The sequence below is a fragment of the Abrus precatorius genome, unplaced genomic scaffold, assembly GCF_003935025.1.
Source record: "Abrus precatorius isolate BTA unplaced genomic scaffold, Abrus_2018 Scaffold2, whole genome shotgun sequence".
Lineage (NCBI taxonomy): Eukaryota > Viridiplantae > Streptophyta > Magnoliopsida > Fabales > Fabaceae > Abrus > Abrus precatorius.
In genome coordinates this window covers 21,216,832-21,288,920 of record NW_020874362.1, presented here as the reverse complement: position 1 = coordinate 21,288,920, position 72,089 = coordinate 21,216,832, and the positions used below count along the sequence as shown (strand labels likewise).

At 29.0% G+C, this 72,089-nt stretch overlaps 3 protein-coding genes across 6 annotated transcripts; all 3 read right to left on the bottom strand.

The window, feature by feature from the left end:
* Positions 1-3,613: 3,613 nt before the first annotated feature.
* LOC113857512 (probable alpha,alpha-trehalose-phosphate synthase [UDP-forming] 9) lies at positions 3,614-9,281 on the bottom strand. 2 transcript variants are annotated; one of them, XM_027489494.1, is made up of 5 exons: positions 9,030-9,172; positions 6,348-7,129; positions 5,106-6,233; positions 4,712-4,985; positions 3,614-4,623 (listed from the first exon to the last, which is right to left on the bottom strand). In XM_027489494.1, exons 2-5 carry the CDS (start codon positions 7,094-7,096, stop codon positions 4,300-4,302), a joined length of 2,475 nt encoding a protein of 824 aa, XP_027345295.1. In that variant the 5' UTR covers positions 7,097-7,129; positions 9,030-9,172; the 3' UTR covers positions 3,614-4,299. The 2 variants fall into 2 exon arrangements, with proteins under 2 accessions (XP_027345295.1, XP_027345294.1); XM_027489493.1 differs by having other exon boundaries at positions 3,918-4,623; positions 5,106-7,129; positions 9,030-9,281.
* An 18,520-nt stretch (positions 9,282-27,801) lies between these two features.
* LOC113858874 (potassium transporter 6-like) lies at positions 27,802-33,462 on the bottom strand. Of its 2 annotated transcripts, none has more exons than XM_027491660.1 (8): positions 33,424-33,462; positions 32,830-33,319; positions 32,668-32,721; positions 30,942-31,202; positions 30,810-30,862; positions 29,758-29,881; positions 29,406-29,660; positions 27,802-28,862 (listed from the first exon to the last, which is right to left on the bottom strand). In XM_027491660.1, the coding sequence occupies exons 1-8, from the start codon at positions 33,460-33,462 to the stop codon at positions 27,802-27,804; spliced, it is 2,337 nt and encodes a 778-aa protein (XP_027347461.1). The 2 variants fall into 2 exon arrangements, with proteins under 2 accessions (XP_027347461.1, XP_027347462.1); XM_027491661.1 differs by having other exon boundaries at positions 32,830-33,322; positions 33,430-33,462.
* A 13,397-nt stretch (positions 33,463-46,859) lies between these two features.
* LOC113857409 (putative potassium transporter 12) lies at positions 46,860-54,252 on the bottom strand. 2 transcript variants are annotated; one of them, XM_027489264.1, is made up of 9 exons: positions 53,642-54,252; positions 52,291-52,519; positions 51,945-52,193; positions 51,002-51,052; positions 50,471-50,731; positions 49,685-49,737; positions 49,454-49,568; positions 49,072-49,326; positions 46,860-48,217 (listed from the first exon to the last, which is right to left on the bottom strand). In XM_027489264.1, exons 1-9 carry the CDS (start codon positions 53,891-53,893, stop codon positions 47,166-47,168), a joined length of 2,517 nt encoding a protein of 838 aa, XP_027345065.1. In that variant the 5' UTR covers positions 53,894-54,252; the 3' UTR covers positions 46,860-47,165. The 2 variants fall into 2 exon arrangements, with proteins under 2 accessions (XP_027345065.1, XP_027345066.1); XM_027489265.1 differs by lacking the exon at positions 49,072-49,326 and having other exon boundaries at positions 46,940-48,217; positions 53,642-54,093.
* Between the last annotated feature and the right edge of the window lie 17,837 nt (positions 54,253-72,089).

Below are 72,089 nucleotides of genomic sequence, written 5' to 3'. Positions count from 1 at the left end.
TTTTAAGAGTTGATTTGGTAAATATGATAAGATAAAGAAATTAATAATATATAATATATAAAAGTATGACAAGTTCTTATCTTATCCTACGTTTAATGTATATCAAAATAGTAAAACACAACATTATGTCATTATTTTTTAATGTTTGAAATAAATAAAATATAAATTATATTTAAATGACAAAATTACTCCTTCATAAAAAACTTTTACTTTTCTATATGTGTATATATTATAAAATTTTAAAAATATTATTATGTACATATAATATTAAAATTTGATATTAAATTATAATAATTTTATTCAATTTTTTTACAATTATAATTTATTTTAGGGTAAAAAATTATATTATAATTCGAACAAAACATTATAAACAGGTTTAAAATATGTTTTACATTTTTTTAATATTCTTAAAAACATTATAGATTTTTTATTTTTTATCAAAATTGTTCACATTTTTTATAAAAATATTAAAATTATATTTTTTATAAAATATGAAAAACTATATTACGTATAAGTAAGAATGTAATAGAAAAATAATTAACATGTCGTACTGCTTCCTAAGTCCTAATTCATTACTCTCCCCAAAATAATAATTTAAATTATAATAATAGAATATAGTAACTTAGTAGGATAAATTCTATTAATTAACAAACACCAAAAATAAGATATAAATTTTATGTCTTATCTTGACCATTAAAATGTGTCCTTAATTGCATAAACTAAAATTTATTTTAGTGAATTATATATATATATATATATATATATTTTATTCTTTTATCAAATAGTGGAACCAATTTAATGGGAATTATGCAGGACCTTTAAGAGTAAATAACTTCTTCGAGTTAAATTCTCAATTTCTTAGAATATCTTATTTAAATATTTTAAAATTTCTTAACTAAAAATCTTAGATTGTAGCATTCTTAACATATTACAATTCAAAAGAAATTCTGAAAAATAATTTAAAGGATGTTCTTCTACTATTACAACAAGATGAGACACATTTATCATCAAAAAAAGAATTTAAAGATATATACTAAAATAAAAATAATTGCTTCAAAATAGATCTTTAAGATTTATAACTTGTCCTGTTGCAAATAGGTCATGTTAATCAACTAGAAACGTAAAAGTGGTATTTTTTTTTTTTAATTTCTATAAAAGGAGTTCTCATTAATATAATTTCAGTAGTTATATCTTGATGGGTCAAAAGGTTAGGAGAACTTTTTGTAAGAGTTCAGATTTTTTTCTAAATTCTTTTAGAGACAATACTTTGAGAATTTGTATGGTTGAATGAGTAATAATTAATGGATTTTTTTAATTTTTATAATGTTTAATAAAAATTGAATCTAAATCTATTAAAACAAATTCATAGAACTGCTTAGTTTTACTTAATGTTAAAGGTCTAAAGTGAATATATATATATATATATATATATATATATATATATATATATCTTTGTTCTTATATTTTAATTTTAATGTCTTCATTTTTTTTAAAAAAAGGTTGTAACGTGTTAAATCTTAATGTCATGCCTCAATTTTTTAGATACATCAAGAAGAAAAGGACCAAAAATATTGATTTAAAAAAATCAAATCTAAAATAAAAATAAAAAATAAAAACTGAAATAAAATTTTCACTACATAAAAATTTAAAATATAGTAAGCCTTATTTGCAAATTGGATATGAGCAACACAACGACTCTATAATTCAGTTAATCCAATATGACATTTTCAATTTTAAGCTTAATTTTCTTGTAAACTGTAAATTTAGTTAAATAACATTTTCTGCCTATTTTTAAATAAGTTGTATAGTGCCTATAAGTGACTCCTCTTATAAGTTTCTTTACTTTTAAAAATTATGTTCAACTCCTTGTACGTGATCAAAGAAATTATAAAATAAATTTTAAAAGTTAATATTATAAATCAAATGAGATTTAAAAAATATATATTTTGCTGTAAAACCATAGTAAAACCATATTTTCATCACAAATTTATCAAGCAATTTTATACATTTAAAAAGTTTTTTTAATATACTATCACCAAACATATATTTTTCTGAAAAATAGTTCTTGAAAATTATTTTGCAAAATAATCTTAGAAAAAAAAATGAAACACAATTAAACACATCCTCTCTCTTTTCCTTTTTAATTTCTCCAATGGAGAATAATTAAGAACTTGTAATGTAATAAGAGCTTGAATTTTATTTATAAATTTGATGCTTCACTTCTTCCCTTCTTACTTATTCAATATAGGACTAATATAAGATAAGTGAAATATTAATATATTATAATATTTTTAATTTAATATTTATTTATATGATAAATAAATTTAACTATTTTTAAATGTTTCAAAAATTTCTCTTGATTTTAGATGTACATTTAACAAGTATTACAAACAATGTTTTCTTATTCACTGTTACATAAATGTACATGAGGTGTGTATCTGTGTGAATATATGAAAGTGAAATAAGTACTTTTGGAAATTGTACAATTATACATAAAATCGTTAATTTTAAAAATCAATAAAGTTACATCGTTAGTTATAAAAGTCACGTAACACGCACATTAAGTTTAGTCGAATGCGAGTGTTGTTCTTGATCAACTTTCTTGGATTTGTTTATAACTGGCATCACCTCCTACACATGTAAGTCAAAGTCAACACTAGTAAATGATGCTTTTGAATTTAATAAATCCATATCATATTTAGCTATTTTTTCAATTTATTTTCACCCATTTTCAATATAATATTTTCTCTTTTCACCAAACACTATTTATAAAGGAAATTACTGATAATTTAATATCACCAAACATATTATGGAACTCTTTTCTCTTCTTTAATACAAATACAAATCTCGTAGGCTTTGCCTTTAGTATTGTTGAATGTATATCAACAAGTGAAAGAAATTTGTTGCTTCATGTTTTTTTTTTTTTTCTAACTTCTACCATTGTCATAACTCTGAGCTCAGGTTACAATGATAAAGTGTCATATACTCATTTTCATTCTCTTTCTCTTTGTTCATTTATCAACAAAGCAATTGTTCTCAAATTATTACTCATTTACTTATTGTGGTTAAAAGAAAATTGTTCTAAATAAATTGTAATTCTTAAAAGATTTATTTGCTTTTTTTTTTTTTTTTATCTAAGCCTTTACTTTTTATTGTAATATGAAATCTTAACATTTTATGTAGAATTCACCCAAATTGTACCATTCTAATTTAAAAACCAAATGCAAACAAGTTTGCTTGAACTTTTTTGTATTTTTGTTTGCTATTCTACCTCATCTATAGAGAATTATGAGTTGATATATGAAGACTACTGTTATTGATTGCCTTCAAAGATCGATGAAATTCTTTTAATATATATATTAAATTTATTCAGAAGTAATTCAAGATTGGATACATTTATAATGACAAAAAATACAATTGGTTTCATCCAACAATTCTTCGAAATTAATAACTCATATACACTCACCAACACCTAACACAGCACTTTGATTTATGAAATTTGTTGCTAAAATATCGCTATTAAACCCGAAACTTTCAGCGGATCTTCCGACGAATCGTTAGTAGTCCACGTAAAGAAATCAAATAGTGAAAGGAGAACACTACTAACTATTCCAAAAAATAATTAGAAATTAAAATGTATTGTTACAAAGTTTAATAAGAAAATTAAATGACAGGTCCAAATTGAATAACAGATATATAGTCTGAGAAAAAAAAACATAAGCGTAGAATAAATTATTTAGACAGAAAATTGACTTTACCCAAATATATATCCCATTAATTTAAACTCACTTTCATTTGAGTTGAATTCTATAAAATCATGTTAATCCAAATTTAATTCTACAAACCATCCAAACACACACTTAACCGCCCACAAATATTTGCTTTTCTACGCAAAGATTATCCACCAAGTTGGAGAAGAGATATCAAACCAGATTGGCATTTTGTATTGTAAAAGAAGTATTGTAACTATACAAGTTTTGGTGCCCCCTTGTTGAGTGCAAATAGCGATCGAGTCTAACAATTCCAAGCAGAACTAAAGCTCTCGGTGGCACCAGCAAATATAACAATTGATGTTACCATGTACAAGAGAAGAATTGTCAGACATCCATGAACCGCACTATTTAACAAAAACATTCCAGATACCTTGCAAACCGGTTCAGGAGCCCAAAAAGAATCAGATCCGCAACAGCAAGGTCGCACCATATGTCAGGTTAAGATTAATAACCAAAAATTTCTGATTCACATGAGAAGAATCCTCGACAAGTAGAGCAGCACTATGAACGAATAATGCTGTCTAACTCAAACTGTGCTCTCAAAAGAGACCTGGAATTGGGGAAGATGCCTGGGCTTTGGATTAGATGAAGCAGCAAGGCCCTGAAGCAACTTTACTACATCAGCAGCATCATCAAGAAAATACTTGGCCTTGCTAGGCTTCCTACCAACAGTGCAGGCGAAGATCTCTGGAGCTGATGGTAATGATGGGCACGAAACTGTCCTCAAAATGCTCTCAAACATGTCCTCGTCAGACCTATCATCTCCAATGCAAAGTACAAAATCTGGTGGATTACCACCATTAACCATGCTCAAAAGAACCTTTTCAGCCACCAAACCTTTGCTTATTCCCTACAGAGAGCAAACCAATGCTTGATCAAGACCATTCCAGCCTAAGTTTCACATTGAGGAAAATGAGGGGAAGGGATTCGAAAAATACCTGTGGCTTAACTTCGACAATATGCTGGCCTCTCTTAACAACTGCTGGTTCATTAGCAAGCACACTTTCCAAGTGATCCAACAATTCTTTGGCTTGGCAAGAACCAAAATCAGGGTCTGCATCTTGATGATGCCACACCAAAGCACTTTCCTTAGTTTCAATATGAGATCCATCTGTTGCTTCTGTGTACAACTGCATGACAGGTTCCACTATATTTTTCCAGTCAAGGTCTGCAGCCAAGTGACTGGTTTCCCATTCTGAATCTCTATTCCACCTGCAATCACAAAAAGAAAGGGAAATTTTACCTTAGTGTTATACTTTCTTTTCTGCAAAAGGGGAAGGGCATAGAGGAGATACAGAAGTGCACGATCTTCATAACAGTAAAATGACAAACCTTAAAAAGTATCCATGTTCAGCTGCAAGTCCCAGCATTTGGCATGAAGTAAACCAATCACTCAGTGAATCTTTTCCCCTCCCACTGACAATAAACACAATATTCTTGGGATCATTACACAGAGCATTTAAGACCGATATGACTTCAGGGCTGGGGATTTTATTTATTATAGACGATTGTGGTACAACTGTACCATCATAATCAAGAAAAATGGCCCTTCTATTGGTTCTCTTGTATGCTGAAACAATATGGTCAATTGACAACTTTCTAAAACCATGAGAAAGTGAAACAACTCTAAAACCCAAGCCCAAACCAATCCCCCAGCACCTTTTGGTGTAATGATCTTTGCAAGCTCTCTCCAAATCCTGCATAAAACTTCGTGCCCAATATGCCACATCATGAGAGCTGACATACCGATAATGTTTCTCGTGGCGCAAATGCTTCTCTGAATCACTCATTGTAAGGGCTGAATTCAGAGCATCAGCCACAGCATCTATATCCCAGGGATTGATCCTGATTGCCCCACTAAGCGAAGGTGAACAACCAATGAACTCAGACACAACAAGCATGCTTGTATGAGAAGAATTACTTTTTCTACCTAATGCTTCATCCATTTTTGCAGTTCCCTGCCTGCAGACAATATATTTGTATGGAACTAAGTTCATACCGTCCCTTACAGCATTGACAATGCAACATTCAGCTACAGCATAATAGGCACTCTTCTCAAAGCGCGGAACAGGGCGGTCAATCAGAATAACTGGCTGATATTGATTTGAACTATATGTATCATTGATCCTCTGGGCAATTAAATATGTTTCCTTCTTAGCTTCTTGAACATCCTTCCCTAAGCCCCTTGCAGGATTTACAATTTGAACTAATACAACTTTGCCCTGCAAATCTGGATTCTGCTGCAGCAGCTGCTCCACAGCTAGAAGTTTCAGACTGATTCCCTTAAAAATATCCATGTCATCGACACCAAGAATTACTTTTTTACCCTTAAACTCTTCCTGTACCTCTTTCAGTTTAGCAGATGTAGAAGGAAGATTTAATACAGATTCAAGCCTACCCATGTGAATGCCTACTGGCAAAATTTTAATAAATATAGTGCGACCAAAGTAATCAAGGCCTATATGTCCTCGCTTGGATTCATAGTCCAGACCTAGCATTCTACTGCAGCAAGAAAGAAAGTGGCGAGCATAATCAAATGTATGAAAGCCAATTAAATCAGAGTTCAACAATCCCCTCAAGATTTCATCCCTTACTGGTAAAGTTCTGTAAATTTCAGAAGAAGGGAAAGGACTATGAAGAAAGAACCCAAGTTTAACCCGATTATACCGCTTCCTCAAGAAAGTAGGCAAAACCATCAAGTGATAATCATGAACCCAAACAAAATCATCATCAGGATTAATTACTTCCATGACCTTGTCAGCAAATATTTTGTTTGCAGAAACATAAGCCTGCCAAAGCAAGCGATCAAAGCGGTCACCATGGTCTGGGCATATGGGTAGCATATAATGAAAGAGAGGCCAAAGTTGCTGCTTACAAAAGCCAAGGTAAAACCTTTTCTGGAGATCATGGGGTAGAAAGGTAGGTACACAGTTGAAGTCATCCAGCAATCTCTGAGCAACTTCTTCCTGCTCACATGCATCTATTTCGGCCTTGAGGGAACCCACATAAATTACCTCAATATCAGACGAAAAACCATCTTTTAATTGTAATAAAATTGAATCCTCGTCCCAACTGAAGCACCATTTAGCAGTTTCTGTATCTCTTTTAGCCTGCAATGGCAACATGTTTGCCACAATGATTTTTCGCTCCCTACATCCAGAAGAGCTAACATCTGAATCCTCATCATTACAACCATAACCATCCAGGTCAGAAATAATTCCAGGAACAGTCATAACCCTCGGAAGAGCTCTTGGGGTGTGAGGAATATCAAGCAAGTCTCCACCAGCTAAGTCTAAGAGATTAGCATAAGATCTTGAAACCATGACTGGACAAGGGGGCCCTTTCTTCAATCGTTTCTATCAATTCATAAAAAATAATAATAAATATAAAATATTTCCGACAAATATCCTAAAATTAAGGGTCATAGGCCTCATAGGCCTCCAAGTATAAAAAATGACAAAGACTGCATTCCACGTGTTGTCAACAACACTACATATTAGATATGAATTCGCTATAATTCATTTCAGGAACTTTATTAGCTAGGTTCTTGTATAGTTGCAGGAACAAATTACTTTATTAATAGCTATTAATGCAAGTTTTGATGATCAAGGTGGCTCAGATGGTGGAGTGATGAATGATATGCACCAGGGTGTGATGACAAACGAAAAAAGCATGATGTCAGCGAATAACAATAAGTCAGCTAGGAATGCTAACTCTATTGTACATGGATTTATCTGTAGAAAACAGTTAGGCTAACGCTAACTGGTATCGTCATCATTGCCGACACGACAAAATTGTTGTACAAGCATTGATAAACTCTTGATAGCATTAATTTCTTCCCAGGCTTTCCAAAAGAAATGTATAAAAACAAATAAGCAAATAAATAACCATACATGTGAATCAATAACAATAAGGCAAAAATGTAAACTAAAAGTGAACCAATAACAGCAATCATAACATATATGATCATATAATTATTTCCAATAAATGACGACACATTCTCATCTGCTATTCTCCCATTGATGCAGATAATGAACACATTACAGCATGGACATAGAGTGAACACAGAATATGCCTTTAAATTGACACCACACCAGAAAACAGAATCTGCTATTCAGAAACAGAAGACATTCATAGTACAGTTTACATCTCACAAGTGCTAACATGATATTTTCGCAATGCCCCCAGTTATACCAGGAAATTTCAAATGTGTTCATGATAAATATCTTACTAGTTACTACTTAACTGTACATCCAAATATTCAACCACGGCATAAGAAAGAGCAGATGGATTCCCTTTGAAAATGATATTCATTTTGTCTTGTCTATAGGCAGTTAGGCACACAAACAGACTCTATTCCCACAGATTACTAACAATCCCATACACATATACTAATCTGTGGCATTGATTTCACAGTTCAAAGTTCAAACTACATAGCTAGTATAAATCTGAGTAGTTAAGATGTAAGAAGTCTATAGGACTTCCCGGGCCAAGGTCCAAGTTTACAATATGTGTAAAACAGTGAAAACTAAAACCCTCGTTCTGTGTGATCAAATATGATGAACCTCACCACATTCAAATAATTCATAAATGTCTTAAAAACTGCAATCAAAATACTTTATTCTTGAAAAAGTGCTTAGAAGCCCCATCTAGGCAAAGTGCTAAACAAAATCTATTTAACGGAAAATCACACGGTTTAGAATTGTTTCTTAAAAAAGACTTTCCATTTCTAACACCAAAAATTAAATTTAAAAAAAAAAAAACAAAAACTGCCAACCACACAAAGCACTAAACGATGAGCATAAAATACAAAATAAAAAAAAAAATTTCTAAACATAATTTTATTGAGGTCGAAACTGTTAAATGCCAGAACGATGTAAAAATAAAATGTAAAAAAAAATAAAAAAAATCCAAGGTAACAGTAGTTGGGAGACTCGAAATCAAATTCAAGCTATCATCACATTATCATCAAACTTCACGTCAACGACGCTGTCGTTTAACAATTCCCTGCCAAAACACCACACTCACACCCACACATTCACGAACCGAACAAAAAAGCAAACGATCATCCAAACGCGAACGATCGACCGCGTTCGGTTCCAAAGAAAACAGCGTAAAAGGAAAAAACCGTAACTGCAACCACTTCAGAAAACCAGTAACAAGCAATTCAATTCAAAACACGGATCACAAAACCCGAAAAATCAAACGAAGGAACGCACAGAGAAACCTTAAGCAGTCACAAGTCGCGAGTCTCACCTTTCCAGCGACAGATACGGCGAGATTCCGGCGAGGTAACGCAGAGCGATGAGAGAGAAAGTTGGAGGCTTCGATAGAGATAGAGAGAGAGAGAGAGAGAAAGAGAGAGAGAGGGGTCTCGGTTTTGGAGAATGAAGAACAAACGAGAACGGCAACTGCGAGATTTTTCTTTTTTTTTTTTAAATTTATATCTTGGAACTACTGTAGTATACACTGGATAGATAGATTTTTTTAATTAATTAATTAATCTGTGTCTGCTTGACAAGTTGGATAGAAATATAGATAGATAGAGACTCATGTGTCCATTAACAACAACCTTCACTGCAGTTTGCTTTTCTAACCATGGTTCAGTTTTGCTTTTCTTTTTCTTTTTTTTTTTCCAGATTTTTTCATTCACCATTATACCCTTTTCCTATGGTTAAATATTCCCTGAATTTTTTCATTGTTTCCTATTCTAAATATTTTAGTTTATCTTTTATATATACCCCATGTGTGTATTTATTTATTTTAATATCAATTAACGGGGACAAGTGGGGATCCCTTATCCGCATCCTTATCATTAAGTGTGGTTGAATATCTTATTCTAAGTTTTCAAGTACAGTACAGTTCATTTTACCAAAATGAAACACCTACTCCTCAACCAGTGATACAAGACAATTTAATATTATTTAACATTATACACCATTCTTTCATTCAATATATTCTTTACTATACAGCAGGTGTTGCCTCCTTTATGACCTCCTTAAATAATTATCTAATTACAGTCAAATTCATACAACTTGCAGCCTTGTGGTCCTTCTCTGGCTATGCTTCTTTATTTATTTTTATTCTGGAAAAAGTTTTTAAAAGAAACATGTGTATGTTTTTTTGTATAATTTTCATTGTTTATTTCACACATCATGAATGACCTTTCAAAATTCCACGATTCTTGAACACACAAAAGGCCTCATATTGTTCCAGACTTTTAGCAACCCTTCGGATATAGGTCACCATATAAACAGGTGCTTCCCTTTCCATATTAGATAAACAGTCTTTTCTCGCAGATCATAATCACAGCAACTAATCCTTATAATATTAAGAATTAAGGGGCTGAGTAGAAATAATGAATGAGAAGATTGAGAGTGGAAGTAATAAGAGGGGGCAGTGAAAAAGGTGAAATGAAGGGAGTGGTGTTAGGGGGGAAATGGAACTTGGAAGTTTGAAAGAGATGAGCTGGTAGCAAGTAAGTGCCAGCTAAAGGTGAAAAGAAAAGAAGAAGAGGGGATAAGGTACGCGTTTGGATCTCGTCCAAATCCAAGCGCTTGCAACGAGGAAACAAAGAACCCAAATGTTGAGTCGTGGACCGTGCGGGGCTGACTCAGCTCCACGTACTTCCTCCACCCCACGCCACTTCCCTAAATCTTTTATTTTCACACTAACCCCAGTCAAATTAATATTTAAATTTGGATCTTCCTCGTTGCTTTTTTAATATTCCATTATAAATATTTCTTTCAAAATTTTTATAATTTTATGTATTTTAATTGGTTTTAGTTTATTTTATAAACTTGTCTATTTATGTCTAGATTTATATGCATTTTAACTGAACACTTTTTTTTCTCTGAAAAATGCAAATAAATGAACAAATTTAAATAAGTTTCTTTCCTTTTTTTATCCAAAAAATTAATGTACGAGAAAATATGAGTTTAGGTGTATATAATTATTGTTTGGATAAGCACACTACACGCCATTTGATGATTTGAACACCATCACTAACACATTTTCCCACTTTCCACCCGAATTCTCTATGTTACCCTTGCACATCAAAAGCGCTTTTCCTCTTTCCCTATTTTTCATAATTATCACCAAATTTATAAAATTATTTTCGCTCTTGTCTAAATATTTCCATAAAGTGATTACATGGCTATCTTTATGTTCTACCTGTGAATCCTTAGGCTTTATTTTATGAAATTTAAATCAAAATTGGTAAATATATAAAGTATAAAAATTGAACCTTTTTCAAATTACAAATATTTCAGACTTTTTAATAACTAAAATAAATCATATTTTTACTTTATAACCATGAAAGCTTTGTGTATATACATATTGTGCACTTTTAAATATTTATTATTATTATTTAATTATTTTTATTAATTGTTTTTATAATTAGATTATTAAAAAATAAAAATAATAAAAAACACATAAAAAAATCATAATAGATGCTCTCTTGTTAATACATTAAATGTGTACTGAATAAAATGCTTTTTGTACAAAATAAGCTGTTCGCATCCCAAATGAGTTATAATTTTATACATGGAAAGAGGGACAGTTTGAAATGTGATTTACTTGACTCTAGTCACCTTAAAAAGAGGGTAACACATTTGGGTGTAACTGCAAAATTATAGAATTGAGTTAGGGAAACCATAAATCATCAATAAAGAATAATGGCAACTATTAATTAATGTATTTAATATAGTTTTTTTCTACTAGCCTAGTTACCCACTCCTGGGCTACAAAAAGCATTTTTATAATTGAACTATAATGATAAGAGGTTGATGGATTACCACGCTACTAACATGCCGCCATAGGAGGGGACCAGAGGGGAAAATAAAACAACACCTTTAAGCTAGTAGTTAATTTTCAGAAGGTTAATCTGTAACATGGTTGCACTTTAGCAAGCCACCTACTTATATGTTCATTTTTTCAAATATCATATGTACGATTATTTTAAAGAACAACTTTAAAATGCCAGTTAAGAAATATTTAGTATCTTAATTATCAAAATTAAAAATATTTTGTAATTTAACATGGAGTATTATATCTTTTACTTGAGAACTTTGTATTGTTTGTTAACACTGTTTATTTTACAATTTCGTAAAAAGAAAATAGAAAAAGTGGAGAAAAAAAAAACGTATTTTCTTATAAAGTGACCATTGGCGTTAACAAAAATGCGGAGTGGCATAATGGTAATTGAGAGAAACATGGAGGCTCAGAATTGACGTTGTTAGAGGAATCCACCGACCACCAAACTAATGCATTTGGCAACCATTTTCCTCATCTCACAAAGTCCACTCACCCAACCCACGCGCACCCCAACGGTACCAACTGCGTGGTTTGGCACGTAACTGTAACGGTTAGACGGAGCTTCCCAATGACGATCCAAGATCATAATAACATACTTCCTCCCTCAAATTTTACATTTTACTTTCATATTTTTATAACGTTTTGTTACCTTGAAATTAATTTTTTTTATTTAAGTGATTATATGATTTTAAAAAAATAATTTTAATCATTCATATATAATGATATTTTTATATTTATAAATTTCAATAATAATAAATTATTTAAATCATAGAAAATTTATGTATGTAAATTTTATAGAAATATTACAATGATCCATAGTTAAATAAATTAGACATCGTTTTTAATAATAATAAAAAGTTTGTTGAATGTGTCGTTTTAAAAAAAATTGATACCTAATTTCATTTAATCTTAATTTACACATATCGCTTTATATACATAGGTGTGTATGTATATTAAAGTATTATTTAATTTGATAAATTTTAAAAATGAATACATAATATATTTAATTAGCAAAAAAATATATATTCACTGTAAAATACAATTAAATAACTAATTCCAGTTTAGATTTAGGTACAATGCATAATGGATGATTAATATCTAATTCTTAGTTATTACTTAGTAGTTCACATAATGCATACAGTTTATATTTTAAATAAAATTTACATGTGTATAAGTTAGTTTTAAAGATTAAATATTTTTGCATGTGAAAAATGTATGATATAACATTGTATGTTTTATAAATTTAAACTTCTTAGTTTATTGTTTTAATAGTTAAAAAATTAGTAATACATTAAAATTTATATATATTAAATCATGTATTAAATTCTAGGAAAAATTAATAAATAAATAATATTCAGTATGATATTTTATTTTCTATATAAAATATGAAAACATAAAATAAATAAATGACAGTAATAAATTTACAATTGTGAAATTCAACAAATGATCAAGACTAAGATTACCATTACAACCACCAATTTACAATACTGGCAATACATAATATAATCATATTTAAGGAGTCAATTTTATTTGAAATTAGAACTCTTTTCTGTAAATGTTAATAAAAATAATAATATTTTAATAATTTAAATCTATAATTCAATCAATCAAGCAAATTCAATTTTATTGTCCAGAATTAAATATAGCAATATGAATTAATCTCACATAAAATACAAATTACATTTTATTTTTATTAAAAAATTATATTTAATGTATATGAATGTCTGTAAAATACTATTTTTTAAACAAAACAACTATTTAAAAGCTACAAATTCACGTAAAATCTTAAAATTAGCAGTTGTTTTTCTTAGTACATTAAATATAAAAAATCCAATATAAAATATCACGAGGACAGCTCTTAGAGAAATGGTTGTTTAGTTTTTAATATTTGAATAAATTAATTGTTTTTCTTAATTATTTAAAAATGAATAAACAAAATACCGATCTATTCATTATGAATTTGCGATTTGATGATGAAAATAAAAGTGGGCCCCAGGAAGAGTGGTTAGAGGAGAGGAGGAAGAAGAAAGAAGTGAAGCGCGTGGTGGGAACAGGAGGTGAAGGCGATGGGTGAATTGAAGGAGAAAATGTGGGCCCCGCCTTATCCGGTCGCCGCGTTTCACGGAAATGACGGTTATTGGCATTGGCTTTCAGCTACTCGCGCGTCTATGTGTGCGTGTTTACTGCTTCATGCTTATCCAAAACCTCAAAATTGAAATGGAAAGAGCGTTTCCAAATTATGTGAGCTATTCAATGGAATGTTTCAGACGTACCTTTCACGCAATCGCAAAATTCCTTTCCTCTTCTAAATCAAATCAATGCCATTCTCCCAACTCAAATATTTTCCTTATCATTATTTCACTTTTTTTTTTCTTCTCAAATTTTTTCATTTTTTTTATGTACACATATTTAAAAAAATAAAATTTTAATATGAATTTTTTTATAAAATTACAATAATATGAACTTTTGAAAAGAATCACCTAAATACGGAGAAACTTAAAAAATTGCTGCACACGATTTTTAAAGTTGAAAAAAAATAAATGTACCAAAATATATGTCACTGACAACTTTTTTATAAAATAATAATAATAATAATTTATAAATATATAAATTGCCATTATTAAATTTTAAAAAATAAAAAACAAGTTTAAAAATTATTACTACCAAGTTTAAAAATATATATATATTTTAAGTCAAAATTATTATTGACGATTTTTAAAAATTAAAATACTATTTATAATTTTTGAAAATTTGTTTTATATATAACTTTTTGCCATTTGTAACGAATTGCACTTTAACCTCCTTCTTTCTTTTCTTTGAATGTTTGTCTTGCATTTTTAAGCTTTGCATTTTATTTGTCAAATTTTACCTTCTATTTTTCATTTCTACTATTTTATTATAGTTGAAGAAAAAAATGAGTGCAAATATAGTAGTCTACTCTAATGGTGAAATTATTACAAATATGAGTGAAGGTTTAAGATTTAAATGTGAGAAGTTAATTTGTATGTATATTTCTTATAATATATCATGTGAAGCACTAAAATATTAATTTTGTCAATATATTAAAGTAGAGACTCCAAAAATAGTAGAGTATAAGTACAAGTGTCTAATTTTTATTTTTGGAGGTTTCATGCAATACCAAAGAATTGTAATAACCAACAATGAAGATATTCAACAGATGTTTCAGATACATCAAGAGTATCGAAGTCCAACTCCTACCATTGAACTGTATGTTGTTTTTAAATAAATTATAAGTGGTACATATGCAGAAGGTGGTGATGAGGAAAATGAAGTTTATGGAACATTATTCCTAATAGATAGGTAAAATGGGAACATCAAAAGTGACGATGCCAACTTTGATGAAGATTATGGAAGTGAAATATCCTTATTCTTTTTATACATAATTCGATAAAACTTAATTAAAATAGGTAACATTTTGATAATTTAGAAAATATTATGTGGATTTAAATATTAAAACAATGGAAATTATCAAAATCTTAAAACTTTACATATAAATTTCATTCATAACATAGAAATGTATTTTTTAAATTGAACATTAAGATAAAAGTAGGATTAAGAGAATTAACTACTAAATATTACAAATATACTTTAAATCATTAATTACAGTAAACTTTATCAAATATTTTAAGTTTCTAAAAATCAACATCAAATTATTTATATACCAAAATCAATTTTAAATCAGGATTTAATCAAAATTATTAAAACTTTAATATAACTTAAAACCTAATAGAGCGGATTCTTCTTTCCAACACTACTGAAAATATGATTATTAGAACAAATCATCCTTCATTTCAATTTTTGAAAAAAAGTTGTAAGAAGTATCTGCTCCACTAAATCCTTTATTTTATGAATGAAATAAGTAATACAAAAACGTCATAAAATACAATATACTCCAAAATAATACTAGTTTACATATTGTATTAATAAATTTAAAGCAGATCAACCATCATAACAATCATATCATTAATATTTCAAAACATATAATATGTCATAATATGTGTATTATAATCATAGTAATCAATACAATACAATACATGCATTATAATTACATTTGTTGATGCATTGCAATACTTGTATTATAATCACACCAATTAATCTATTACAACACACGTATTATAATCACAAGTTCATTGTATTATAACACAGATATCATAATTCCACATTCATTGCCCATGTGTTCCCTTGAGATCTTCCCTAAGTATAGATAGTCGTTGGTTAGCCAGAATAACATGGATATAGTGTGTAGCCACACAATCCCTTTTAGCAAAGGTATAGTCAGGATTTTAATCGAGAAACGAGTGTGAGACTTGTGATGCTGTCATTTTCAGTAATTCATATGCACCCAGTATGAACAATATTCATCACCTTCATTTTCTCCATATTTTTCAAATCATTTCTGAACTCTATACCCTCAATGTATCTTTGTAACTATCCATACTTAATCTTGTCAGTTTTTCATGACATACCATTTTCTCATTAATTCTCTTTTCATGGTTTTCTTTCACATTCAATCATTTTCGCACTTTCTTAACAGTTTAAACAACACTTTATACAAATCAATACAATATGTCAAAGGTTAGCTACCTCCAGATTCAATCCAAATCATATAATTTCAAAAGTCATATTTCTACTCTCTTCAGATAATACTCAAACATACATAAATTTTCAAACAACAATACACAATCATAATAATGTTCTATTTAATTATAATTAAATCATCAAATAATTTTGCCAGAGGTTGAACTCCTATGGACTTAACTCCAATCGTACAGTTAAAAACACATTAAGATTAAATTACATACTATAGTTACATTGTCGGAGATCACACTCTCTTGATCTTAATAAAAATCGTTTATCCTAAAGTTTAGTCTTTTCCTAATACACATTATTCAAAATAATAATTTATAATATTAACCATACATACATACATAATAATTAATAGCAAAATCATAGAAACTTCTTAAAAATACGTTTTATTCATAACTTTTACTATGAAATTTTGGTTAGGTAGTTCTGGAAACAAATCATAGGTTTTTCATGCCCAAAAGTATATTTTTAACACTATAATTTTAGGAAGACATTAGAGCTCTACTATCTAAAATAGAAAATTTTGAGTTTTTAAGTTAAAAACATATAAATAGGAGTTAGAGTTTAGGATTAACTCCCCTTAACTTGAAATAGGTCTCCCAAAATTAAAGAGATTTGAGAGATAATGTCTCTAAAGTTGAGTTCTTCTCGAGATATGAAAGAAGGTGCAACGTATTGGTGAAAGATATCACCCAAGGATCAAGATCTTCCTATATATTTAAAGTGGAACACTTTTGAGAAGAGACAAAAATGGAGAAATATAAGTGAATTGAAAATATTGAGCTCTAAGAAACTTACTTGAGATCAAGAGGAAAAGATACTCTAGCTCAGATTTGAAATAGGTTTGGAGAGTAATGGGATTTTCTAATTGGAGGAGGGAATGAGAGAAATATTTATTTGCTTTGAAAACTATGCTTTTAGAATGCTCAAAATTACTTAAATACCTATTTTTTTAAAGGATTTTCGCTTGAGCGAGAAAACTAGACAAATTCTGTGGTACATTTGCTGATATTTTTGCTTGAGCAAATCTATTTTCACTTGAGCAAAAATCTACTTGAGAGCTCCTATTTCTAGCACCTATTCTCGCTTAAGTAAGAGATTTTTTGCTTGAGTGAAATTACAATTAAGAAATTCTGATTATTTTCACTTGAGCTAAAAGAAATATTTTTTTAGGAAACCCTTCCATTTTAAAAACAAGAAAATACAATTAAAAAATTATGTTATTGTGAGGTAGTAGGAGAATTGTATGTTGAAATGCAATTTAATGATAAAGAAATTGTTATATAAACAATTAAGCATTACAATATATCAAAAGAAGTGAATTACAAAATGTTTGAGTCTGAACCAAATACATTTGACTGTAAATGTGTTAATTATAGCATAGAATGTGGATGACTTGTTTAGGCTAGTTTGAGAAAGAACAAATATTTTTGGAAAATCAAAAAGTATAATGGACCACACAATTATATGAGGGCTAGGATTTTGCAAGATCATAAAAAGTTAGATGTGGATACAATCGTAGAATGTATTAAGTCGATGGTAGAATTTGACATTTCTTTTAAGATAAAACTTGTGATTAGTGAAATTCAAGTTCAATTTGAATACACGATAATATATAAAAAAGCATGGATGGCAAAGCAAAAGAAAATTGAAAAAGTGTATGTGTGATTCCATAGTTGCATTAATATATTCATAACAATGTACAGTCATGCTTGATTGTATGCATGATCGTACTTGAAGGTGTGTGAGGTTGTGCTTCACTCTTAATAATTATGATTTTGAAATATTATAGATCCCTTTTGCTTATATTTGTATGGTAATTTTTATTAAATTAGTTTATGCAATATATTTCTAAAATAATTTTTATTATAGAAATTAATTTAATCAAAATTACATGGATGTTAGCATGAGATTGTCTATGCGAATTGTGCTCAGCCCGAAGGAAGACACAATTTGGTCAGATAATAGCATGCTTGTAATAAAAAATATGTGATAATTGTAAAGTTATTTTCACGTGAGCAATAGTTAGTTAAAAGAAGAAGTATTGTTTGACAAACCTTAGTGTCAATATTTGATCATTCAATAATAATACCACTTACAATTTGATTTCTATGTCCAAGGACTAAGAATTACTTATTATTTGCAGTATCTTGTAATGAGTTTATTATGTCAATTATTTGCTTGAACTGTATTGATTTGTATTGTGAACATGCAATTACTTTATTTTTCTCTCATTTAGTATCTATGGCTAGTGTTGTAAATGTTTCTGCTCAATTAAATGTTATCTAATATTGAATGGGACAATTTTGAAGTTTGGAATGAAACTATAAAAATAATTATCATTTGTATGGATTTAGATCTTGCACTTTGGACTGAGAAACTCACTTGTACTTCGAAAAATGCTAATGTAGCAAAAATTGAGAAGTGAGAACACTCTAATTGAATGTGCTTAATGATCATGAAGCGATCCATTCCAAAAGTATTTTAAAGTTTTATTTTTTAGAGTAAAAGTGCTTAGAGTTTCATACAAACTATTAAGCAATACTTTGTCAAGGAAACATTAGGGAGTACATCATAAAAATGTCCAATGTTGCTTCAAAACTAAAGACACTAAAGTTAGAATTGTTTGATGACTTACTCTTGTATTTGGTTTTGAGTTCTCTTCATGCACAATTTGGACAATTTAAGATGAGGTATAATACTCAGATGGACGAATGGTCCTTAAATTAGTTGACATCTCAATGTGTGCAAGAAAAGGAAAGACAACAAAGAGAAAGGATAGAGACTATTCATTTGGCTTCTAGCTCTCAAAATAAGAAAAGGAAGGTAACTAAAGAAGTAGTAGAAGGGTTTTCTCAGGAAAAGAAATTAAAAAAAAAGAAATAGTGGAGGAATTTCATGCTTCTTTTGTAAGAAGTTAAGACATATGAAGAAAGAGTATCCTATGCTATATGATGTGAAATGAAAGGTAATTTTTTTCACTCTAGTTTGCTCTAAAGTTAATTTAGCCCTTGTTTGTAAAGATACTTGGTGGGTAGATTCTAGTGTTACTACTCATAGACTATGCAAGATTTTCTGTGGAGCCAATTGCCAACTAATGATGAAAATTTTATCTTTGTGAATGACGACAATAAAGTTCTAGTGGAGGAAATTGGAATATTTAGATTATAATTAAAAACTAGATTTCATTTGGATTTATTTAAAAATTTTGTTATATTTTCTGTTAAACGAAATTTGATTTCTATTTTTAGTTTGAACAAATTTAGTTTTTCTTGTTCATTTGAAAATAATAAATTTAGTCTTTTCCAAAGTTTAAATGTTTTTGATTTTGGTTCTTTAATTGATAATTTATATAAGCTTGAAATTGTTAGCTTTTATAATAAAATACTACAAATAAATTCAAAAGGAACAAAGCAAAAATTAAAGTAAAATTCAGTCACCCTATGACACAACCACTTTGGCCATATATCTAAAGAGAAAAATCAAAGACTTTTGTCGGATGAAATTCTTGATCCTTTAAATTTATCGTATTTTGAAGTTTTTTGTTGAATGTATTAAGGAAAAAAGAATAAACATAAATAAATTAAGTGTCGAAAGAGCTAAATATGTCTTAGAACTCATATATATATATATATGGGGCAGAATCTTATTACATTGGTGTAAGTCTAAAAACTCTTACACCTAATTTAAGTCTTTCACTTAACTTAAATCTAACATGTTATAATTTATTACTTCACTGATCATTGAATTTAAGTTAAATGGAAGGCTCAGATTGAGTATAAGAGTTTTTAGACTTACACTGGTATAAGAAGATTCTATAGCTTCCTAAAATAGACAACAAAATTTTATTATGTTTATATATGAGTTTAGAAAGGAGGAGAACGTAAAGAATGTTATCTTTGAAGAAGAACCTATCATTAACAGGGATTAAGTATACCTATTATTATTCGAGAAACAACTTCAATAATAGAAAATAATATTCAAACTACTGTCCTTGATAATAAATCTCTAAACATATTTTACATAATTATATAAAGAGATAGAGAAAGGGAAGAGAGTACGTGGAAGGGGAGAAGTGGTGGTGTGGAGAGAGAGTAGAGATGCGAAAAGGGGGTTTGGGGAGAGGGAGGGGTAGGGAAGGGTTGCAGGAAGAATAAGGGAAAAAAGCTTAGGAAGACTTTTATGTAATTTATAAAATATGTTTAGAGATTGTAAATATTAATTTTAAATAATAAAATATAAAAAAAAAAAAATGATCTGATATGCTACATGAAAATGCTAAGTTAATTTTTTATTAGTCAACTCAACATTTAACATAAAAGAGTTAATGACAGTTACTAAATTTTAATTTCTTAATTTTTTAAAGATTAAATTCTACCAATTTTTTTTATAAGAATTTATTACAAAATATCTAATATTTATAGAGATAAAAAATATAATTAATTTTTTTTAAAAAATATACTAATAGTGTTTAAAAAATATTATGAATTTTTTTTCTCAAATTATTTTAGTGTTCTTAAACTACGTTTTGTAATAAGTTTTTCAATGTTATTTTATTTGTCTTAAAAATTTGATATAATTTACTTTGGGTATACTATACTTAAGACAAATGTTAAGAGTATTAGTTAAACATTAAAAATAATTTTTTATTAAAAATATCTTATTAATTCACAATATCTTATAATTTTTAAATGTTTTAACATAATTTTTGTAAAAGATTTATATTCTTAATCTGATTAGTAAGATTATATATATTTAATTTTTAAATTAAATTTATGCAATCAAATTAAGTATAAGTAATTAATGATACATAAATAATAAGTAATTATAACATACAAACTTGAGTGCATTGTACGTAAAGACAATTGTTATATAAATACTCGATACTCGAAACCACTCGGTCATCTAGAAGTTAATGATACACAAACTAATTCTAAGTCTCGAACACATTTTGAAATAATTCTAAAATTGACATAAAAAATATGCATTAGGTGTAAATTCTCCTTCTTAACTTCAATTTTTCCCTTACAAGCAAGTATATATTTGGATTAGATTAATATTTTGTTTTTATTAGAAATTATTTTAGACACAAAATAAGTTAACACAACTACATGTTATAATGAATGTCCTTTTTTATATTTTTTTTCTTAATCACCAATAATTTCTGTTAAACTAAATAAAAAATGTCAATTTGGAATTAAAAATAAAAGTTAGGATCCAATACAAAAAATTTCCTTTTTGTTAAATACGTTTAAGTACATTTTATTGGGTTTTAAAATAACATAATAAATCTTAACTATATTCTACATATCTTTAATCTGGAAAAGCTAGGTTTTAGTGAAACAAAATTTGCATAATAATTTTGTTAATTAAGTATTAATAATGGTAGCATTGATCTGTCTACAAATGACATATATTTACTTCACAATTCTCTTTCTTTAGAAGTTGAATCAATGGCATTTACTCTTTTATTTGAAAAATCACTAAATCAGGGGAACGTTTAAGCCCATACAGAGACGAGCCCTTTTTGTTTTATTTTCAATTATCAGGATGGAGTAACATTATCAGATTTAATAATATGAAGGGTAATGCTGTTATTATAAAGGTTTAATTATACTTTTAGTTATCATATTTTAATTATTTATATTTAGTTTTAATAATTTTTTATTTGATTACATTCATATTTTATATTAAAATTTCAGTTAATAATTAATATAAATATAATAAAGATGTAATATATAGCTGTTTTTATAAATTTGAAGAATATATTATACATATGACTTATTATTTTATTTGAAATTTTATACTAATTTATATAAATCAATAATAAGCTATATTCTTTTTATATTTTTATTAATTATTAGATGAAATTTTGATGCAAGAATTTAATTTAAATAATTAAAAATAAACAATAAATATAGATAATTAAAATTAAGGATGTTAAAATTACATGTATATTAAAATATAGAGGAAAAAAATGTAATTAGACCTATTTTAAACTAGAAGATTCAATATTCATCACGCGGTTAAATAGAAATTTTGTATTTCATAATATATTAAGGATAAAATGAAAACATAAATTTTCTAAGAATTAATTTTGTTTAACCTATATCTAATTTTACACAGCATTATAAGGGATATTTATTCATTTAGTCACATTTAAAAATATTATTAAAGCTACAGTAAAATTATAAAACTCCTTATTTTGTAGTTTGTAACTATTAATAGTTTTTTTTTTCCTTTTTAAATGATTTTAAATTAATTATACGCATTTTCTTTATAAATTGATTTTTTAAAATTTATAAATGTATATTATTTCTAAATTTAAAATGAAAACATGAACACTTATTTGTAATATTTGTTAAAAACAAATCAAGCTAATTTCAGCACTTGAAATTTAAGTTAAACCAGTGAAACAAGAATAATTAGTCGAGTTTGACTCATTTATTTAAGTAACCAAAGTTAAGACTTAAGATTTACTTGTTTAACAACATTATTTTTAGGAAAATATGAACCTGCAATCACAGATGCAATTAGGAAAAATAATCTATCTTTTGGATTTTAAAATAAAGCACATATATAAAATGAGTGAGTTTGAAAATCTTAATTAAAACTTAAGATATCAGTAGGATACAGATAAAACGTGGATACATGCATGGAGACCAAATAAGAAACCAATGGATTAAAAAAAAGAAGCTCTTTTCATATAAGATTAAACTAATTAATTTGTTTAAAAATTACTTTCAAAATTTGAATTATGAAAAGTCCGAAGCACCCATTTTTACTCCAAAAATGATGAGCACTTAAGCGTTTAGATGTGTGTTCTCATGATTTTCTCAGACAAAAGCATTAGTCACCAATTTAGAGATTGTAATGTCAATATTATTCATAAGGAAAAGGAATATATGTTAGTTCACTGCATTATATTATTTTCCATAAACCTTAGCATGCACGTTAAATCGTTAATACTTCAAATCATTATCCACTACCAGTCCCTCTAATCGAATTAGGTGAAATTAATACGAGGGAATTACAAGTGTCATGTCCTCTATTTTAAATATATATTAACAAAATTATTAAAAGAAGGAACAAATTGAAACCCTATCCTGACCCACAAAGGTTATATTTTCATCAATTGTGAGAAGGAAATTGGTTGGTACAGTGAGAAAAAACAGGAAACATAAAGTGTCCAAATTAACCTATACCCTACCTTAACAGTGTGGAAGAAGACCAAGTCAGTGAAAAGAGGACCCAAATCTTTGTCCCGTTGACTTTGAGTTTAGAATTAGGGGAGAAGCAATAACTTGTGAATTACAAATCTGAAAAGGACAGGTATAGGATGTGGCTTTGCCTTTGTTCTTTGCCCAAACAGTGTGTTCTGATGGCTCCATTATTTTGTCCACTTGACACCATTCAAATTGCTAATTAAATGAATCTGGCAAAGTGGAAAACAGATATGGCGGCCATAGCAAATCTTTCTACTTTCTAGCTAGTTTCTATGCCACCTTTCTGCTTATAGCATTCTATATTATTCTGGGTAAGATACCTGAAAAGGACATGACCCATGTAACCCTTTCCCCCCTCTTTATTTACCTTTTCCCCCCTCTTTGATTTATTCATGTGTGTGTTTGTTCACTTATCTTCTTTTATTCATTCCAAAGTTATGGTTGGAATAAGTGCACAAAAGTACTCTCATGGGTAAAGACCATACGGATTGAGGTATTTGATTGTTGTTGTTGTTGGCGTTGCATTATTGCATATGACACATCTCATGTCTCCATTTGTTGCGTCAAGCAATGGAAACTTGATACACTTTGGAAAAGAATAGGGATAAGTTGAATTTTAATGTAAATAAAAAGTATATTCAAAATATGACTTTGGAATAAGAATAATAAGCCTACGATAAGAGAGCTAGCAAAAGTAATGTACCCAATATCCCAACTCCTATCCTAGTGATCATTTTGGTTATGTAGATTTTTTTTCGTGGAAGAAGTTTAAACACGCACACATGAATGATTCCCTTGAGAATAAGTAACAACAAATTTCAGAACACCCAATTGCCACAGGTTAACATCTATGCCAAATGAATGGATTTTAAAATTTCCCCTTCGTTTAAAAGGGTTTATAACAAAGGGAATCGGATTCTTAACCAATCTCATAGTTTACCCCGTAAAGTATTTAATATATTTTATGTTTTCGATATAATAATAAATAAATATTTTTATTTTATAATATAGTAAAAAATTTATTAAAAGAATATAGAAAAGCTCCGTAAAGATTATCGCATTAAAATACTTTCGTGTTTCCCGCACGTACCAATAGGAATTTAGTGCGATATAAAGTGAAAGTATTTTCAAGACATGTAAAAGTTCATATCATGATAAAAACAAGGACCCTTAAAATATTCATTAATAAGACCATAAAAATAATTACTAAGAATATTATTATTTGTTTTAATGTATTTAAGTGTTCAATACTTTGATGTGATGTATATGCACAAAACAAGAAAAAAACTTGGAAGTAATGTTTCATGATAAAATTGAAGAAGAGTGTTTAAATACACAAATTAAGTGAAAATTGCTTATTAATCCAATGATCATTAGAGATGATGCCAACAATACTTGAAGCAATAAAAAGGCATAATTTTGTAGCATTTTTCTTAAAAAATTTCATGCCAGAAAGGCCTAATATTTTAAAAGCATCTAGAAATTTCATTTATGTGGTTAAGAATAGATGGGAATATCCAAGGAATGTTCCTTTTGTGAATACTTGTTTGACAATGTGCTCTGTATTGTGCTGTAGTGCTGTATGCAGTTGTTTTTCACTTTTTTATTTAATATGAAAAAAGTAAACTAAAATACAATTTAAATTAAGTCAAAAGTAGAATATTGTGAATGTCTACATACATCCGCCGACCCTGTTAGATAAGTCCGAATATTCGCAACCCGTTCTATTATCCTTTTTTTTTTTTGTCATTTAATATTTATTTTTGATAAATTATAGTAATTAAGTTTACAACAACCAAAAATAAATTATTCTGTTAGGTAAAATCGACTATATAAATTATACACTTTTATTAAATTTAATTAAAAATTAAATTCCCATAAATAATTATAATTGAGTTTAAGTGCAATAAAAGTATAAAGATTAAATGGGTGTTTAAATTAACTTATTTTTATTAAAAATATTTTATAATTGAAAGTTTAAGAAAAATTAAATATCTAAACCGATTCAAACATAACATTAAAACAACAAAATTTCTGTTCACCTATATTTTAAAGTGCCGAATGTTTTATAACGAAAAAATTATTATACATGGAAAAAATTACTCAATCTAACTTGGTTCATATAAAAGAGTTTTCGTTTTTTTTTTCTCTTATTTGATAGATCAATATAAAATCGAAATTCTAAGATTATACCACGATCGAATTTGGACTTTTGGACACCTAATATTCCGCATTTTTGGGATTCATAAATAAATATACTTAAAGAACTTGAACAGCTTTTGGGGCACGCATGTTTCCTCTTAATTTCTATCAAAAAGCAGAAGTTAGAAACTTGTTACCATCACTTTGTTATTCAATGGACTTACTAAACTTATATTTAATTTACACAAATTTCTCAACAAATAGGAGAAAAAAATTAAATGAATCATTTTTTTATAAATTAAAATTAATTTTTATAAGTTAAGCTTCCACATGATGTTACATGTGGAAGCTAATAGTGCTGCTACCTTTCGGGTTTTGCTATGTTGAAGATTTTAGATTGAAGTAAAATATTAGTTTTTTGTACCACAGGGAAAATTCAAAATGTGTTGCTTATATGTGTGTACCATATAAAATACATTTTTCTTAAAATGACATAATACTGATACCTATAAATGGCTACAACATGGACATTTGTTGTCGTTTTAGATCAGAGCTACACATTGGTGTCAAAGACAATACCTTTGAGTCGATTCAAAGATCAATTGGTATCATCACCATCTGAAAATGTGTTTTTAGGTATATTTTTGGTCCTACATGTAAATTATGCCTCAATCCAGCGTTCACACCTCAACAAAATCGGAACATAAAACGAAAGAATTTTGAGCCCAAAATCCTTAGGGCCCAGATTCGCGTTTGGAAACAAAAATATTGAAGGCTAATGCAATCCTAATATTTATTAAAGATTTTTACTTCTTTTAAGTGATATGCCTTCTTAAAACTTAATCATAATAACCTAAATAGGATTAGGGTTCTTGAGTCTAAAATCACAAGGGCTTAGATTGGCATAAGGGAAAAGATATTTTTTTAAAAAAAGGGTCTATGAGATAACAATTTTTAGTAAATATTTAATTTTTGCAAAGTGATGAATTCATTTTTATAGGAAAGTAATAATCGAAGTTTTTTTCTTAAGAAAATAAACTTTAAAATTGTAATATATTATGTGCTTGAAACATGTTATCTTAATTTCAACCCTTAATAATCTCATCAATCATTATACTTTAATTAAACTATTCACTTAAAAAAAATCTTGACAAGTAGAATTTAATCACTTGAGTGATTAACATGTTTTAAAATAGTTAATGATTAGCCAGTCAAGTTGTTAATGAATTTCTTTTACAAATTCATTTAGTAGTTTTAAGTAGTGATTCTTTCTTTGGAGAAAAGAAAAAGAGAGAAATAGTCAGCAAGAAAAGAAAAAAGCTTCGTAACCCTTTTTAAAAGAGTAACTTGACCACAAAATATATTAAAACTTATTTTTTAATATATTTTTGTGGTTTAGGGAGTAAGAGATTAGAGACAAAAATTTGGGATAGCATATTTTTCAATAAAAGTAAAAAAAGGTAAAGAAGTAAAATGAATCAAACTTCTTTCTGAAGTTAAAATCAAGCTACATATCTTAACTTTTGAAGAACTTAAATAAGAAAACTTATATAAAAAAATGAAGTAAATAAGTTAATTTTAATAAAAAAATTAATACATTTATCTCATTTTATTCTCTTAATTGCTTATTAATAACTTTCTTTTTTTTGAATCAAATATTAATAAGTTTATTTAAATTAGATCTCAAAAGTCTTCTTGAATCTAGTGTGGATAAACTTCTCAATAAGTACTAAGAGAAATAAAAAAAAAATTGAATAATAAAATAAATCAACTTATTTATAGCCTAACAATAAATAGACTTCAGTCTTTAAAATTTAAATAGATTAATAAGCATATAATCTTGAAATATTTTATACTAAAAGTTTAATACAATTATTACAATTGCTCTTAAGTTAAGAAGGCTTTTTGAATAATTAAAAAACTTAACCTTTTTTTATTTAAATAAACTTTTAAAAAACCCTGAACTTATCTTATTTAATAATAGGCTTGACCAGACCTAGCTCAGGCCTATTGCGGATAGGTTGTTACCATCCCTAATGGTGATCATGATGATGGAGACATGAGCTAATGATCTAGTGGAACAAAAATGGTCAAGACAAGATTTTCTACACTACCTCTTTAGCCCCCTTAGTAAGTGGTGGCTCTTGGACTATGCATACAAGGTGATAACATGTACATGATTACTCTACAAGATGATACATGTACATGATTACTCTACCTCATTTGTGTAACCAAAATTAAACTAGATACATCATTCCAACTTCCAAAGATGATGCATGAGGAGCACTAAGTACATAGGACGGCTCCCTACTATTCTTCCTTAAGAATTCATACCCAACATTAATAACTAACTTCTTCAGCATGCTGGACCCTGCTTTGGCTCTCATGTAGGACTGTCCTATAATGTAAGCTACACCAACTTCCCTGGCTTCCATCAACTCTTGCAACTCCTCCATTGCATCAGTGTCAATCTTTGGACTCTCTGGCACAATAAACCTAACCTTTTTCTTTGGATGGATCATCTTGGTTGACTTTATCTCCCTTAGCTCTAATGTGTCAGCTAAGTCTACAACATCCTCAGCAGCATGCGTATTCATCAAAATGGGATGGCTAGAATAGGTTCCAACAACTTCCATTTTGCCATCCTTTTCAAGCTCAACATTTGAAGAGTTGCACCTATTAGTAGCACTTCCTGCTTGTATGAACTTTGCTATGCTGCACACAAGATCTTTCTCAAACTTATCATCATATTTATGGACATCATGGTATCCATATCTCACTATGCACCTGTAGATTCTGAAATCTCTTGGACCTACGCGACTGACTAGAAACCGTTCCTCAGGCCTAACATGTGGAACTGGCACATGCTTGATGCATAGGAAAATAAGGACTTGATGGAATGCTGGTAGGTTTGTTACAAAGTGGGAGAAGATAGCAGGAATTCCAGACACTAGTTCAGTGTGTACAAGGCCAATCCCACGTACTCTAGCAAAGCCTAAGCTTGGGCCAAGGCTTAGTAACCAGTTGATTGAAACCTTGTTTTGAACATCAAATTCATACTTTTTGAGAATGCCATAGTGCCAAACACACATGACAGATAGAAACATAGATGCCAAAGCAATTGGCACCCATGCTCCTTCAAAGAACTTTATTACAGAAGCTGAGAAAAAGAGAGCCTCAATGGTGCCAAATAAAAGAATAAACCCAATTGCAAGGAAAACATTCTGGTCCCAGCAGATTACAATTACCAGTGACATCAAACACGTGGTGACCAGCATCACTGAAATAACTGCCAAACCTGTTGTGCACAGCGCACTTTGTCAGACGTAAACATATGTTAATAATACTAAGACTGCTGTGCTGTGATCCAACTCAAATACATCCTTCAGTCTTTTTTATGGAAAACAACTATCAGTAATTTTGTTTTGTCCTTATTATAAGAAATGAATTTCAGATGCATTAATTGCTTAATTCTTTTTATACCCTTATTTATTATTAGATTTGTGTTAACGGGACAGTTATTCATTATCCATATAAGTGGATATATTCATTCATTTAATATATAAGTCACCAATTTAACTATTTAATATAATAGCAAAAAAAAATAAAATTATTTAATATTATGGGCATTTCTAAAATACAGTATATATTTTTGACATATAACTATTTTTTATTGATCTTGATGATTTAATTATTTGTTTCTTATAAAAAGGATCAAAGTTATAATAACAAAGAGATGCTAATATCATATTCCAGTAAATGCCATCCTCTTAATTCAGGTGGTTCCTTATAAAATTGCTTCAATATTGATGTAACAACATAATAGTAATAATGATCTAACCTGATGCATTTCCCATAAGCTTAGTGTCTCTGAAACCAACAGTTACAGCCAGACACAAGAGCATCAACAACCAGTTGATCTCAGGGAGATACACTTGTCCATGAATTTTGGATGAAGTGTGCACCACTTTAACTCTCGGGAAGCAACTTAATGCAGTGCATTGTTTGATGATTGAGAATGTTCCAGTTATGATAGCTTGGCTTCCAACGACTGCAGCAAATATGGCTATCACCAGAACAGGCCATCTAAACTTCTCTAAAGAACACGAGTGAAATATTCCAATTAGATTATAGAGCCCTTCCATCATTTTCATCTAGCATCCTATCAGAAAGAACAAAGTTGTATTTCCTACCTGGCACGGATGCATAAAAACCAAAGTGATACTCCAGCTCAACATCATGATGTCTAGAAAAATAAGCAGCTTGCCCCATATATGCAAGAATTAAAGATGGATAAACCAAAGAGGTGAAAGCAATCTGCAGAAATTTCAACATTTATCAGACAAAATACAAAATATTGATTTCCAAAATCTATTTAACTAAAGAACAAGACATAATAATTAAAAAACGATTTGAGTAGTGTTTCCTTTTTTTTTTTTTCTTATAAAATTATTAACAAATAACAACAATAAGGCATTATAAAACGTCTACCATTAATTTGTTTGGATTTGAATGGGGGGATAGAATAAAGTTCCGGTGGAACTAGAAAAATATTTGAGGAATAAAGTAGAAAAGTATGACGGTGACAAGAAAAAGCGTGATGCAGATTAGAGAACAAGGACACTCCGGTAGATTTCGCTTAGCTTTTAGATCTAGATTCTTGGCTAAAAGAAGCTCACAAAAATTCATCCATATCTAATGCCTATAAAATTGGTAATCATAATGTTCTAAAATTTGAAATACTCAGAAAATTTAAAAGAGTAGGAGCTAAAATATTTTAGCATTGCATGTAACTGACTCTTGGATGGGTCTTGAGTCCAGGTAAAATTTGACTAAATTCTATCAATTAATTTCTGGCTATATTACACTACTTTAATAGAAATAAATGAATAGCATGTATACAGTATGCTTCTAACATTGCACAAATCTATGAGAAATTTGAAGTCTGTCAAAAGCATAGAAAAAGAAGCAAGAAGACACACCAAATAAATCACTGTATATATATCATCTATCCCTCATAGGAATGTGGGTGACATAGTTGCTACAAATCATAATTTCACTTCAAACAACAGTGCTGCTAGGAGTGAGTGAGTGACCCAACTTAAAAAACAGATGCAACCAGAGTGAAATTCAAGATGTCAACCTTCAGATACAAATATCAATTCATGGTATACTAATCTTTCTACAATGAGGTAGATCAGCCACCAATCCTATGTCAACAGAAACTAAATTATAAATAGCATACCTTGACTGATAGCTGTGAAAAGTGTCCAAGACTAGCAAACATGGCTTCTGATCCTGTAAAATAGAAAGAGTGCATTAGAAAAAAGGAAAGTTGGCGTAAAATACAAGTTAATCACCAAGCAAACAAATGGACCTGTTATGCATAGCAAAATTCCACCAAGGGCCATCCAACCTCCTCTTTGAGTCTTCCTTAAAAATTGGAAAACATAATATGGAGAAAGTGCTTGGTACACATGAGGATTCCAGTAAAATATATTATATATACCAATGGCACTAATACTGAAGAGCCATGTACAAATTATTGGAGCAAACAAGAATCCAACCCTGTGTGTGCCATAATGTTGAAGGGCAAACAAGCCTATCAATATGATGCATGCAGCTGGAACTTCTACATCTGTCAAGTTTTAGAAGTACTGTCAGTGAGTCATGTGTCACATGTCTCACATAAAGGAGAAGAGTGGTATCAAAATTCTAAATGCAAATGTAAGCACAAAAAATATAAAATAAGCAAACATAAATTGAGGCAAGTCACAAACTTATTGTAGAGAAACAACAATTTTTTTAAAATTTCTTATATATGAAATTATCCTTTCTCTTAAGAATATAAAAAATTTGTGATGAACACATGTTTGTCTACTTTAGTCATGTGATGGTCCCAATCCAAAGTTAGGAAGCAAAAACAATATGACAAAAGCAATTTCCCCTGTCAGATAAAAGTCATAGAATGCTGAATCAACAAGTCACTAAAATAGATCCATCTATATACTTATGTCCAGCCATGCTTTTGACAATATCTAATAATCAATCTCTCCACCTCTCACATCATCACAAATTGTTTCTAAAGATAGTAACAACACAGCTGGATATGATAGCAGTATTATAGTGATAATGCAGAAAATCTTAAGATCCCTATAAACCTTTATCATGATGAGAAATTATGTCTTCACATGTAATTCTAGTTTCAATTGATGTCTTAAATTAATTACTAATACTTAACTGAAAATCAAAGCAATTTCCCCTCTCCCTCCTACCTACCTCCAACAAATGCAGTTTTATAAACTCACTAAGTTATATCATAAGCTATTGGGGGATTGCCAGTAAGGAAAACCCAATCTATAAGCTTTTGCCATAACTGGAATAATGATTCACTTGAGTTTCCACTGACACCATAAAAGTTGCACTAGTCAAAATTTAGAAGAAAATTTGCATTAAGCTTTTTCATTCTTGCAACATCAATTAAGCCATATCACAGCCTTTTTTAAAACTGGCCAAGACCCAAGTCAAATTTACAAAGTCACCATGAATCTATTATTTAGAAATTGCAATCATCATTTCACGATCCACCCAATTATCAAACTTCTTGTTAACTTGCATGTTAAAAACATTGCCCAAATAATTTTATGTGCAAGATTACAGTACAAGCATGCAGCCAGATCGCAGGAGGTCCTTGTATGTGATTATCCATCTGATTTAAACTTTCAAGGTACAAATTAAGGTCACCCTGAAAGAGGACAGAATATACAATATCATGATTTGTCCTTATTTAAATTTCATTACAAACTTCCCGAGTTGATTATTAAGAAACACCAGCAAGCATAGAAATGAGCACATAAACAACTGGAGATAAAATTACTAGCAAAGTAATCAAAAGAAAGCTATTGACAAATAAAAAGATCTCTTTACGGAATGGACTGCATACTTCTTAAAATAACAATTTCGAAATAAAAGAGATTCAGGTCAAAATAAATCTCCATTTGACCATTAGGCAAGAAAATTGAGCAAAGATGACCCATCTCCATGTCTTAAATGAATAAAAACATGCCATTACCAGAAACATTAAGTCTTGATGATGAACTTACATCTGTGATGTTCCTTGGACATTGAAAGCTCAAAGCCAGACACAGCCGAGAAAACTGCATTCAATTCAAACTCAGTGTGACTAACAGACCCCAAAATCCAAAAGTACACATTTCAAACAAAAACAAACAAAAATTGTGATTTGTGATAAAACTGATGATCACCAGAAATAGCAGGTTTAAGGACTCCAACACCAATCACCATGCAAGTCCCGATCAAAGCCAGAACCAACAAAATCCTCTGCAAGACCTTGTGCTTCTCCAACATGGACTTAAGTCTAAAGGCAAAGCTTCTCTCTGGTGCTACACCATAGCTGTGCTTCTTGTACTCTCTGAGCTCCTCATCAGCCACTTGGCAATTGGGCAATAAGCCAACTTTGGCATGGCGACACAGCAAAGAGTAGAGTGCAAACGTGCCACCTTCACCATTATCATCAGCTTTCAGCACTATCAACACATACTTCACCAAAGGCACCAATGTAAGAGTCCAGAAAACCAAAGACAAAACACCATAAATCTCTTCATTGGTCTCTGAGTGACCAATATCTTCAGCAAATGTGTTCCTATACACGTAGAGTGGTGAAGTGCTTATCTCTCCGTACACAACTCCAATACTCTGATATGCCAGTGTCAGAACCGTTTTCCATGATTCTTTCTTCTACAAAAACAAAAGAAAACCGACATTATTCTAGTTCAACACTTACATGGTTCAAAGCAACAACAACAAAAAATGTCACATTTTTAGCATGCCCAATTCACCTTAGCAGAGTTTTGAAGAATACCACGTTCTAGATCCATGACAAGTGCTCTTAGAAATCTAAAAGAACCATTTTTATTTTTCAAACTGAAAAATAAAGGCTTTGGAGGAGACCCTGCAATAACTTCCTTCCAAGTTTGGACAACATAGGAAAAACAATGGCATATATAGAGGAATTAATATGTATTAATCTGTCTACATATAAGTGTGACAGAATAATTCTAAAAAATATATAAATAAAAAAGCTGTCACCTTTTCTTTATTATTTTATTTGTTTCTTTTTTCTATTGGAGGCAACTTTACAGATCCATGACGGAGTTTTAAACACATTGAAGGAGGACCCAGCTGTGCATGTGTTTTAAGAAGTAGGAAGATACATACGAAACATCGTTTTGATTATTTTAATGTGAGGTGAAAAAAAGTTTGTTCAGTTGAGGAGCAATACCATGTAGCACTTGAACAACCATTAATCGTGACAAGTAGGCCTTAGCAGGGAACTAAGAGAAAATTGATAATTAACTAGATGCTTAAATATACTTTGGCTCCTCAAGTTTTAGCAAATTTTAGTTTTTAATCCTTAAAGTTCTCGTGCTCAAAGCAAAAACTAACCCATGACATTATTTCAATTGACCATACCAGTATTAGAGATTAAAAACAAAAATTTCTGAAAAAATAGAAAGTAAAACAAACAAAATTTGTTTGAAGAAACTAGAACAAAAAATTTGCTAAAATCTCAACACTAGAAACGTATTTTAGCCTTAGCTATATATTTATTTTAATATTTTTAAATTATAAGTGTCATCATTTTAATATTGACTTTAAAAAAATTATTTAAATTTCTAATTTTACAAAATGAAAAGTTTAATCCTTTTAAAATAAAGTGACGATGAAAAATGATGAGAAAAAATCAAAACAAGTAATTTAAAAAACTAAAATAAGATTTTTATAAAATTAATTATTGAAGTGATTGATGTTCATAATTTTCATTATTGACGAGAGATACTGAAAAAAATAAAGCTTCTTCGTTTTAGATGCACTGAATTTAGCTATAGTATTAAAAAAATTAATTAATTTTTTTTACGAATAATAATCAGTAAAAATATCCTGATAGTTGTAGCAGAAACTTTAAATCTGCCTAATAATGGTTTTATTATTATGAAAGGTGACAAACACTATTTTCTTTTATTTCTATTAACTAGATAGATTATTTTCATAGAATTTGGCCTGCTACAATTTTTTTTTATAACCTTTATTCTAAAAGTCAAACTATTTATCGGAAGAAATCATAATTTGAATGACTAAAATATTCACTCAGTAATAATTACATGCCAAAACTTGGGATCAAAATGAAAATTGTGAGAGTTAAATAACAATAAATATTTTGAGGAAAATACATTATACATGCTTAGGTGCTAACTCTGTTGCTGCATCACTTGTTCGTATTAACGGCGAAACCAAAGCAACACACTTCAAGATGCACAGTTTTTTGTGAGATTTTTTCTTTTTTTTTTCTTTTTCAAAACAGCTAGCAAATAGGCTGAAAAAGTACTATCGTATTAGTTACTTCTCAATTAAACCATTCAAACATGTAAAATATTATCGAATTAACTTTTGGAAAATTTTCATTAATTTTTTTAATAAATATTATTCTGTGAGTTATTTTTTGTCAAAATCTTAGTAAAAATTATTATAATAGTATTTTGAATTTTTTAAAATTAATGTAATAATATAATTTAGAGTAAAATATATTTTCTATTTCTCTTAAAATATTTTTGACTTATATTATTTTTAAAAAAATGTATACTCATCTGCCCTGACGCTAATTTAGATATGTAAAAATAAAAAGGAAACAAAAAAAAAAAAAGAGAGACGACGTGAAAATATATAAATAATAATAATAATGTTTGTTTGGGAAGAGATTTTTTCTTTAGTTAAAAAAAATTAATTTGGAAGAAGTGAACAGAAACAAAAGAGAGGAAGGAGGACGTACGAGCAGAGGTTATTTTCTTTTTAAGTTTTTTATTTTTAAAAAATATTATAAAAATAAAATATTTTCCATTAAAAAGATTACAATAAAATTAAAATTTTAATATTTTATGAATATTTTTAATATAATTTAATTATTATTATTATTATTTCATTTAAATTGGTGAATTTTTATTAACTTTTTTTGTTCTTATGTCAAACCATTCAATTATTAAATATTTTTATTTTATTTTCACTGTTATTAACGATATTTTAACATATGTGTTTAAAAAAACAATTTTGGAAATAATGTCTAAAATGCTAGAGGGATCAAAATTGAAATAGAATAAAATTATAACAACCAAAAACTAAAATACTGTTAGGTTTAGGAGAAAAAATAGAAAGGAAAAAATTTGTTTGGGTTGAAAGAAATATAAAAAAGTGAAAGAAATTAAACTAATTTTTTTCTTGCAATAGACAATTATGTTATAAGAAAAATGTATTTTGATATAATATTAATATATTCTATATTTCTAGTTAGTTATTTTTAATATATTTGATCAAATAATATAAACTATTTTAAATTATAAATATAATATTATTTGAATAAGAAAAATAAACCTTTAAATTTATGCTTATTTTTATAATTTACTTAAGTAATGAAATAAGCTGCACCTAAAACTATTAATTAGCCAGCTGTGTTTGAAAATAATAAATTTTTATTAAAAAATTAATTATTAAAATAAAAAGAAAATAATACGTTACAATATTTCTCAAAAGAGAATTTTTTTTAAAAATTAGTAGAATTATATTTTGAAAAGATTAATTTAATTGTAACTAAAAAGAGAATAATTTAATTGAGATGCTGTGAAAATTAGAGATTTTGTCTGTGGGGAAGACATTCAATATTCTACACTGCGTATGTTTTTTACTGAGAGAAAGTGACTGACACAGACTAAACCATAGACAGAAGAAAGAGAAAAATTCGAACTTATGTGGCGTAGTTGCTGCCTGGTGGGAGCTTTTGCTGCCTTTCTTCGCTTCCCAAAATTTGTGTTGCACAACATTCTTTTATTTTTCTAATATCAATTCATAATTATTTTATTATTAATTTGATACATATTTTAACTTACTAGTTTAGTAATATATTGATAATTTTTAATCAATATATAATTTCACCATTAATTTTTATTTTAATTAAAAAATACAGATAAAAATACTATAAAAAGAAAATAATAGTGTTTTACAATATCCGTCAAATATGAGAAAAAGCAGCAATTATAATACTATAAAATTGAATCTTTTAATTAAGCTATTGATGATTTAGAAATAAATTTATTATAAAAATAAATATATTTTACTTTGCGTGATAACTTATGGTTCAGTTTTATTTTTATTTTTTTAAGTTTTTTTTAATGTTAGTTCAATAATTTTTTTTGTTAGTTTTTTTTCATCAAGCTTTTCTCTTCATTCAAATCTTTTACTTCTTTACTCTCATTCTCTTTTTTTCCTCCACTTAAGTCCTCTTTTTTCTTTCTCTCAGTCTCCTTTTTTTCCATCTAACCTCTTTCTCTTTTTTTATCAGTCTCATTTTCTTTCATCCAACTTTCCTTTTCTCCTTCCTCAACCCCTTCTTCTCTTCCCATTTTAAATTTTCTTTATGCAAACATCAACTCTCTTTTTTCAATTTCTATAACTTTTTTAAAAGATTTAATATTTCCTCAAACAAAAGTAAGATTTGACCGTCCAATTCTCATAAAATTTAAAGTAAATATATATCTTAATTGTTTTAATTAAAAATATATATATATATATATATATATATATATATATAGATCAATTGATAAAATTAAGACAAAAATAACTTTTAATTATTATATTTTATTATAAATAGTTAAGATTAAAATATAAAATGTATATGAATTTTTTAAAAGTTATGTAATTTTTTAAAGCAATTATCTGAGTTCTTAAAATTTTTAATCTTTATAAAAAACTTCTCTCGTTAGATCCGTTCTCTAGTTAAATCATTCAAATTATTTTTTTAAAAATCTATTTTTTTTGTTGCAAATTAATTTTCCTAAAAATAAAATTGTAAAATGATAATTTATATAGTGCCTTGTAATTTATGAGATATTTTGTGTTCGTGAGAGCAATTATTATAATTAATTTTATATTAAATATATAATAGATATTAAAAATTAATAGTTTATTTGAAAAAGATATTAAATATATAATAGATATTAATACTCAAGCATTGACTTTAGTATTTGTGGAGACAAAGAAGGGAGCTGATTCACTGGAACACTGGTTGTGTCTTAATGGTTTTCCTGCTACAACTATTCATGGGGACAGGTCACAGCAGGTTAGTCTATTGCACAAATGCTAATAGTGAATAGCTCACTAGTACCAAGAGGTTGTCACATGGTTATATTGGTTGTGCAATATTGCAAACTTATTTTTCAAATTTCATTCACTCTGAGCTCCTATCTCTCAAAACATTGCCTTGGGTTTAAAAATTTCAGCACAAATCAATCAATTTAAAAAATATAATTTTTTTTTTAAATTTATAAGTACTATAACAAGTATCTTGTAAAATATTGAAAAGTGTATGCATATTATAACTTTAAACAGTAAAATAAAATATTTATTTATATTTAAATAATTTAATAAGTTTAATATTTAGAGAAAGAACTTTATTGCTTCTAATGATTTTCTTCAGCTCAAACAAAATGACTTCCAAAAAAAAGACATATATGGTATAGATAAAATAAAATTTTAATTATTTGATGATAAATATTAAATATTTTTATTTTTTATAATTCAATACACTTGATGCATACGATGAAAGATCATTGACAAATTTTATTTATGCTATAAATATAAATTACTTGAATTTTGTTTAAGAGTGTAAAAATAACATATTTATAATATAAATAGTTAGTATATACATAATGAGTTTTTATATTATAAATTTATTTTAATAAATAATATATTTTAAATTAAATTATTTTTATAAAACTATAATAATTTTAGAATAGTAAGTATAACTTTAAATGATACTCTCTCTAGTCCTATTTATAAGAAACAAAAGATTAAATTATTAGGGTTAAGGGAAATAATTAATTTAGTTATATTTTTTATAAATATAAATTTTATTTTAAAAATATTCATGATATTAAATAATATAATTAGTATAATTATTATCTTATAAATATACATTTAACAATAAAAGAAAGGTATAAAAGAAATTCAACAATTAATATATCTCAAATATATCATAAATTTCTTATAATTAGGATAAAGAAAATATTTAATTTTATTTCTTATAAAAAGGATTGAAGGGAGTATCAAATAAATAACTTGAACAACGAATGAAAAGAAGGAAGCAATGAAAGAAGAATTAAATGCCATTACGAGGAACAAAGACTTAGAAATTAGTATAACTATCATTAAATAAATACACTACAATTTTCAAGTAGGTTTTTAAGGTGAAAAATAAACATGATGGACCAATTGCAAAGCATAAAGAATGATTTATGGCAAAAGGTTTATTGCAAAAGCCTAGCTTAGATTGTTCAAATGTATACATACCTATGGTAAGGCTTAAACAATGAAACTAATGGTAGCTCATACTAGTTCTAAAATCTGGTAACTATTTGACTTTGATGTTAAATATGCCTTCTTAAATGGATCAATGGAAAAGGAAGTGCATGTGCCCCATCTCTCATGCTTTAAAGTTAAAAGGGTCTATGTGACTTGAAGCATTGAAACAAGAGAGAGCATTGGGAGACACAGAAAATGATAGAGAATTGAAAGACTTTTTAAATAAGATGAAACAAAAGAAAAAGAGAAGAAGAGAAAGGAGAGAAGAAGAGAAGAAGAGAGAGGAAAGAGTCAAAGAGAAGCTAATGTTCTAATAGCGGTAAAGCACATTCTTTGAGGTTAGAAAGAACATATCCTGATGGTTGAGGAAAAGATTCAGTCAAGAACTTTGGGTCATCACCAAAGAGTCAACAAAAAATAGAATCAGGTTCTATTTATCCATTGAAACTCTTCCAAAAACCACTCAAGGTTATCGTAGGATTAGTTAGTTAAGGATTCCTCCTATCTTTGGTCAAATGAAGTTAAATGTTGATGGAGTAGTTTCTATAGCTAAGAGATTGACTGCTTGTGGAGGCCTGTTGAGGAATTACCAAGGACATCTCATTGCTAGGTTCTATGGTCAGATTCAGTTCTATACTCCTTTTGAAGCAAAGTTTTAGGCCATTTACATGGAGAATAAGATTGGTTATATGTAAAAGTGTTAAAGCTGTTTGGGTTGATAGTGACTCCAAATATGCCTTGTCCAATCCTAAATGTTCAGTTCAGTACTCATCCCTTGTATCCCTTGATTCAAGGGATTAGGAATCTTTTGAATCGTGTTAAATTTATTAAGTTTGGCCACATATGTAGGAAAATGAACAATTATGCTGATAGATTCGCTAAAATAAGTCTTGAAAAGTTGGTCCCTTTTTTCAATTTTGAGGATACTCCATCTTCCTTGTATCCCCCCTAGGCATGGACCTTTTTGGCTCTTGGATTCTAAGATGAGCTCTGTATTTTTTTGTTTTTTGTTTGAGCTTTTAACCCCTTTAAATAGTAAAAAATAAATAAAAATACATTTAACAATAAAAGAAGGGTATAAAAAAATTCAGCAATTAATATATTTTAAATATATCATATATTTTTTATAACTAGGATAAAGAAAATACTCAATTTTATTTCTTAGAAAAAGGATTGGAGGAAGTGTTCTTGATTATGAGATTTTAAGAAAGCAACAAACGAAAGGAAGCAATGAAAGAGAAATTAAATGCTATTGTGTGGAACAAATGTAACACCTCGACTTTTTGTAATATTGATTATTAGTATTATTATTATATATAAATGAATTTTGGAATGTATACTTCAGTGCGTGATGAATATTGAATGATGATGTGTATGAATGCATATGGATAAATACGCGATTATATATATATATATATATATATATATATATATATATATATATATATATATATATATGGTGATGAGAATATATGTGTATGTTTGGAACTAGACTGAAATTTGGTGAAGTATCTGATGCAGGATGTTCTTGCTATAGCGAGAGGGCCTTGGGAGGAAGGCGTGAAATTGTCGCCTTTTCGCTGCAGTGAGAAGTCCATCGCTGTAGTGACAAAGCGATAGTTTAGGATGCATTTCTGGGTGCAGTCTCGTTGTAGCGAGATTCTACAGAAACCAGAATGCAATCCTCTCTGAGATTTTCGCTGTAGCGAGCCTCGCTGTAGTGAGAATGTCTTGCTGTAGCGAGTATGTCGTGACCAGAAAGGGATTTAAAGGAGTTTAGGGTTGGGAAAACTCATTTCTCATATCTACTTTCAAAATTTCTTCGATCCTCTCAATCCCAAATCATATTCCACCGATTAAATTGCCTCCAAAACCTCTCGTGAGTTAGATTGAAAGTTGGATTTGTGTTGGGAACGCTTAGAGGTGAGTTTTAATGGTTAAAGTTTCAATTTTTGTCCCTCTTTTCTATTTTTTGAGTTCTCATGGAGTTTTCCATGTGTTTTAGGTATGAAATTCGTGTGGGAAGCCCTTTTCTTTGTTAATCCGTGTGTGAGTCTTCAATCCGAGATAAGGAAGGACTCTACCCTATCTCATTGTGTATGATTTATTGTTTATATTGCAATGTGGCTGAGATAGTAGAGGGTAAGAAAAATGTGTTGATGAAAATTGTTGTGCAATAAATACAATGTGATGAATGATGAGATAGTTGAACCCATCGTGGGTGATGGTGTATTGTGAAATGCCATCAAGTAGTGATTTGAATATGGGCATGTGTGCCGTATGCTGTGAATGAGTATGAGCCTGATGGATGTGGGCTTGAGTGCCATATGCGGACATGAATATTGTGTATAATTGGAAATATGTGTGAATGGGCCATGATAAATGCCGTTGTAATGATGCTGTGAATGGTTCATCGATACATTGGAGGTGTGGAAGATGAGAACGGTAGAAATACCTTGGAGAAGAGAGAGATGCTGTGAATGGTTCATCGATACATTAGAGGTGTGGAAGATGAGGAAGGTAGAAATACCTTAGAGAAGAGAGAGTGGTGGTGACGCCAACAGTGAGCGTGGGTGCACCACAGGCTACACACTCTCCTCCCAACTAGACCTCTGACCACTACTTTAACCGAGTGACTCGTGACTGCCCACCCGGTATCCGTGAGGTGGGGGTAACCGGTGATCGTTCATGGTGTGAATCTGTTATCATAGTATCACAGTGAGCGTGGCTGCGTGCGGTGAGTGCACGCGTGTAAAATGTTTTGGTGCCGTGAGTGCATTGGTCGTGAATTGAAATAAATTGTTGAATCTTATTGTTTGTAATTATACTTGTGTAAAAGGTATTATGAATCATGCGAAATATGTGTGTGAGACTCGATGTTTAATTGTTTGTGTGTCGAGTAGTGTAAAGTACTCACCCTTACATTTATTTTTCAGGTGACCAAAACGATCAACACTGGACTCAGTGAATGATGGATGAAACTGCTATAGGATTAGAAATTTATTTGAACTATAATGTAATTGAATTAATCCTGTAATAATGATTTGATGCAATTTGTAACCCATTCTTATTTTGAATATTTTAACGAACTATGTATGGGAAAAACCTTTTTGAATGAAACTTTATTTTCTCCCAAATTTCTAAATTTTGATATTTGAGATTAAATTTAAGGTATTACAACAAAGACCTAGAAATTAGTATATAACTATCACTAAATAAATACCCTGTAGTTTTGAAGTAGGTTCTTAAGGTAAAAAATAAATATGATGGCCAATTGCAAAGCATAAAGAATGACTTATGGCAAAAGATTTATTGCCAAGGCTTGGCTTAGATTGTTTGAATGTATACACACGTATGGTAAGGCTTAAACAATGAAATCAATGGTGGCCCTTACTAGTTCTAAAATCCGGCAACTATTCGACTTTGATGTAAAATATGCCTTCTTAATGGATCAATGGAAGAGGGAGTTTATTTGTCCCATCTTACATATGACAGCATTGAAACAAGAGAACTAACACCTTCCTATTATAGATAGGATTTCTCAAATGTTCAATGGAGCATGGGATATATGTGAAGGTTGACATCTTGCTAGTATGCTTATAAGTGGATGATCTCTTAATTACATTTACCACACAACATTGTACTAATTTGTTTGCTTCTTCCATTTCTTTGTTGAATTTTTGTGAATATGTTTTGAATTTTGTTAATCACAGTCAAACATCTCCTTTTGTATATCACAGTTGGTTAGGCCATTCATCAAATAAAGTTTTCAATCCAACTTCTTATTTTGCTACTTCATTTGTTTTTACCTTTATCTATGAAAAAATGATTATTTCTGTCTATGATGCTTGCTTTGACTCAATACATTGTGATACTTGGGACCTTTTCCTTCAACTCATATATGATGATAAAAAAATATATTCTTATATTAGTTGATGATTTCTCATGTTTTACTTGAATCTGTATGATGGGCAAACAAGTCACACACTCTTTCTATCTTCATTAAGCAATTAAGGAGTTGGCAAGCATTATTTCTTGACCTTAAAAAGAATCTTGCATCAAATTAGTTGCATTGAAATTAAATCCACGACAAAATGTTAATGGATAACAAAAAATCAACACCTGTTGAATGTAGCAAGATCTCTGTATTTTGAATCTGGAATTCCATTTTCCTTTTAGAGTGAGAGCATATCAAGATAGTAGTCTCCGTTGTGAATCGTGTTCCAGCTATTAACCATTAGATGCAAACAGCATGCAAATTGGTGTATGGAAAGGAACTTGATTACATGCAGTTTTCTGCACTCTATCTTCTTCTCACAGGCACAATAAGAAAGCCATTCCCTGCATATTTGTGGGCATTTCAATGGTTTCAACAAGTACAAATTGTCCATGAAGAAGCTTTTTAAACAGTGGACCCGTTTTTCATTAGACTTATTTCCCCTTTCACAATTCCAGTGGACCTGTTTTCTAATATACAAATTATCATTTTTTATTTTTTTTCCACTTTCAAATATTTATATAGAGAATACTAAAAATAGAGTATAAGGTGTTTTTATTTAATTGTAAACAAATTTATCAATTAAGCGATTAAAATAGCTTACAAAATAAAGTATTCGTGTATTAAACACATAAAATAATGATTATTTTAACACATTTTATGTTAATATAAAAAATAAGATCTTACTGATTAACATTTTCTTTCAAGGTCACTAGTTAATATACATTGAAATGCATTAACAATTATGAGAAGTATTGTGTAATATTTTCTTAATTTAATTCCTTGACTAGTGTTCATAAGACACCAGTTACATTTACCTAACTAAATAAATAAATAATCATTTTTTCTAAATTGTGTTTAAGAGTACATAATAATAAATTAATAAATAATAATTTTTATTAAAATTATAGCAGATAATATTATTCACATATTAAATTTTTTAATTTTTAATAAAAAATTTATATACAAATTTTTTTGGTGTACCTTTAGGTATACATTAAAAAAATTAACAAATAATACTATTTTTATTGTTATGTATCAGAAGAAAAAGTTGTTTCATTCTTTTTGTCCATATACGTTTTGCCTGTATAGAATTTCTAAGTACAATAAAGAAATATTTACACTAGATAAATAATTTAAAAATAATAAGATAGAATGATAATTTTATCGTTATTTAATATAATTAAACTCAATTTGATCATTTTATTTTTATTAACTTCATTTATCAAGGATAAATATAAAAAATAATAAATGATTCATATAAATTGTAAAATACTCCAATTATTTTTCTTTGTCGTTAAAGATTTTGCAATAACTTTAGTATTTATAATAGAAATATTTAAATAAAACTAATATATACTAAATAACATTGAATATGTGACAGAGAGAGTATATTATTATTTTTATAATTAATATATCATTTTCTATTAAAAAGTAATAATTAATTAATTAACAATAAAAATAAATAAAATATTAACTATTCGTTAATTTTATGAAATGATAATAAAAATGAAGAAAATAAAATTATTAAAGTATAAAAATATATAAGAGCACTTAACAGAAAGTTTAAGTATCGAATAGCTTAATATTACTTAAATAAAATTTTAAATTTAAATTTTTATATATAAAAAAAATTAATAATAAATTTATATATTACATTTAAGTGTGTGACTCAAATCTAAATTAAATTGGATGAAAAAAATATATACACAAGAGTAACAAAATATCCTATTCTCTGCATTATACATGTTGACATTAGTATGTCATTTAATTCATGAATTGTTTGTTGATGGAAAGATGAATTATGAGACATATGACACCAAACCCAAGACTAAGATTAAAGGGAAAATATATCTGTTTCAGCGTCAGAAGCAGACAAAGCGACCGAATTCTGAGGGTGTGCTGAGATCTGAACACGAAAACTTGATTCAACTTTTAAGGCAAAACGGTGCTTTCATGTCTTTTTCTCAATCCCTCTTCAAGTCGTTGTCGTGGATGAGTCAAATTGGAATATGCTGCATCCTTAGCACCTCACTTGCATATTCTTTTGCTTCTGTTTCGTTCCACTGTTCTTTTATGAAAAAATCACTCATAATTTTCATATTATCGCTCATCATAAACATAATCATTGTGGTTGCTAGAAACTCACTTTAATGCAATCCTTTTTAAATTTATTAAGAATCATAAAAATATAATGGACTTGTGTTATCAATCGTTGTTTCAAGAACAACGTTAAAGAATTCAGACAGTAATATTTTATTTAAAACATTTACTATTTAATATTATTAACATATTTTACTAATATGTTATTTATTAATTGTAATTAAATTTTTCTAAAGACATTGGTTAGCAAAAGTAAGAAATTTTAAAGATTCTTTTTATTATCATTTTTTATTTTATTTTTTTATCAAATTGGTCTATTAAAAATTTCACCAATTTAACTTTAATCCTCTATTTTATTTAAATAATTAAAAAATTAACTTGATCACGAATTAAACTGTTGAGAAATTAATGTGATGAAAAAAGCTATTAGAAGCTTAAAAAGGAACAGCTTAAATATTTAAAGCAGTAATATACAAGGAATATGCTAATATGTAAGGTAAGATTAATGAATTAAAAATAAAAATTTTATAATTTTTTTAAAAGTACCTACTCCCATGTTTTTAATAATTTTAATATAATTTTTAATAAAATCATTATTTATTAATTTCTTAACCAATACTGACAAAACATATAATACTTAGAATTGTTAGAGGACTACTATTAAAAAATATTTTTATTTTTAAAATTGTACAATATCGCATGCGATAACAAATTAATAAACATTAATTTTCATTAAATTTTATAATGTTTAATAATATTAATACATTAAATTATATAATGTATATAAATTCTTATTACACGTAACGTTACGCATAAAAAAAATGAAAAACTTACGTGAAGTGAAAAGTTAAGGGTTTGGTCTTGTTTTTATCATTCAACGGCACAAGAAAAGGACAAAAAGTTTGATGTAACACAACTGTGTACGAGGACATGACTCCTGGATCAGCATAAATATACAATGAACCATTGCATAAACGACCCTCCTTATTTGATATGCATTGACGTGTTCTTCTGAGTTTTGAAATGCAAGACATGCTCAGTGATTCAAGCTATATGTTGGTGAGTAATGCTACTCCAAAACCAGCTCAGATTCCAATGTTCATAAAACTAGGTCCACCCATTAAATAAAGACTGGAATCTTCTTTTTCTCTTTCACGATAATAGAAAGGGAGAAACTAGATTTAGAAAACATTAGAAGCAAAATTGAAGATAATAAATGCATGTATTTTTTCACTTAATATGTACTTTATAAAGAAATAGAATGATTAGTAGGAGGATTTGTAAGAGAATATAACAAAGCTCATTTCATGTAGAAATTCAAGACAGTAGTAATTGAGATTCTTCTACTATTGTTCTTTTATTCATTTGAAGTATTTATACTAACTGATAAGAGTAAAAGGACACCTATTAATTATTAAGTTTAGTAATTAATTCCAACACAAAAATTATATTTTTTGGTCTGTATATTTTTTAAAGAACGGAGGTAATATATCATAATCTTAAATAAAGAAAGAAAAAATTATAAAATATTAAAAAATATAAAACTACTATAAAACGTTCTAAATTGTTCTAAAATACTATTAAGATGTTAGTGGATATTTTTCATATATTCTATCATATTGCGTAAAGAAAGGATAAAAGTGTTTAACATGGACATTCAACATGTTCAACCATATTTGGCCCACCAACTCAGAACAAGAAAGGGGCTAGCAGAGCTTACACTAGCTTGGCCCATAACACACGAAGGTACAAGAAAACCAATACCATTGGGTGACTAAAAACAAAATATCATTCAAAACCATTTCGGATCACATATTTATGAATCTTTACAATACATTATGCGTTGAAAAATGAAACAACTACACAAGTACAATTCTAAAACAATTTCATGCATGAAGCAAGTTGGCTCCATCACTTTGGTAATGTGCAACACAACTCACAAGCCAAGTGTGTTCTAAAGATAAATTACAATTTCTGAGCCAGCATAAAACATGGAAGAAAAGAAAAATAGCACTATTAATAACATATTCCAGACAAAGTTTGCATTTTGCATAATTATCAGAAAGAATATGGCTGTCATACCATATATGTCATTCCCACTTGAATGATATTGGTGTGAGGCACTCTCATGTTTGCAGTGCCTCCTCTGCAGTTCTTTCTGAGAAATGCATAGAAATAATTTATCACCAATTTCTTAATGAAAAAAGAGTTCTTCTTTGCCCTCACATCACCATGTCCAAGCAAATAGGTGCACCCTGATTCCATTGCTTCTCTAAGGGCTGCAAGCTCATATTCAAGACTGGGATCTTCATCTGATGACATGTAACTAGATGGCAATGTTGATGCAGCTTCTTGAGGGGTAGAAGAAGTTCCTGTTGCTTCTAGTTTTTTACCATGCATCAGTGGAATTCTAAGCTCGTCATCCGCAGTAGGAAGATCAGAATCCCTTGTATGCACTGAGACATTGTCCATGTCATCGCTTAAGTTTCCCTGCAACTCCAAGGCAGTTTCTTGAGCTTCCCTTCTCAAGAATTTCTCTAGACTTTCAATAAGAAGTTGCTCAAATGCATGGTGATCTTCCTTCCTTACATCTTTGTAACCATACCTTGCAACACAGCGAAATATATGGTAATCTTTGGGGCAAACTCGTCGGAATAGAAACCTTTCCTCTTGAGGAACTACTGGGATTGGGACATATTTAATGCAGACAAAAACTATGGTTGAGTGAAGAGCTGGAAGGTTCAGCAGGAACTGTAAAAAAATGGAGGGAATGCCTTGGACAAGCTCATTGTATAGCAATCCTATTCCTGGCACTCTTACAGTTCCTAGATTGAAGCCAAGATCAAGCATCAAGTCCACTGAAAACTTCTCTCTAACTTCACTTCGGTACTTCAATACACTACCATAGTTCCATATGTACATCACAGAGAGGAAGAAGGTAGCAAAGGCAAGTGGAAGCCAGCCACCCTCAGTGATTTTGGATAGGACAGAAGACATGTAAATTAGCTCCACTGAACCAAATAGAAGAGGGAAACAAAGTGCCAAAAACAAGTTAGTCTGCCAAATTAAAAGCATTACAATGGTCACCAAGGTGGTGCTAACCATCATGACACCTACTTCGGCAATACCTGAAACAAGGATATTGAAATGCATTAGTACAGATATATTACAAATGGTCTTACTTTAATGTATAAGACATGTGATGTATGACATGAAAATCATTTAGCTCCTTCCTGTTGTAAATTGATGTCTTTGGATTAACACCATCAGGTATTTGTGAAGCATTAGGCACTCACATTATCAGTTATATAAAAGAAACTCAAACACTATTGATAGAAACATGGTAATCTTTGTTAGGAAACACCAAGTGGAACTCCACACTTAACAGAATAAACACACTCATCAATTCTTTGAGGCCCTAACGCTTTTGCAATTGACAAGCTGACCTCTCTCTCTAACACACACTCTTATTTATAGAGGCAATCAACCTTATTTCTTCTACAATCTTAGCCAGCCCAGTTACTAACTAAATCAGGCTAACTAACTACTAATAGGTCCCTAACTAACATTACTAATTAATAACTAATTATTAATGGGGTTCCCAAACAACTTGAATCTCATGACATGCAAATGTTTTGAATTTTATTTTAATGCGTAAACATGTATTTAGAAACAAAAATGGAGCGCAAGTAAGCTTGTAATGAATTAAGAAAAATAATTACAATTCACAAATTAGTCAATACTCGAGACATACATACACTGCTTAATTGATGCTGTTACATAATTTTCACCAGCTGCCACACCAACAATTGAAACATAGACAGAAAACATAGATGCAAAGGCAGAAAATATAAATTGGATAAAATCCTGATACAGTCAATTCATACAATACCTTTCTTAACATCTCAGTTGTAACACTAGAGCCAAAAAAACAAAAAGATAAAAAGAATGCTCCAAGACAATTGAGATGGGGGACACTTACCATATGCATTTGCAATATCAGTAGTGCTTTGGAAGATAGAAACCACAACTATGCACATGATCATCAGAAACCAGTTAATTATGGGTATGTAAATTTGACCCATGAACTTTTTTGAGGTGTGAATTATCTTGAGCCTGGGGAAGCATCCCAAAGCCATAGCTTGCTTTACGCATGAAAATGTAGCAGATATCATTGCTTGGCTGGCAATCATAGCAGCAAGTGTGGCTATAACAAACACAGGCCAGAAGAGAGACTCTGCTTCACACAAAGCACAAACAGCAGGTACCAACACGATTACTATATGTAACAAATATATCTTATAGTTTTAAGGACAGTGACTTGTTCTAAAAACACAAGCAATCATTGTGTAAGCAAATATAACCTGGAACAGATTTGTAGAAAATGCTGGAATAAGAAGCAGGATTCTTCATCAAAAAAGCAGCTTGGCCCATATAAGCAAGGAGGAGACAGGGGAATACAACACAAGTGAAGGCAATCTGTACAAGCAATTATGCAAGAGGTTTAAGAAAGGAATTTAAATGATTATATTATAGGGAACTAACACAAGTTTAATGGTTTACTCTTCAAAGAGACAATTTGAGGATTCACAAACCTGTATTGCTGGTACAGAAAAATGACCTAGATCTGCAAACATTGCTTCTGCGCCTGTGGACGAATATGCAAGCAAGTTATATAATTTTCTGACACCTTGTCCTAAATGCTCTAAATTTCTCATTTAGATGAACAAGCATACATTAAATGTGTTCTGAAAGACAGAAAACTTCCAAATAATGTAAATTTGCAATATTTTCCAGACCACGTAAATAGCTTCTGTTGTTCTTGGGTTGCTACAGGTAAGAACTTAATTGGAAGAAATAACAGAAATACATGATTTAAAGTACATCATTAGCTATTATAAATTTTCTAGTCCGAGTTACCACTGTCTTTACTCATTAAACATGATATCCATCCTCCTTTTTTTAACCATTTATGTGATATATATCTATGAAAGTATTTTAGAGATTTCGATTTTGGGAAAGGGAAGGGGGAAGGGTGTGCACTGAGTTTATTTGTGTCTTGTACACAAGTGCTTATCCTCGTAGCTGTTAGATAAAAATATATTCTACCAAGCATGGGCTAATAAATCACATAAACCTATGATCTCATCCAGTGGCTCATAATGCTAAACTTCAAGAGAAAACCTAATACCTGAGATACAAATAAAAAATATGGTCAGTATTACAAACACATTAATAAGATGAGGGAAGAAGCAAAGGACACGTTCACGGGATCATTCAAGTCTAAGCTGACAACTAAATATGCCCAAACGTTATGTCATTCAATTGCAGTACTCAGTTTTAAGCCGTTGAAACAAAAAAACAAAAAAAAAAAGATATACCTGTAATGCACAGAACACAACCCCCAAGAGCTGACCATGCACCTTTGCCATTATTCTTGAAGAAATAGTAGATATAAGCTGGATTGAATGCTCTCAGAACAGTGATATCATATGTAAGTATATTATATATTCCAATAGAACCCAGAGAAAAGAACCATAATGCAATTACAGGGGCAAACATGAAACCCACTTTACTGGTACCAAACCGTTGTATGCTGAACAAAGCCAAGAGGACTACGATAGAAACACAAACCACTTCACCTGCAAGCAAGAACATGAAATGCAAATCTAAGCTTTGTTGTGAAGAATGTGAATTTGTTCATTTTTTCATAGTTCCATAATCATAAGATAGCATGTGAAAGAAGTTTTTCTGTATTTCCAATATGAGTAAAACCAGAAAGTGACTTGGAACTGCATAATAAACCTCTTTCCAAATTTTAACAGTTTTCTCATTGTTGCTGATATTATGTATCTTTTTTTTTTCTTTGTCCAGAAATAAAAATCTTGGAAAGCAGAGGAAAATATGCCTACCAGTACCAAATCCATTTATTTGATCCTGTAGACCACTTATGGCAGACATCACTGCAACAAAGAAGCACCAAGGTTATACTGAAGTTACACCACAAGCAAATTTTCTCAACATCAGTCCTACCATGACATGAAAAATGATAAGCAAATAACAAAAATTCCAAAAAGGAGGAGTGATTTTATGTTATCCGAAGGGACAGTGAAAACAAAGTGCTAATTCAATCAGTTTCAACAAATTCTAGTTTGCTTCTTGTGAATAGGTGGAGGTTTTGGATCCAGAAATTAGACCATCACCTTGATCAAGAGATGCCTAGTAACTTCTGAGGGAGCAGACATCTATAATAAACCTTCAATATCAGAGGAAGGGGACAGGTATGTCTTAAAATTTCTAAATCTACATAATTGCACTAGGAAATCTTGTTTTTCACATTGGATGCCATTAGGATGCCGTCCATTTCTTGCAACAAAGTATAATTAATAAATAGAGGATTAAAATCAAAATTTCTTATATCAAAGGATTGGACAATTTGGGAAAACAACTTGATTAACGTTAGTGCAAGTGTGTAATATGTTAGAAATATAATATAAAATCTTCCAGGGTCTTCACCTAACAACTTAAACTTTTGGGACAATTAGTTCATGACATGGTATCAAAGCATTTATGATCAAATGCTCTACATTTCAATTCTTGCAGCTACCATTCTTCTAACCAAAAAAGTTTAATTTTGACGCAAGGTCGCCTGCATTGTTCACCCTTCAAGCTCAAAGGGCTCTAGCATGAGGGGATACCTTAGAAATAAAATATTAACCATTCATGTGTTTCTACCTAACAGCTTAAGCTTTTGGGATAGTTGGCTCATGATATAATATAATAACTCAGATATTTACTGAGTGCTACAATTAGTATAACAAGTTTAGCTCATATGCAAATGCCTGTGGTATGTACCTGATATTGCCGGTGTAAGAATACCATCCCCAATAATCATGGAAGTCCCCAGAAGAACCAACACTAATAACACATTTTTCAAAGTTGATGTCTTTTCCAAAGTCTCCTTTATCTTTAAAGCCCTTTCCAGTTCTGGAGTAGGCAGTTTGAGCTTAAAACTAGAGATATGTTCATCAGCTTGTTGGCGATTTGGAAGCAGATTCACATTTGCATACCTGCAAATTAGTGAGTATAGTGCAAATGTTCCTCCTACAATTCAACCAGTAATGTATGGAAATTGTGATTTACGACAAGTCTGAAATGAACCAAAGCAAGTAATTCTGAGCGGGAAAATGAATTTTCTTACCTTCTCCATTATCATTTGCTTTGAGGACTATAAAAACATATTTTGCTAATGGAATAAGTGCTATTGTGTACATTACTAACGATAATGCCCCCAAGACATCAGCATCTGATCCAATTGGAACCTTGCTGAAGACATCAGCAAAAACATATAGAGGACTTGTTCCCATATCACCATATACTACGCCAAGAGTCTTAAATGCCAATACAAGAGTGGGCCAGAGGGAAAGGTCCTGATTTACACAAGTACAAAACACTAAAAAGAGTAAGTTTGTCCTATATGTGCTCTATTAAATGAATGGTGAAGTGAAGGTTAACAATGTCTAGTTTCCATCAGAAATGGAAAAGTCAGCATGAGAAAATCTCTGCATTCAAATGCTTCAATAATGCCTCAATTATTAGTAGTGAAGTGCTGAAGTTACAAGCTGTAATGCCATCTTACAAATGTTCCACAGTTGGGAATATTTTTAAACGAGAAGTGATTGACTCAAGAGGAAAACCAATTTCCTAAACGTTCAAAGAAGTTGGATGTTCTTCCTAAAATAAAAGACTTTCAATGCTGTACAAAGTACACTCATCTTGTAGCCACTGTCTCAGTTCCAACTGTTATGTGTTTGCTAACATTCCCAGACTCTGAGGTTGTTAGTTTCAAGAAGCTTGAATAATTTAAGTTGTTCTTTTTTCAACCCTTTTCCTTTACTTTTGAGTATTTGCTCTTTTATGTTTAGACTTTCAATTCAACTCTGAGAGGGTGGCTTTACTACTTCTAGCACATCATTTTATATGTATGACTTTCTTTTTCAATAAAACCATACTAATGATTCATATCAACATCCCTTGACTTACCTACCCTTTAAAGTCCAAAGAATCTAACAAAAATCAAATTGGTGCTTTTACTTCAAGGTTCCAGTACCAACACCAATTCCCTTTAATTCCACACACTCTAAACTCTCAATCAATACAGTTAAACACTAAGACGGCAAACCCAACAATGAACATAGAAACAAATAGGCGTCACCACTCTCACATGGATAAATTCTTACGAACTCTCGCAACACTAACTAAAATTTAAAAAAAAAAAAAAAAAAAAACACATGGCACACATCATGAATATTTGATAGGTTTATTTATAAATTATTAGTCCTTAAAAATATTACGCTTTTTGACTTTAATCCCAATAAAAATTTTATTCAATTTTTGTATAAAACTAAAAACCATGATATTTTCAGGGACAAGTTACTTATATAAAGCCTATTCAACAAAACATAAAAATAAATAAATAAACAAGAGCTAGAACATTTTAAAGTATTATTATTAGTCTAGCTAAAAGAAATGATAAAATGACAATAATTTACCTTGGAGTGAGGACCATGTGTTCCAGCAATCTCCACGGCTTCAACATCAAATGAATCAACTCTCTTGGGCTTCTTGACAAGCCTCCTCCTAATTGATCCATACCCTTCTCTACCGTCATGCTTAGACCACATAGGAGCCTCATCCCAGTCAACTTCATTGCCATCAACCCACCTTGACTCACTGCTTCCACCACTGCTGCTGCTTCTACCCAACAACCTCACACTGCTCTCTTCAATCTTATCCACGTTCATTCTCACACAAAACCACCACCAATACCAGATAAATCACAAACCCACTTCCCAAATTGAATCAGCTTCTGAAAGAGTGCAACTTTATCAGCAAGTTTTGATGATTTTTCAGATAAAAATTCATCTTTTTCTTCTTCTTTTCTGCAAAACCAGAGGAGAGTGTGAAGTTAGCTTGCAGAGGTTGCAGAGTGGTCACGTTGAAACATTCTGAGAGCCAGTTTTACCCAAGACCATGATATGATCATTAACATATGAAAAGGACAGGGATCCAATGGGGATTTTGCAAAAATATAAATAATAATAATGTTAATTTGAACACTCTCAGTGTATTGGGGGTCGGGGGCCTGATGGACATGGAGCATCACATGATCGACTACATGGGATTGTTATAACAAGACAAAATATGCCAAATATTCCGTGTTTATAAAATTGACGTTGGACCTTCACACAATAATATGATATGATATGATTAAAAATTGAACTATCCGACTTCTTTTTATTGAATCTGTACTTTATATAATTAATTGAAAATAATAAGAAAAACGCTATAAATAACTAGTATTTTCTTATTTATTTATTATAAAATTAGAGCAGACTAAAAAAATTCAATCATTTTATATTTTTTACATTTAAACTATTTAATTAATATAAATATGTTATTTATTATATTGAAATTTTACATAAGAAAAAATATTAGTAAAATAAAAATTTTATTTTCCTCTTAAAACTGAATTTAAACCATTAATAATCATAAAGTTTTACAAAAATATTTTTATATTTTTAATATAATTTTTTAATGAATTTATCATTTTATATTTTTAAATTAGAGTTGAAGTTATTAAATTTTAATAAAAAGTAATAATTCATTTTATATATATATATATATATTTTTTTTTCTCTACAGAAATAAATAAAACAAAATAAATATTTTTTTTTAATCACACAATGAAACCTGAAGACAGTAAATATCCTCCCCTTATTTATAGATTGAGAGATGAAGTTATTATCCTTTCGTCTGAGTGTGTTTATTTATATTTTTAATAACAAATTATTAAAATAATATTTTAAAAAAAATAATTTTCCTGATTAAAATTTTTTAGCCATATCACCACAAATTTGGATCTCACAAAATAAAAACAAGATTTGTTCCTGCTGCAGTAGAAATCCTATCAAATTTCGTTGAAACAACTTATTATTATTTAAAATTAAATTTGAATTTGGACGTGATTTGCTGCGCTTCTCCTCACACGATTAAAAAGGACAGTGGAAAATATCCGCACGGCACTCCCAATAAATAAAATATTAATCCAACATACATGCATTGACATATCTTGTTAGGATTTTAATCAGAGTATATTATATTTTAAAAAAATACATATGTAATATTACTCTTTTGTTATCTATCATAAATAATTTATTTTATGTTTTTTAAATACTATTAATTATGTTTTATATATAACTTAATTTTTATTTGTATGTCTTGTTCTTTAAATATTTTTGTACTGTAATTCTTTTAATATATTAAAGCTCTCAGAGAATTATATCTTATACATTTTTATTAAAGTAAAATATATTATATTTCAATGATTAATTAAGAGAGTTTAATTCTCTCTCATGCGTATAACAATCATTATCATTAATTTTATATTAATAAATAATAAAATTAGTAGTTTAATTTTAAAAATTAATATCTTTTAAACTTTAAAATATCAGGTAAATTACAGCAATTAATTTAAAGAATATATAAATACTTTCTCAATCTCACAGGCATCACAACAAACACCACTTATTAAAGGTGAGAATTTTTTTTCATTTTCATTATTTAATGTTGAATCAAGCTTTTAAAACTTTTATTACAATCACATGTATTTATTATTATATGAAAAATACATTAAACTCGTTGAATTTTTAAAATATTAACAAATGAAGTATAAAATTTATTAAAAAGAGTATTTTAGTAAAAAAAAAAAAATCAATCTTTAGTAGTGCTTTAATAAAAAAAAAATTAAATGAACTAAATTATGATTCGTTTTAATTCTTTAAAAAATTATATAATTTTAAAATATAAAATAGTTAATTTAATAAATGCATCTTTTGAAAAAATGTAATTTACTCTTTTAATCAATTAAAATTTGGGTAAAAATTATTTTAGACACTATGTGTATGACATTAATTAGAATTTGAACAATATATTATATTTATTAGAATAATAAATAAAATAATATTATACTAGTTTAGATCATTCAAAAGTCAAATCTATTAAATTAATTTAATGGAAAGATAATAAAATTACCCGCAAATAGATATCTATGGACGGGAAAGTTATTTTAATATTGTGTTTAATAATTAAAAATATATAAATATGGTATTTTTTGCATATTTACTGGAATATGGTCCTTCAAAAAATGCTAATGATAATTTATAGAGAAATAAAAACATGGCAGCATGCTTAAATTGCAATTTAGATGCATTAGGTCTTTAAAAGAGCACTCATGACAATTTTTGAAGAAACAAGTCAAACATAGTCAAAATTTTAGGTATTCAAATATTGTACAAAAAATGTCAATAATAATTTTTACCTGAGTCAAAGAATCTTTGTAAGTCTTGTCACATCATTGTTGCACTTCTATAACATCATCGTTTGTAAGTTTTGACCATAACAGGTCTCTAAAGGTGAGTCAAGCATAGATCAGGAAATAGTGAAAAACTTAAAATCGCCAATAATAATTTTTACTTTATATATATATATGACTTGAAACTTAGTATTAAATGCGCAAAAGAAAGAGAAAAATTTTAAAGAAGAAGAATGAGATCTAGGAAAGAAGAAGGTCTAAGAGAAACGGAAAGAATAGGGTAACAAATAAAAAAAATAAAGAATAGAAAAAAATATTTTAATATTAAAAATATTAATTTTTTAAAAAAAAGGTTAAAGAATTTAACTATTGATTTAAGAAAATATATCTCAGAAAAAAATCTAAAATTTAAATGTAAGTTATTCTATTATATTTTTTATATTTTTAATGTTAATTTTAATTATAGTTTAAATTTTATTAAATAAAAAATAATGTTATTAATATATAGTAGTTTAGTAAATATTTTTAGTAATATTAATTTTGGACTAAAGATAGTGTAATAATAAATATTGAAAATTTATTTAAAACTTAAAATGTTATAGTTATTAAAATAGATATGTTTTGAATTTATGTTGGAAAAAGATATAATAATGTATATTTTGTAATTATTTTTTTAAAATATTATCATTAATGTATTTTTTTTAATTATAATATTTTATATATATAATGAAAAGTATATTATATTATACTGTAATTATGTTGTGAAATTATTTAGGTTAAAACAATAATTAATTTTTGTTAAAATATTTATTATAATGGAATAAAATTTATAAAAGTGAATGTAACTTGTTTATGAGTAGTATACATTTTTTAATTTATTTAACATCTGTTATAACTTAAATTATAATTAATTTATTAATTAATAATTACTAATTTACATGCAGAATATTTTATAAAAAATTATGAGCAGCATTTTAAATTAATTAAAAATGATATTTATTAATATTTGTAGTGAAAATAATATAATTTTTTATATTTGGTAATTAGAGATTTTGAAAAATTTTATATTGTATTTTAAAAAGTAATAAAAATAATTGTATATAACATAAATGTAATATTATAATAAAAATAGTTAAATAAATTTTTACGTTTCCTAATAATTATTTATGGCAATTTAAATAATTATAATTTGAATAGTAATTATTATGAATTTTTTAATTATTAACTATGTTTATTGCTAATTTTGGGTTAATGTAAATATTTTTGTTAATTATGTCCAGCATCTTAACGTGGTTAATTTAGAAATATAATTTTGTTGATATTACTATAATGGAATATTATTTTATAAATGTGTATGTAATATATTTTTGTAATCTATTAACGTGCAATAAAAATATTATTTAATAAAAATATTTTTGTAATGTTATTTTATAATTTTGCTGATTAAATTATTTTTTTATCCACCTATTGGTGAGGAGGAAACCAATATTGGGATAAAGCTAGCAAAACAAGTTATTGTGCGCAAAGTTAGGTAAAATAAAACTGTATCCACTTTAGGGCTTAGGCTAGTAAAATATGTTTACATATACTAAAATAAACTTAATTCTAACATTGCTATTTTATGATAATTTTTTATATTTGCTTGACATAATATTATGTTATTGTAATTGGAGCAAAATATTTGTTATTTTTATAATTTAAGTGTTTTGTTTTTTTCCTTTCAATTATAATTTTTTGTATATATAATATTTTAAACTAGTTGTTTATAAAAGAAATTCTTTTTTATCCAAGAAATATTTATGGATATCCGCAAATAATAATAAACCTATAAAAACTTAATATCTTAGTTTCAAGAGCTTATGAAAAACAAATAAGTTTAAGAGAATAAAAAATAAAAAAAAGTTCTTTTTCTCAATTTATTACAATAATTTTTATTGTTAAATTTATAACATATGTCATATTTTAAAAAGATTCTATTAAATAAGTATTTAAATAAATTAATTATTCAAATATACTTTAAAACTCACTTAATAAGTACCCAGTACCCACATAAGTATTTAACAAGGACAGTAAATTTTTATCAGTAAGTGCTCGTACTTACTACCTATATTTGCCTTATTGACATCCCTAATCTAAAACAAAAACAAATTTAATTTAAAAAATTATAATTTTGCAGTTTAATTTTTAGTTTCCATATTTAAAACTAAATTAATCCCATATATACTATATTTGTATTAATTTTATATTTTATTTGTACATAAACAATAACCAAAATATATAACTTTTGTTCCTATTTTTTTCTTCTTTTTATTTGTTTATGTAAAAATTTAAGACAATATCAAATATTGTTCCTTTATGAATGTCCTTTTTGTCCGTATAACATATTTATACTATTTGAATAATTCAAGAAAAAAATTGTTAGTAAAAAGATAAATTAGTAAGTTTAACAATTAATTCTAATAAATGTTTAATTTTTTTTCTTTGTAATTCCTTTTTTTTAAGATAAATAAGAACATAGATAATATTTTATTAAATATATTTATATTAAAAAAACAATTGAGATTATTTTAACTCATAAATTTGAAATTTAGATTAAATTATGATTTATTATAAGATTTAACATTTTTAATTTTTTATATTTATTATGTGTACAATCTTTTATTTAACAAGTATTCTCTTAAATGAAAAAATAGTCATTAAGGAATTTATGTACTGGATTAAGACTTTATTTAATGAAAATTTATTTATTTGCTAAAAAAAAATTAAAATATTATCTTTGAGTATAATGATAAAAATAAGGTAAAAATCAAAATAATATATTTTCTCTAGATTGCAAAAGATTAATTTGAAGTTATTTGATTATATAGTTTTAACTTGATCTAAACCAAATTGCAAATATATTTTATAATTAGTTTAATTTTTTTTACATAAAAATCAATTAAAATTGAACTAAAAACACTTCTAATTTAATCCATACATATATTTATCAATGAATATAATTGAAGATTAAATTAGTAAATGTTAATCAATTAATTATGTTTGATAGATATTTAAGGTTTTGTTTTGTTAATGATCTTCGGGATTAAGAATCAATAGAAATAAAAGAAAATAACATGATTTTGTCAAATAGAATAAGTTGTACACACTATATATAGTGTTTTTTTTGTTTGAAAAGGAACTAAAATAAATTTTGAAAACGATCTTAAATATTTAGATTAATTATCTTACTTGTTGAGAAGTATATTAATTATTATATTTATATTTCAAATTATAGATGATGGAGGTAGCCACACATGATTTTTTTATTTAAAAAATTACTTTTATTTTTTAAAAAATATTATCATTTAAAAAATATTAAATAGATAAATTTTATTACAAAGAACTTTTAAAATGTAATAAAACATATAATACACTATTATAAGTAACACATTTTTTTTTGTAATTTTTTTTAAAAAAATGTGTCACTTTTTTTTTATGTAACACATGACAATCATGTAATTGAAGCATGTATCACTTTTTTTTATGCAACACATGATATTCATGTAATTAAGACACGTGTTAAAATACATAATTTTTTTTTGTTATAACATGTGTCATATATATAGGTAAGCAATAGAGTGAAATGACACTTACACATCAATAAGAGTGTCACATGACACCATGTATGTATTTCAATTAGCTTGAATAAAAAATAAGTTTACTTTAACTTTTTCTTTTCTTGGTAGTCCATTGTTACTTGTTGAGTGTACTACAAACCAAAAAAATAATAGACAATTAACTTGAAAGTTTACTATTTAGAAAATAAAAATATTCAGTGAAACTAGTCTTTTTTATAACTTGTCATAAGTACATTTTAGGATTAAAATTGTTTGTGAATGATATGTGAATTACATTTTGTCTTGCTACAATAATTTTACTTTTTATCCATCTTTTTGTTAAATTTGTACTAAATTTTAAAGATAATAGTTGTTACTTAACTTTTTTTTTATAACCTTATATAAACTTTTAAACTTTCCATCAATACTTATTTTTACATTTATACAAATTTCCATCAATATTTATATTTAAATTTATAATATTATTCTTATTATCTTCTATAAACTTCAAATTTCTCATAAATATGTATGTTATAGAAAATATGTTTTTTTTTTTTGTTAGAATCCATTACTTCCATTCATTTTTTTTCCTCAAAATTTGCATTTTTCTCAAATATTTTTCACAATCCTTTTGTTAATATCTTTAATAAATTATAACAAATTTATTTTTAACATTGGGATGTCTTTTACTTTTTTCTATCAATCACATTATCATATATATATATATAATGTGTATATATATTTTTTTATATTTATATTTTTTTTAGCACAATACTATACATACATATTACAATTTTTGTTGAAATAAACATCATTATTGATACAATCTTTTTAAGTGTAGATTAGTATTATAATTATGCAAGATTTTCAATTTGTATGTCTTCAATCTTCAAAATATATTTTAACATCTCAAAATTCTTATTTATTACATAGATACTAAACTAGTATAAATATTAATTATTGTTCAAAATTATTTATCATGTAGACAACATTTTTATTATCACATATTTAAAAGTTACTATATTTTTGCTTTACAACATACTATAATCTATTAGTTATATTAAAAATAATTTAATTTTTTGAAACTTTCAATTTCAGGCAAATCTTTCTTTTAAGTTCATCTAAACTAATACCATACTTTATTATTATTATTATTTTTTATTATGTTCAAACATTAAACATTTTATATTTTTATATATTATACCATTTAAATAAACAAGAATAATATTTTGAATTTTTTTAAAATATTAATTTATATCTATAAATTTGATGACAATTGCTGCAAAAAAAAAAATGTGAACACTCAATTTCATTTGAGGTTTATTTTTGTTAACGTAATTGAAAATTAGAAAGAAAACAAAACAATAGGAAATATAAAATAAATTAAAATATGACAAGACAATGCTTTGTTGAGGATTTTTGCTGCCCCTTTTATTTGAGGCTGAAATTGGGGAAGTTGGCAGACATTGGTAGTGAAGTTGAAGGTCTAGCAACTCTATATACTAAAGGTGTAATAGCTTAATTTAATTTTTTAAATAAATAAATTTCATAAAATTAGGAATAATAAAAATTTTCATTCAAACAGTTCTCAATACACAGTTTAATAAAGTGTTTCAAAATAAGGATGAATTACAATTTATATTAAGTTATTGCTATAGGACTAGTTTAATTACATCAGAGTTTTCAAAGAAAATAACTTCCTAAGCCCTATAGCAGTTTCATTCATTCCTTCACTGAGCCTGATACTAATCGTCTTAGTCACCTAAAAAATAAATGTAAGGGTGAGTACTTTACGCTATCACATAAGCACAGAGACTCACCTCACACATTACACACCCTTCCAACAATATTCAAATCATACATCCAACAGGCATAAAATAATACATGTCAACATTTCATTCCAATCCACACACAAGTATGCTCACTGCACCATCAAATAATTCACACACACGTGCGCTCATTGCACGTAGTCACGCTCATTGTGGTACTGTGATCATAGATTCTTGATGCCCTTAACCTTAGGGACTTACTCAGTTTCACACCATGAATGGTTGCCGAATAACTCTCGCTTCACAGATACAACGTGTGCGGTACTAAGCCTCCCAAGCAAAGGTGTTAGTCAAAGGCTGAGTCAAGAGGAGAGTGTGTGGCCTGTGATGCACCCACACTCATTGTTGGTGTCACCACTACCCTCTCTTCCCCAAGGTATTTCTATTGCCTCCATCTTCTACACCTCAGTGTATTACTAAACCATTCATAGTTTTCAACATATTCACACACAACTAACATGACATTCACACACATTTTCAACCATTCAAATTATTCAATATCAATTGATGGCATGTCTAGACATTTTACCTATATTCTCAATCACATTATTACATTCAATTTCACACATGGCACGTATACGCACAGTCAATCATATTACACTTAAACATCAACACTCCATCAAAATCAATTTCTATATCACACACATTATGCTTAATATCCATCACACTATAATCCATGCAATCTTTTCACTGCAATCTCGCTACAATCAAGTCACTTTCATTAAGACCCTCATATTCCAATATTCTAATCATTCTCATTCACAAACATAATCATACCAATGAATTCTAACCATAAGAGATAGGGTATAGTCCCCCTTACCTCAAATCAAAGACCCATAACACCAATTGACAAGAATGTGCTCCCCACACGTACTTTCGTCATAATATAGGGAAAATCCTATGAGAAATCGAGAAATCAAAGAAAAGGGATGAAAACCCAAAAACCCTAACTCACAAACTTACCTCCAAACGCCCTAAACTCAATTTCAACCTTCAATCTAACTCATGAACGACTTTGGAGGCAGTTTAATTAGTGAAATAGGGTTGTGGGTCGAGAGAATCAAAGAGATTTTGAAGAGAGAAATGCGAAATGAATTTTTTAAACCCTAAAACCTTCAAATACTCCTCTAGTTGCGATGCTCTCGCTACAACGAAAATCTCAGAGGCCACACTCTAGTTTTTGCAAAATCTTGCTACAGCAAGACTCTCTCGATACAGCGAGATTGCATTCAGAAATGCACCTCTCTCTATCGCTCTCTTGTTGCAGCGAGAGACCTCTCGCTATAGCGAGAGCACAACAGATTTATGCCCTTCTCCAGGGCTTTCTTGCTACAGCGAGAACATCCTTGCAGTACACACTTAGCTTATTCTTCAATCAACAAAATCAATCACATAGTCAAACATATATATATCCACATCATCATATTCACATCCAACTCATCACACAATTGAATACACATTCAAACATCCATTCACATATATATTTATATATTAATAATCAACAACATTACAAAATTTAGAGCGTTATAAAAGGAAAAAGAAAAAGGGGCAGAAAGGTAGATAAAAGAGAAAAAAAATATAGATAGGACTAGGATGAAAAAAGAAAGAAAAAGACATACTAATTATCTTTGTTTTTGGTCCAAGTTGAGAAAACCACCTTCGCTCTCAGATCTTAAAGCGAAAAAGAAAAAGAAATAAAAATATAGACGTACTTTTGAGCGTGTTATACTTTTAGAACCTTTAAATTAAGAGACTTGTTGATTTTAAAATCCACTTCCCTGATAAACAAAATTTTAAAAATTTTAAGCTATTAGAAAAAATGCAAAAGATAAGAAAAGAAAGATATAGAGTTACTTCTTTATTTATTGTACCTTTAAAACCTTCAAGTTGTTAGGCTCATTAATTCTAAAATCAATAAACGGAGGAGAGATTATTGAAAAAAAAAGGAACAAATAAAGAAGGAACTATTATGATTCATGACCAAAGTCAGTTTCAATTGTAGTAGCTTTTGCCCTTGCTTGAATTAGCTAACTTTATCCTCCATTGAAAAAATTTCACTTTATTACAATATGGTTATACTGCTTCTAAAGAAAGAGAAGAGAACGGGGTAAAGTAATCGTATTGTATTCTATACTAGGGAGAATCTAAAGTAAAAAACAATTCCTTTCCTTGTTGAGTAGAAAAATCCTAGCCATAGCGTTTACTATCGTACTCGCTAGTAACTACTACTGCAAGTAGAGGGGCTTCAGGGAATACCTCATCTCAGTGGAAAGCAGTCCAACTCCTTTGAAAATGACAGCCAAGATAGGGAGTTTGGAACTAGCAAGCACTTAGAAGAGAAAAGTAAACGAGATGAATAATCAAATAAGAAAAAATGATGAGAAGAAAACCTTAAAATGGGAAACCCTGGAAAAAGAGGAAGAGCAGTGCAAATGAAGAGAGAAAAGATAAGAAACTTTGAAAAGTGAAACACTAAAATCCTAAAATTTTTACCAAGCCGTGTGAGCGGTAGGAGTTAGGCTGGGCCTGAGTTATAATAGTTAATAACATGCATTATAGGTCAGTTGGGTCGGATACCAAATCTTGAACCTGCACCCAACCAATAATACTTGCGTACATCTGAATTTATAACCCATTCATTCTTAACTTCAAACCGACTGATCCAAAATATTAAAAATTTACATAAGTTTTAACAGTTCGATCAGTTTGAAATTTGTTGCCCACTCCTATAGGTAAGAGGAGGAGACTTGCACTAAAATTTGTAAACACAGTAATAATAATAATTAAATAGCTAGTGATGATTCTAAGTTAGAAAAACAAGATTGGGAGTCTGCTAAGATAGAGGAAGAAGACATTTAGCAAACTCAAGGTAGTCATGAGAGGAATAATGGTAAATATATATCAATTTGGTCCTTGAATGCTAGCAAAAATACCCTTTAGGAAAAAAATCAAGTCACTCTTAATTGAATAGTAGCCCTATTGGTCATGAAAAAGGCATACTCAGGTTCCCAATTTGACATTTCAGGCACTTCTGCCCAGGATATGGGTCATGATAGACTTTCTGAGCCTTAATAGGTTCCTATGGCTCATGGTCCCAAAAAAATGAGTCTTAATGATATACCTTTGCCTAAGCTAAATCATAAACAAAATAATGGTATGAAGGTTAACCCTCATAAGAAAATAACTAAGAATAAACAACTGTCTAAATCTAGAAAATTGGATAAGAATGGAGAGGATAATCCCCAAACAAGTAATTTGAATGATTCTTGCAATAATGTAGATGGCCAATAAAGAGATAACTATGATAGTTTAGATACTCTACTTCTAATAAATAGATCCTAGAAAGAATTACATGATAATAAAGAGTATGTAAGCTCAATCCAAAACCTAATTGATATTAACTCTACTTATCATTGGAATACCTACCACATGTTTGATAATGGCCATACAGATAAACCCTTTAATAGTAAGCAGTGTATGGAAATATACACTTCAAGTAAGGAAATTCCTATAAACTTAAAAAATATCCAACCCTTGGATGATAGTAATAGTAAAGTCCAACATCCTAAGGATATTACTATCCTTTAAATCTAATTTTTTTGAATTGTCTCTTCTAGAATTATAGTGGTGCTAAAGGGAAGACATTCTCGAGGTTAATAAATGATTTGATTGTCATTTATAAACTAGACTTTATAGCCTTATTTTAACCTAGGATTAACTTAAAAAGGTTAATAGAGTTATTAAAAAAATTAACTTAGGTGAATCAGTCAAGATAAATATTGTTGGGTTCTTTTGTGACATTTGGTGTTGCTAGAATTCTAGGAGAGTTAAGGATGTTGTTTTTAAGAAATCTAGATATTTTATTCACTTAAAAATCAGTAGTCAAGGGTAAACAGATTGGATCCTCTCTTCCGTTTATACAATTCTTCTCTATTTGAAATAGAGAATATGCGTGGAAGTCAGTTAACCTTAACCATATTCAAGAGTTTTCCAATAGCTTGAATGTGTGTGACCTTTAGGATGTAGAGGCTAAGCTAAGTGTAACCCATTTAACTAGCAGAAAGAAAATCTAAAAGAAAGGATTGATAAGACTGTAGTTAATGAACCTTGGCGTCTTTTATTTTAAGCTAGTTCCCTTATACATATCTCTTTATTAAATTTTGATTACTTTGACTCAAAATTAGAAATAGGGACAATTTTAAAGAAAGGGACAGGAGTTTTAAATTTTTTGCCACGATTGCTCATGATTATTTCTCTAACCAAGTCAAGACTTGTTGAATTTCTCTAGTCTTTGGAATGAAAATGTAGCTTGATTTAAATCTAATATTTCTAAGTGAAATAAGTATATTTTTATGAATATTTTTAATAAGAAAAATTGTATGTTGAATAGAATTTAGGGTATCTCTAATAAATTAGCTTCTGATGACAACCCTGTTCTCACTAACCTAATGTCCTCTCTAAGGAAAGATTATCAACAAATTCTAGACTAAGAGGAAATCTTCTAATACATCATTTTAGATCTAGTTGAATTAGGTTAGAGGATAGAAATAATAGTTTTTTTCTATATGGCTATTGTAATTCATAGATAAAAGTATTTGGTAGAGGCCTTAAAAAATGATAAAAATGGCTAGGAGTATGACCCTTTAAAATTAAAATCCATGGCCTTGGCCTTGTTTAAAAGTTTATATTCTCATAAAAAATCCTATGCTTCTTATCTGAACAACATAACTTCGTTCCCCCCTCTTAGGAATTATAATAAAGATAAACTTTACTATAGCCTATCCACGAATGAAGTAAGAGCCTCTTTGTTTAGCATTGAGAATTTCAAATCCCTTAGCCTTGATGTGTTGCATGCTATTTTCTTTAAAAGTTAGCAAAATATGTTGGCCCCTTCTATTTTTAACTTTGTTTTAGACATTTTCAATAACCCTAAGAATATAGCTGTCGTGAATGAAATTACCATTACCCTAATCCCTGAGTCTGAGAACCTTGAATACATTAGAAATTTCACACCTATCTCTTTATGTAAAGTGAGTTATAAAATTGTTACTAAATTGTTAACCAACAAGATTAAGGAATCATTGCCTCACCTAATGTCTGCTAACCAAACAAGCTTTATTCAAGGGAAACAAGGCACTGATAATGCCCTTATCTTTTTATGAACTCCTGCATTTTTTTTGCCAAATTAAAAAGAAGAAGTGGTTATATGATTATGAAATTGATTTAGAGAAGACATATGATAGGCTTAAATGAGGTTTTACTGTTAATACCCTTCAAAAAATTAGGCTAAAATATGAATTAGTGAATCTTATTCATTAGTGAATATCCTCAGTTTTTGTGTTTATTAACTAGAATAATAGTAACACACAACCTTTTAGCCCAACTAGAGGTATTAGACAGGGGATCCCATTTCCTCCTATATTTTTTGTTATGCATACAAAGATTGGTCTATTTAATCTAAGATAGGATTGTAGGCTAGGATTGAGTTCCCATTTCTTTCAGTAGTCTTGGCCTTAATATTTCTCACTTATTCTTTACTGATGACATAATTTTAGTGGCCAAGCCTAACCAGCACCAAGCTAGTATTATCTAAAGTGTCCTAATTGAACTTTGTCTTGCTTTAGGTCTCTTAGTTAATCATGATAAATCCTCCATATTTTTCTCTAACAATATTGATCTTATTATTGCTTAGGAAATTAGAAATTATTTAGGAATTAAAGGTTCTAATACCTAGGTATCCCTATTATGAATAAAAAAACCTAGCAGAAAAAATTTCACTTTCACTATTGATAAAATTAGGAAAAAGTTTGCTTTATAGAAGATGAATACTTTATCCTTAGCTAGGAGACTTATTTAGGCTCAATCTTACTTCATGACCATCCCTTCTTATACAATTCAAATTATGTTCATCCTTAGCTTTGTGTGTAAGGAAATTAATAGTATGTGCAAAATTTCATTTAGGGCTCTTTAGGAAAAAGAAAATGTCATTTAATCAGTTTAGACAAAATATGTAAGCCTAAAAGTGTTGGAGGTTAGGTTTTAGGGACCTTTCTCTGCTTAATAAAACTTACATGATGAAACTACTATGGAGATTGGTTAAATCTCCAATGAGTTATGGGCCAAGGTCATGGATAAAACGTATAAATTTAGCTTTGGTAAGAAACATAATTTAGGCAATAATTTGAAGTCCTCTCATCTATGGAGGAATACAATTGTTGTCTAGGATACCTTTTCTCAGGGGTTGAGATAGGTTATTGGTGATGGATTATCAGGCAAAGTTTGGGGACAATTAGATTCCACATGTATAAAACCTGTTTAAGTTTGCCTTGTGATCTATCCCAGAGGAGGAGCTAGATATTTTTGTGGCTTTCTTCTTTGTTTAGCAGAATTAGGATTGGTCTAGGATTACGAAAGTTCTCCTTACTCCCATTTAAGTCCATTACTTAGGTCAAGACCCTTGATGTGAGGAGAGGTCATGACCTTATCTTTTAGAATCTCTCAAACACTGAATTATTTTTAATTAAAATTACTTATAATTAATTTAATATTTCTAATCAACAATATGATATTACTAAAAATATCTTCAAAATATTCTGGAAGTGAGATGAGCCTCTTAGAATTGTTTTATTTTTATGAAAGGTGTCTCATAGCGGGTTGTTCCCTTCTTTGCCCTAGTTGTTATATGATGATTCACATTTTGTACTCACATTTATAGCCTTATTACATCTTCCAAAATATCTTTCCTTTTTTATTTATTTCATTTAGCATGTTTTTGCATTTCTTGCATTAAATTAGAGATTTTATAAATACTTGTTATCTTTAATTTATATTTCATATTTTCGCTATTCTGACATTTGTTCACTACTTCGGCCATAACCTTTTATGTAGATCTTCTTTTTGGCTGATTCTTTCTGCAATCTATTCCTCACTTCCTAGGCTTCAATTGGGACGTATGGATCGTGCTGTTTGAAGTTTAGAGCTATTTTCTATTAATTTTTGAATTTTAGACTTAAAACATACATTTTATATTTAGGGTTTTTATTTAGGGCTTTATTATAATTACTTGCAGAGGCCTTGACCCATTTATTTCTGTTTTCATTTAAGACTAGTATATATAGGAGTCAAAAGGTTGATGTTGCATCATCTCTCTTTTTTCACCTCTCTTCCTTTCCCTTTCATAATTTTGTTTTTGGATAAAGACTTTTTCCCATTTTTGAGAGAAAATCCTTTTTCGTTCCATTTGCTTACCTCTTTTCAGATTCTGCTGCATTTTAAATTATTTGTTTCTCGCGAATCATCTCATGTCAAGTGTGAATTGCAAGATCAATTGATCATTCCGAGTTTGTCTTTCTACTTTTTCGTAATTCTTGATTAAGATTGGTGCATGCATAATTCGATTGAAATTGGTTTTATTCTTGAGTGTAATATTGATTGATTGATTCTTTTACATTTGAGATTTAGCGAAATTTGGTATAGTAATCCTAGTTTGCGTCTATGATTTGTGATTTCAATTTGTGGTTTTAATTCTTGTTTTTGTTTTTCAATTCATTTTGTGTTTTGTTTTTGTTTTCATTTTCCAATTCATTTTCATTTTCCAATTCTTTTTCCAATTCATTTTGTTTTCAATTTGTGTTTGTTTTTGTTTTTCTGGATTAAATGAAATTCATTTTAAGTTTTTAGATCTGTTTTCAAATTTTAAATTCATTTTCAGTTTTAGATTCGTTTTCAAATTTTAAATTTGTTTTCAGTTTTAGGTTCGTTTTCATTTAAATTCAATAAAATTGCTTTTGTTTTAAATTCATCTTTAAATCATGAAACCCCCCAAATTAACTACCTTTGCATGTTTAAAATTGAAAATAGAATGAATTTGTGTCCATGTGAGATGACCTAGGTTTGCTCTCTCTATATTACAAAATAAATTAAAAAATCTAGTTTTATTTGCCATCATTACGACATGGAGGTCAAAATGGCGTTGTTGTTGGGGATACAAGTCATTTTGTTTTAATTTTATTGTGTGCGCTAATTGCTTTATTTAATTTCTTACGTTGTTTGTTTGCGTCGATTGCGTCATTTGCTTTTGTGTTTCATCGTTTTCGTCGCTAGTGTAGGTTACTATTCACTATATTTTAGAAAAATTAATTAAAAAGTTAAAGATTGAATTTTGAGTTGAATTTTTGTGTCCACATTTCTTTTAGTGTTCTTTAGATAGTAGAGTTGGCGAATTTGCAAAAAGAGTCGTAGAAAAAAAGATACAGGTGAGTAGCAAAGAAAAAATTGTCAAAACTTAAAATAGACATAACTTTGGCTAGGAAACTCAGAATTGACATTATTGCATATGTATTTGGGGTAGAAAAAAATTTCCTATCCACTACAACCACTTTGTTAGTTAAGGTTGCCTAGATTTTCAAAAATTGCCTGTTTTCTAAATTTTTTTATTTTATACTATTTATTTACCTATTTTTCTTGATTTTAGGCATCTAGTTTATATAGTTGTGCATTTCAAAAAATTTTGAAAATTTTTGTGGTGTTATACCAAAAAAGGATTTATTAAGGCTTCACTTCATCCATATCTCATATTTTCATCGTATTTACTTTGTAAATTAACATTGTTCACTCAGTGAGTGCTTATTAAGCGCATGATGTTCTTAGTGATTCTAACTGTGCATGACGAGGTACACTGTATCCATTAGATCTTGAGATTGAGAGGACACGTTCAGGGCTTTAGAGATTACAACAAAGAGAGTGCAGTACAAGACAGATGGCTGCAAACTACCACTAAGAGAGAACCTTAAAAGAGTTAGTTGCCCTTAATGTTGGCCACCAGCCACTTTGCAGCCTAGTGCCTCAGTTACAAGAAGGCGCAACCACCTATAAATTAAAGTCTGGTTTGATATATTTGCTACCTAAATTTCACAAACTAGTAGGAGAAGATCCATACAAACACTTGATGGAGTTCCATGTAGTTTGCTTTACTATGCAGCCATTAGATGTGCCTGAACACTTTGTAAAGATGAAGACATTTCTATTCTCACTTTGTGATGTGGCCAAGGATTGACTTTACTTGTAGCTAACACCAATTAATACTTGGAATGACATGAAGAGGAGATTCTTAGAGAAGTTCTTTCTTGCCTCCAAAACTGCAGCAATCAGAAAAGAAATAAGTGGGATTAGGCAACTGTAAGGAGAGATTTTGTATGAGTATTGGGAGAGGTTTAATAGACTTTATGAAACCTGTCTGAATCACCAAATTAATGAGCAATTATTAATCCAGCATTTTTATGAAGGTTTACTTCCTATGAAGAGGAGAATGATTGATGCGGCTAGTGGAGGAGCTTTGGTGGATAAGACTCCTGTAGCTGCAAGGTATTTAATTTCCAATAAGGTAGAGAACTCACAGTGGTTCAGTTCTAGGAGTGCGACTAGATCTGTGCATGAAACAGCAACTAGCAATGTGGCTGCAGTAGATAATCAAAGGCTGGAAAATAAGCTTGCGGAGTTAACTTCATTGGTGAGGCAACTAGCAATGAGATAGGCAGTGCCATAGACACCACAGACATGTGGTATATGCTCAGGTGATCCTTACGCAGATGCTTTTCCTCAGCTGCAAGAGACATCCTGTGCACATTCTCATGTGGTGGTAAATATACATCCTCCATACCAATAGCAGCAGTATAATCCATTTGCACCTACATATAACCCAGGATAGAGGGATCATCCTAATCCGTGATATGGTCCAGGCCCAGCACAACATCAGCAGAGGTATAATTACCAATAACCGCAGCCTGTGCAGCATCCTGCCCACCACTAGCCAGCACAGCAGCAGTCGAAATACACTCCTCCTCCTCCTAGACAGCAAGCTCCACAACAGCCACCCTTACAGCAACCTAATTTTGGCCTTTCTTTAGAACAACTGATGAACCAGATGGCCACATAGAGTCTGCAGTTCTAGCAAAATGTTTTAGCCACTATACAAGATTTGCAGACCCAAATTAGGTAATTAGCTACCTCAGTGAATAATTTACAGCAGCAAGGGTTTGGAACATTACTGTCTCAAACTGTAGTGAATTCTAAAGGTAATGTGAGTGCTATCACTTTGAGAAGTGGCAAAGAGTTGAATAGCAGCCTAGTGTAGGCCAATCCAGCCTAGTCCAGAGCAGATGTCATAGAGAAGTTTGTATAACAACAAGAGATCCCTCTTCTA

Bases quoted from the DNA above. Each gene is read 5' to 3' on its own strand.
- LOC113857512 (XM_027489493.1), bottom strand. From the start codon at position 7,096: ATGGTTTCAAGATCTTATGCTAATCTCTTAGACTTAGCTGGTGGAGAC. The intron at 4,986-5,105 runs GTTTGTCATTTT...TTGTGATTGCAG, and splicing joins GAACATGGATACTTTTTAAG to GTGGAATAGAGATTCAGAAT. The intron at 4,624-4,711 runs GTATTTTTCGAA...TGCTCTCTGTAG, and splicing joins TTGTCGAAGTTAAGCCACAG to GGAATAAGCAAAGGTTTGGT.
- LOC113858874 (XM_027491660.1), bottom strand. From the start codon at position 33,462: ATGGATCTAGAACGTGGTATTCTTCAAAACTCTGCTAAG. The intron at 33,320-33,423 runs GTGAATTGGGCA...TTTTTGTAGAAG, and splicing joins TTCTTCAAAACTCTGCTAAG to AAAGAATCATGGAAAACGGT. The intron at 31,203-32,667 runs GTAAGTTCATCA...AAAACTTGACAG, and splicing joins GTCCAAGGAACATCACAGAT to ATGTAGAAGTTCCAGCTGCA.
- LOC113857409 (XM_027489264.1), bottom strand. From the start codon at position 53,893: ATGAACGTGGATAAGATTGAAGAGAGCAGTGTGAGGTTGTTGGGTAGA. The intron at 51,053-51,944 runs GTACATACCACA...TCTTTGTTGCAG, and splicing joins TCTTACACCGGCAATATCAG to TGATGTCTGCCATAAGTGGT. The intron at 49,738-50,470 runs GTATATCTTTTT...ATTCGTCCACAG, and splicing joins TTGTGTTCTGTGCATTACAG to GCGCAGAAGCAATGTTTGCA.